Source organism: Hyperoodon ampullatus (assembly GCF_949752795.1).
Source record: "Hyperoodon ampullatus genome assembly, chromosome: 2".
Taxonomy (NCBI): domain Eukaryota; kingdom Metazoa; phylum Chordata; class Mammalia; order Artiodactyla; family Ziphiidae; genus Hyperoodon; species Hyperoodon ampullatus.
The window spans coordinates 54201759-54273847 of record NC_136915.1 but is presented as its reverse complement, the minus strand read 5'-3'; the positions used below and the strand labels follow the sequence as shown (position 1 = coordinate 54273847).

Below are 72089 nucleotides of genomic sequence, written 5' to 3'. Positions count from 1 at the left end.
ATTAACACTGCTGTATGTTATAGATGAAAGTTGTTAAGAGAATAAATCCTAAGGGTTCTCATAACAAGGAACATTTTTTTTCTATTTTAAAAATTTTGTATGTGTATGAGATTATTTTCACTAAACTTATTCTGATGATCATTTCATGATGTGTGTAAGTCAAATCATTATGCTGTACACCTTAAACTTAAACAGTGCTGTATGTCAATTATATCTCAATAAAACTGGAAGGAAAAAATAAATTTTAAAAAAAGAATGTCTTCTCTATTTTTGGCCTTTATACTTCCTTATAAATATAAGAATCAGCTTGGAAAGTTCCATTAAAAACCCAGAGTAGCTTGTGTGGGTTCTATTTTGCTCTCCTCTTGAATCTGGTCTGGCCCTGTGACCGATTTTTCCTGATAGAATGTAGTAGAAGTGATACTTCATAATTTCCAAGACTGGTCTTTAAGAGATCTACAGCTTTTTCCTTTGCTGTGTAGAACACTCTCTTTTGGAATTGAGACACCCTCAAAGGGAGCTCAAACTAACTACATAAAGAAAGCCATGCATATTGACACAAAGAGGTTCTAGTCTTCCAGCCAGCTCTGCCAAAGCATCAGACATGTAAGTGATGCCATTTTGGATGCTCCAGCACTAGTCATCATCTGACAGGCAACATGAGCCAATGTCATGTGGAGCAAAAGAACTACCCACCCAAGCTTTGCTCACTTTCTTCCTTTCTTTCTTTCTTTCCTTTCTTTCTTTCTTTCTTTCTTTCTTTCTTTCTTTCTTTCTTTCTTTCTTCCTTCCTTCCTTCCTTCCTTCCTTCCTTCCTTCCTTCCTTCCTTCCTTCCTTCCTTTCTTCCTCTCTTTCTCTCTTTCTCTCTTTCTTTCTTGCGGTACGTGGGCCTCTCACTGTTGTGGCCTCTCCTGCTGCGGAGCACAGGCTCTGGAGGCGCAGGCTCAGTGGCCATGGCTCACTGGCCCAGCCACTCCACGGTATGTGGGATCTTCCCGCACTGGGGCACGAACCCGTGTCCCCTGCATCGGCAGGCGGACTCTCAACCACTGCACCACCAGGGAAGCCCTCACATTCTTGACCTACAGAATTATGAACAAATAAAATGGTTGTAGTTTTAAGGCATTATGTTTTGGTGTGGTTTTTATATAGCAGGTAAAGGCCTGCCTGAAGAGCAGTATTTGGCAATACTGTCATCTGTAGTACATGTAAGATAGAAAATATACCTGATAAACTTGTCTTATTTCTACACTCTATGTCTTGTAATTTCTTCTTTATATTTTTCATAGATTTGACATCCAGCCTGTATTCTGTAAAATTTCTTCAGTCTTATCTTTCATTTCATCAATTCTCTCTTTAATGGCATCCAGTGTTCTGTTTACCCTAGCACTGAATTTTTCATTTCCTTTGTGATATTTTTCCTTTCTTAAAGCTATATATATATGTATTTTAATCTGCCTGCATATTTTGTTGATCTTTTGCTCCTTAATCATGTTTTAAATTTATTTTTCACTTATCTAAATAAATAAAATATTGTTTAAATATTTTTTATCCCATAATTCCACTATCTGAAACTTTTGTGAGTCTAGTTCTATTGCTTTTTCTCTTTTTTGGTTGACTCTTGCTCATGACCCTTGCTTTTCTCTTATGTGGGTTTTTTGATTTCTTGTTTTGTTTTGTTTGCCTTTTAAAATTGTAAGCTCATATTTGTTGCAACTATATCTGTAGAAAATATTTTGAGGGATGGGTGAGGGTCCTTGTGGTAGATAGAATAATGGATGCCCAAAGATGATGTTCTGTTGCCTGAAACCTATGAATATATTGCCTTATATGGAAAAAGGGACTTTGCAGACAAGATTAAGGTTAAGGATCTTGAGATGGGAAGATTATTCTGAACTGTCCAGTGGACCCAATATAATAACGTCAGTTCTTCAAAATGGAGAATTTTCCCCAGCTGTAGTGAGAGAAGGAGATGTGACTACAGAAGAAGGGTCAGAAAGATGTAAAGTTGCTGACTTTGAAGATAGAGGAAGGGAGATATGAGCAAAGAAAATGTGCTTAGCCCACAGAAGCTGAAAAAGACAAGGAAATAGATTTTTGCCTAGAACCTAGAGGTAGGAATGCTGAAACTTTGATCTTAACCTAATGAGACCTATGTTGGACTTCTGACCCAAGGACTATAGGATAATAAGTCTGTGTTGCTTTAAGCCACTATATGTTTTGGTAATTTGTTACATCAGCCATAGAAAAAGAATCAAGTATTTTTCCCAAGGAGGATTTCTTCAGTTTATCACTTACGCCCAGAGGTACTCCAGACCTGGGTCCATTTTAAGTAATGATTTTTGGGGGGGAGGAGTGGGTTGAGTTTTTAAGACCTTCTTAAGTTCTTTTTAAGGTATTCTGGCCATATCATGTGAGAGCTGGTCAGTAACTAAAATTCTCAGGGGAGACTTTCTTTTTTTAAACTTCTCTCCAAGCCAAGGCCAAAACAAACTACTTTCCTCATTCTCTACCTTTGTGAGAAAGATTTCTTCCCCCTAGCTTCCTGGGAATAGCCTTTCCTGTGTCCTAGCTTTACCTAGCATGGTCTCTCTGCTGTCATCTGCCCTGGGTAGGCCCAAGGCTTTATCCCCAGCTCCCTCTGTGCAGTGGTACCCCTGCCCTTGGTCCTTGTATGTCTATAGGATATCTGAAGCCTTTATCATTCACATCCCTCACTTATTTCATCTGCCCTTCCTAACCGCATGCTCCCCTCCCTGGCCTTAAACTCCCAATTTCACCCCTAGCTTCATCAGGTTTCCCTTTCCTTCCCATATTTCATCTAATCATGTAAAGGAGTGAGAGAGAGTGTGTATTAGTATTTTATTGAGTATTTTTAGATGATATCCAGCAGAAGAATTTCAGAATCTCTAGTCTTCCATATTGCCAAAATGGTCTCAAATATCTTTGGAGTCTGTCCCTTTCTCTCTGTCTCCAGGGCCTTAGTTCAGTCTGCACTCTCTACTTGTACACCTTCCTGCCAAGTTTCTCTTATTTAGTCTCCTTCCCACTCCAATCCAGCTTCTCCATTGCCATTAGAGTTGTCTTTCTAACACACATATCTGTACACAGTAATGTCCTAACTCCCATGTATGGCATGCAAAGCCTCCCATTATGTGTGTGTGTGTTTTTTTCCTGTTTCTCCAGCCTAATATCCCATCAAATCTCTGTTCCTACCCTACACTCCAAATATAGCAAGTAATTTGCAGTTTCCTGATGGCCTATGCTGTTTCAGAAATCTATCTTTTTCCATGTGAATTCCTTTGCTCAGATATTCTTCTTTGGCCTCTTTTTCCCCCCTCAACCCCCTCTTCCCTTGTAAACCTTTAAAACTCCTTCTTAACTTTAACACCCAGCTCAATTTTCCCCTTGATAAACCTTCTTCATCCTTTCCCTCCCCTGAGCACAATTCACCCAGCCTTGACTGGTGGCTGTGTTGCATGTCCTGTGCTTGCCCAAAGGTTACAAAATAAATAAGACCAACTTTCACCCTCAGGGAACTCATATTCCAGTAGAAGGACTCACTGAGGAGTGGGGTTAATCATGCCATCTTTATGTTACCATTGCACATTTTACTTACTCCTATTATAGTAGTTTACACTGGGCATTGATTTCTTTGTATGCATGGGTAGATGATGTTTTTATTTCTATTCCAAACTACCAAAGTTTATTCTGGTTTTATACAGAAGGGGGGAAATAAATAATTTGCTTATACTTCTGCTTCCCCTACTAGGCTGTTGGCTCTTTTAGAAAATGAACCCTATATGATTTATCTTTGTGCAAACAGTAGGCACTTAATAAGTGAACAGACAAATGAATAAGTTCCCACCTGTTCTGACATTCTGTGGTTCAAAGGTTACCTCTGTAGACTCTCACACAGAACTGACTGCTCCCTCATCTCTTTCCTGGTGTGACTTCATATAGACTTCCATTTTAGCACTTAACATTTGATCATATGTATTTTTATATTGTTGTTTTCTATTGAGATAATTTTAAAAACGCTGTTTCCCCCATGTCTAGTGCCTTCCTCAAAGAAAGTGTTCAGTGAAAGTAGAATTGAAGTTATATGTTATAGCTCATAAATACAAGCCCACTGAGCTCATCTTAGAAATAATTACTTAAATCACCCAGAGTTAAAATAATTTAAATTTTAAAACTTCTTAAGCATTTAAAAGACAGAGCTTTCCAGGTAAAAGGGGGCCTGTGCACAAATAGTTGGCTGGTTAACTAATTAACTAGTTAAAGGTTAAAGGGAATTGTTTAAGTTTTAACTTTTGAACTACCTAACTGAAATAAGTATCATCTAAGTTTCATCCACCTGAAGGAACAAGTCATGCCATGAACCAAATTGAGACATTAAGATTACCTGAGAGTGCCTTTAAGCTTCTCAGCAGTAGGTGGCACTCACATCATAGTGTTAACTGGTCTTTAATCTGCTGGTTTTCCAAAAGATATTGACTTGGCAATGAAAAAGTGTGGTTCCCTGCATTCATTATGGAAGCTAAGGGCAGAGTAGGTAATCGCTATAAAGATTTTTTAAAAAGTATTGTATTAAAAAATCAGTATTGTTAATATTTTACCCAACTTCTGTTGGTTAGTACTCTAGACACTCCAGCAAGTTTCTTTGCCTGAGTGGTTTCATCAAAAATCTGCTTAGAAGAGATAAAGGCATTAAAAGTGGCAGCTGAGCATGATGTGAAGTCATTTAATGAAGTGTTTGAAAGTTTGCAATTAGGCAGATCTACGCTTACATAAAATGGGGATATTAATACTACTCCACAATATTTTTTTTTTTTTTTTTTTTTTTTTTTTATTATTTTATTTTATTATTTTTTGCGGTACGTGGGCCTCTCACTGCTGTGGCCTCTCCCGTTGCGGAGCACAGGCTCCGGACGTGCAGGCTCAGTGGCCATGGCTCACGGGCCCAGCCGCTCCGCGGCATGTGGGATCTTCCTGGATCGGGACACGAACCCGCATCCCCTGCATCGGCAGGCGGACTCTCAACCACTGCGCCACCAGGGAAGCCCCCTCCACAATATTTTTAAAGCTAATGTGTGTTGAGTGCATACTATGTACCAGGCACTAGGCTTAACCCTTTGTGTGGATTATGTAATTTAATCATCACAACAATCTTGTGAGGTAGGAGCTTGCCAGTTTACCAATTAGAAACAAATCCTTCCTTATTCTGGTCCAAGATGGTAGAGTAGGAAGATCCTGAGCTCACCTCCTCTCACAGGCACACCAGAGCAACTATTGATCAGAAAGACCAGAATCTACCAGAAAAGATCTTCTATCTAAAGATATAAAGAAGGAACCATGACGACACGCATAAGGGGGCAGAGTTGCAGTACAGTCAAGACCCATACCAGGTGGGCAACCCACAAACAGGAGAATGATTACAATTGCAGAAGTCCTCTCCAAGGAGCGAGGCGTCTGAGTACCACATCAGGCTCCCCAGCCTAGGGGTCCTGCACCAGGAAGATGAGTCCCCAGATTGCTTGGCTTTGAAGGCCAGCAGGGCTTACTTTCAGAAGATCCACAGGGCTGGGGGAAATAGGGACTCCACTCTTAAAGGGTGCACACAAAATCTCATACTCTCTGGGACTCAGGGCAGAAGTAGTAATTTGAAAGAAGCCTGGGTCAGACCCATCTGCTGATCTTGGAGAGTCTCCTGGAGAGGCAGGAGGCAACTGGACCTCATCCTAGGGACACAGGCACTTGCAGCAGCCATTTTTGGGAGCTCGTTCTATCATGTAGATACTAGTGCTGTCAAATACCATTTTAGAATCCTCCCTCTAGACTATCAGTCTCGGGACCCAGTCCCACCCCTGCCCACCAGCCTATAGGCTCCAGTACTGGGATGACTCAGGCCAAGCAACTAGCTGGACAGGGACACAGCCCTACCTACTAGCAGGCAGGCTGCCTTAAGACCCCCTGAGCTCACAGCTACCCCTAGACACAGCCCTGTCCATCAGAGGGCCCAGGACCCAGCCCCACACACCAGTGCACAGGCACCAGACTAGGAAACCCTAGGGCCCTGCAGCCAGAGACCCTGGGACTCAGATCCGCCCACCAATGAACAGGCACCAGACCCAGGACCCTCTGGGCCCTGGCCCTACCCATCAGCAGGCAGATACCAGGCCCAGGACCACTGCAGCCCCACAACCTTCTATGGCAGAACCCAGCCCACCCACCAGCAAGCAAACACCAGCTATGAGATACATGGAACTCCCCAGCCAGCCACACCAGGATCCCTAGGGCCCCACTCACCAGTGGGCAAACACCAGCTTTGGGACACCCTGGAACCCATAGCCAGTTGTGTCAGAAAACAGCCCCAGCAGACCAGTACCAGATCAGGAACCCTGGCCCTGCAACCACCCACCCCAGAACTAGGTCTGCCCATCAGTGAGCCAGCACTAGCATTGGGACCTCCTGGGGTTCCACAGCCAGCTGCCTTATGATCTGGCCCTGCCAACCAGTAGCTGGCAGCTTCCATACAGGGCAGGGCCTGGCAACCAACCAGACCAACTAGCCATGCCTACCAGACAGCCCACAATAGTCAGTCTGCCACAACAGGAAGAACCACACAGCCCACATGGGGAGCACCCCTGGAGCATATATCTCTGGTGACCAGAAAGGAATGTGCTGCTGGGATACATGGGGCATCTTCTACAAAAGGCTACCTCTCCAAGGTCAGGAAACATAATTAACCTACCAAATACATAAAAATAAAAATAATGAATTAGGCAAAATGAGGCAACAGAGGAACATGTTCCAAATGAAAGAACAAGATAAACCCCAGAAGAACTAAGTGAAGTGGAAATAGGCAATCTACTCAATAGAGTTCAAGGTAATGCTCATAAAGATGATCAAAGAACTTGGGAGAAGAACAGATGAACACAGTGAGAAGTTCAACAAAGAGTTAGAAGATATAAAGAGAACCAAACAGAGCCGAAGAATACAACAGTTGAGATAAAAAAAAAAACACAACACTAAAAGAAATCAACAGTAGATTAGAAGATACAGAAGAACAGATCCGTGAGCTGGAAGACAGAGTAATGAAAATAACTGAAGGTGAGTGGGAAAAGGAATAAAAATAAATAAGGACATTTTTAGAGATCTCAGAGACATCGGGCATACTAACATTTGCATTATAGGGGTCCCAGAAGGAGAAGAGAAAGAGAAAGGGGCAGAGAGCATATTTGAAGACATAATAGCTGAAAACTTCCCTAACCTGGGAAAGAAAACAGACATCCAGGTCCAGGAAGCACAGACAGTCCATCCATGATCAACCCAAAGAGGAACACACCAAGACATATTGTAATTAAAATGGCAAAAATTAAAGATAAAGAGAGAATATTAAAAGCTGCAAGAGAAAAGCAACAAATTATGTACAAGGTAACTCCTATAGGGTTATAAGCTGACTTTTCAGCAGAAACTCAACAGACCAGAAATGAGTGGCACAACATATTTAGTAATGAAAGGGAAAAACCTGCAATCAAGAATACTCCACCTGGCAAGGCTTTCATTCAGATTTGATGCCAAGATCAAAAACTTTACAGACAAGCAAAAGCTAAAAGAGTTCAGCACCACCAAACCAGCGTTACAAGAAATGTTAAAGGGACTTCTCTAAATGAAAAAGAAAAGGCCACAACTAGAAACATGAAAATTATGAAAGGAAAAGCTCATTGATAAAGGCAAATACACAGTAAAGATAGTAAGCCAACCAAGTACAAAACTAATAGGAAGGTTAAAAGACAAAAGTAGCAAAATTATCTATATCTGCAACAAGCAGTTAAGAGATACACAAAAGAAAAAGATGTAAAATATGATGTCAGAAACAGTTATTGTGGCAGGAGGTAAGTAAAAATGCAGGGTGGTTAAAATGCATTTGAAATTAAGAGACCAGCAACTTAAACAATCACTTATATATAGTGATTACTATATGTAAACCTCATGGTAACCACAAATCAAAAATCTACAAAAAGAGAAAGGAATCCAAACATAATGGTAAAGGTAGTTATCAAATCATAAGGGAAGAGAACAAAAGATGAAAGGAACAAAAGAGGACTACAAAAACAACCTAAAAACAATTAACAAAATGGAAATAAGTAAATATGTATCATTAAATGTAAATGAACTAAATGCTCCAGTCAAAAAACATAGAGTGGCTGATCGGAGAACGGTATGGAGGTTCCTTAAAAAACTACAAATAGAACTACCATATGACCCAGCAATCCCACTACTGGGCATATACCCTGAAAAAACCATAATTCAAAAAGAGACATGTACCAAAATGTTCATAGCAGCCCTATTTACAATAGCCCGGAGATGGAAACAACCTAAGTGTCCATCATCGATTGAATGGGTAAAGAAGATGTGGCACATATATACAATGGAATATTACTCAGCCATAAAAAGAAATGAAATTGAGCTATTTGTAATGAGGTGGATGGACCTAGAGTCTGTCATACAGAGTGAAGTAAGTCAGAAAGAGAAAGACAAATACTGTATGCTGACACATATATATGGAATTTAAGAAAAAAAAATGTCATGAAGAACATAGGGGTAAGACAGAAATAAAGACACAGACCTACTTGAGAATGGACTTGAGGATATGGGGAGGGGGAAGGGTAAGCTGTGACAAAGCGAAAGAGAGGCATGGACATATATACACTACCAAACGTAAGGTAGATAGATAGTGGGAAGCAGCCACAGAGCACAGGGAGATCAGCTGGGTGCTTTGTGACTGCCTGGAGGGGTGGGATGGGGAGGGTGGGAGGGAGGGAGATGCATGAGGGAAGGGATGTGGGAACAGATGTATATGTATGACTGATTCACTTTGTTATAAAGCAGAAACTAATAAAAAAATAAAAAAATAAAATAAAATAAAAAAACATAGAGTGGCTGATGGATACAAAAACAAGACCCTGCCTACATGAGACTCACTTCAGATCTAAAGATACACACAGCCTGAAAATGAGGGGATGGAAGTAGGTATCCCATGCAAATGGAAATCAAAAGAAAGCTGGAGTAGCAATACTTATATCAGACAAAATATACTTTAAAACAAAGACTGTAACAAGAGACAAAGCAGGACATTGTACAGTGATCAAGGGATCAATCTAAGAAGAAGATACAACAATTGTAAATATAGATACAGCCAACATATGACCACCTAAATACATAAAGCAAACATTAACAGACATAAAGGTAGAAACTGACGGTAACACAATAATAGTAGGGGAATTTAACACCACTTACATCAATGGACAAATCATCCAGACAGAAAAACAAAAAGGAAACAGGGGTTTAAATGACACATTAGACCAAATGGACCTAATTGATATTTATAGAGCATTCCATCCAAAAGCAGCAGAATACACATTCTTTTCAAGTATGTATTGAAAATTGAAATCATATCAAGGATCTTTTCCGAACACAATGCTATGAGACTAGAAATCAACTACAAGAAAAAAAATACAAAAAACCACAAACATGTGAAGGCTAAACAATATGCTAGTAAACAACCAATGGATCACTGAAGAAATCAAAGCAGAAATTTAAAAAAATACCTGCAGACAAATGAAAATGAAAACACAACAATAAAAAATCCACGGGACACAGCAAAAGCAGTTCTAAGAGGGAATTGTGTAGTGATACAAGCCACTCTCAGGAAATTAGAAAAATCTCAAATAAAAAACCTAACCTTACACCAAAAGGAACTAGAAAAAGAAGAACAAACAAAACCCAAAGTTAGGGGCCTCCCTGGTGGCGCAGTGGTTGAGAGTCCGCCTGCCAATGCAGGGGATACGGGTTCGTGCCCCGGTCCGGGAGGATCCCATATGCCGCGGAGCAGCTGGGCCCGTGAGCCATGGCCGCTGAGCCTGCGCATCCGGAGCCTGCGCATCCGGAGCCTGTGCTCCGCAACGGGAGAGGCCACAACAGTGAGAGGCCCGCGTACCGGAAAAAAAAAACAAAAAAAAACCCAAAGTTAGTAGAAGGAAATAAATCATAAATTTCAGAGCAGAAATAAATGAAATAGAGACTAAAAAACAATAAAAAAGATCAATGAAACTAAGAGCTGGTTCTTTGAAAAGATAAACAAAATTGATAAACCTTTGACAAGGTTCATCAAGAAAAAGAGAGTGAGGGCCCAAATCAATAAAATCAGAAATGAAAAAGGAGAAGTTACAACCAACACCACAGAAATACAAAGGATCATAAGAGACTATTATTAGCAACTGTACAGCAATAAAATAGACAACCTAGAAGAAATGGACAAATTCCTAGAAATGTACACTCTCCCAAGATTGAACCAGGAAGAAATAGAAAATATGAACAGACCAATTACCAGTAAAGAAATTGAATCAGTAATTTTAAAAACTCGCAATAAACAAAAGTCCAGGACCTGATGACTTTACAGGAGAATTCTACCAAACATTTAGAGAAGAATTAACACCTAGCCTTCTTAAACTATTCCAAATTATTGCAGAGGAAGGAACACTTCAGAACTCATTCTATGAGTCCACTGTCACCCTGATACCAAAACCAAAGATATCACACACAAAAAAAAGAAAATTATAAGCCAATATCACTGAGGAACATAGATGCAAAAATCCTCAACAAAATATTAGCAAACTGACTCCAACAATACATTAAAAGGATCATACACCATGATCAAGTGGGATTTATCCAGGGATACAAGGATGGTTCAATATCACAAATTGACCAAACACCACATTAACAAATTAAAGAATAAAAACCATACGATAATCTCAGTAGATGCAGAAAAAGCTTTTGACAAAATTCAACATTCATTTCTAATAAAAACTCTCCAGGAAGTGGGCACAGAGGGAACATACCTCAACCTAATAAAGGCCATATATGACAAACCCACAGCTAACATCATACTCAATGGTGAAAAGCCAAAAGCATTTCCTCTAAGATCAGGAATAAGACAAGGATGTCCACTTTTGTCACTTTTTTTTTTTTTTTTTTTTTGCGGTATGCGGGCCTCTCACTGTTGTGGCCTCTCCCGTTGCGGAGCACAGGCTCCGGACGCGCAGGCTCAGTGGCCATGGCTCATGGGCCTAGCCACTCTGCAGCATGTGGGATCTTCCCGGACTGGGGCACGAACCCGCGTCCCCTGCATCGGCAGGCGGACTCTCAACCACTGCACCACTAGGGAAGCCCTTTTGCCACTTTTATTCAACATAGTTTTGGAAGTCCTAGCCACATCAATCAGAGAAGAAAAATAAATAAAAGGAATCCAAATTGGAAAGAAAGAAGTAAAACCATCACTGCTTGCAGATGACATGATACTATACATAGAAAATACTAAGGAGGTCATCAAAAAACTACTAGAGCTCATCATTGAATTCAGTAAAGTTGCAGGATGCCAAGTTAATATACAGAATCTGTTGCATTTCTATACACTAACAAAAAACTATCCAAAAGAGAAATTAAGGGAACAATCCCATTTACCATCACATCAAAAAGAATAAGATACCTAGGGATAATTCTAACTAAGGAAGTAAAAGATCTATACTCAGAAAACGATAAGACACTGATGAAAAAGATTGAAGACGACATAAACAGGTAGAAGGATAAACTGTGTTCATGGACTGGAAGAATTAATATTGTTAAAATGACCATACTACCTAAGGCAATCTACAGACTCAGTATAATCGCTATTAAAATACCATGGGCATTTTTCACAGAATTAGAGCAAATAATTTTAAAATTTGAATGGAAACACAAAAGACCCTGAATAACAAAAACAATCTTGAGAAAGAAGAACGGAGCTGGAGGAATCATGCTCTATGACTTCAGATTATGCTACAAGGCTACAGTAATCAAAACAGTATGATACTGGCACAAAAACAGACACATAGCTCAATGGAACAGAATAGAGAACCCAGAAAGAAACCCACACATTTGTGGTCAATTAATCTATGACAAAGGAGGCAAGAATACACATGGGGAAAAGACTGTCTCTTCCATAAATGGTGCTGGGAAAACAGGACAGCTACATGTAAAAGAATGAAATTAGAATATTTTCTCACACCATAAACAAAAGTAAACTCAAAATGGATTAAAAACATAAATGTAAGACCTGAAACCATAAAAATCGTAGAAGAAAATGTGGGCAGAACACTCTTTGACATAAATCATAGCAATATTTTGGGGATATGTTTTCTAATGCAAAGAAAACACAAGGACAAATAAACAAATGGGACCTAATTAAACTTAAAAGCTTTTGCACATCAAAGGAAACCATCAACAAAATGAAAAGACCACCTACTGAATGGGAGAAAATATTTGCAAATGATGTGACTGACAAGGGCTTAATTTCCAAAATATACCACAGCTCAAACAGCTCAATATCAAAAAACAAACAACCCAATCAAAAAATGGGCAGAAGACTGAAACAGACATTCCTCCAAAGAAGACATACAGCTGGCCCACAGGCACATGAAAAGATGCTCAACATCGCTAATTATTAGAGAAATGCAAATCAAAATTACAATGAGGTATCAACTCACGCTGGTCAGAATGGCCATAATCAAAAAGTTGACAAATAATAAATGCTGGAGAGGGTGTGGAGAAAAGAGAAACCTCCTACACTGTTGGTGGAAATGTAAATTGGTACAGCCACTATGGAGTACAGTATGGAGGTTCCTTACAAAACTAAAATAGAGTTACCATATGATCCAGCAATCCCACTCCTGAGCATATATCTGGAAAAGATGAAAATTCTAATTCGAAAAGATACATGCACCCCAATGTTAATAGCAACACTATTTACAATAGCTAAGACGTGGTAGCAACCTAAATGTCCATCGACAGATGAATGGATAGACAAGATGTGGTATATATATACAATGGAATATTACTCAGCCATAAAAAAGAATGAAATAATGCCATTTGCAGCAACATGGATAGACTTAGGGATTATCATACTAAGTGAAGTAAGTCAGACAAAGACAAGTATCATATGATATCACTTATATGTGGAATCTAAAAAAATGATATAAATGCACTTATTTACAAAATAGAAATATACTCACAGATAGAAAACAAATTTATGGTCACCAAAGGAGGAAGGACAGGGAGGGATAAATTAGGAGTTTGGGATTAACATATACACACTACTATATATAAAAGAGATTAAAAAAAACAAGGACCTACTGCATAGCACAGGGAACTATATTCAATATCTTGTAATAACCTATAATGGAAAAGAATATGAAAAAAATATATATATGTATATAACTGAATCACTTTACTGTATACCTGAAACTAACACAACACTGTAACTAAACTTCAGTTTTAAAAAATTGCAGTACTACTCAGCTATACAGAAGAATTAAATTTTGCCATTTGGAACAACACAAATAGACCTGGTGGGTATTATACTTAGTGATATAAGTCAGACGGAGAAAGACAAATACTGTATGTCATCACTTATATGTGGAATCTAAAAAATAAAACAAATGAATGAATATAATGGAACAAAAACAGACTCACAGATATAGAGAAGAAACTAGTGATTACCAGTGGGGAAAGGGATAGGGGAGGGATAAAATAGGGGTAGGGGATTAAGAGGTACAAACTACTATGTATAAAATAAATAAGCTAAAAGGGTAATTGCACATCACAGGGAATATAGCCAATATTTTATAATAACTTTAATCACAGTATCATCCATAAAAATTCTGAATCACCATGCTGTACACTTGAAATTAGTATAATATTGTAGGGAAGTCCCTGGAGGTCCAGTGGTTAGGACTCTATGCTTCCACTGCTGGGGCCCCAGGTTCGTTCCCTGGTGGGGGAACTAAGATCCCACAAGCCACACGGTGCAACCAGAAAATAAAATAAAAAACAAAAACTAATTAAAAATTTAAAAAGTATTGTAAATGAACTATATCTCAAAAAAAAGTAACAAACATTTTTAAAAATTTACAGTAACAGCATCATCCACAGATTTAAAAATGCTGTATCTCAAGCAGCTTAACTGGAAATTAAGATGATATGCTCTGGAAAACTGTGTTAAATGACTTAAGATTCAGATGGGAGTATTAAAACAAAGTTAAAAAAATTTAATTAACTGTTTTAATTAAAAAAATAATATTTTTAAAAAAACAGGGCTTCCCTGGTGGCACAGTGGTTGAGAATCCGCCTGCCAATGCAGGGAACACAGGTTCGATCCCTGGTCCAGGAAGATCCCACATGCCACGGAGCAGCTAGGCCCACGAGCCACAATTACTGAGCCCGTGTGTCACAACTACTGAAGCCTGCGCGCCCTAGTGCCCATGCTCCACAATAGGAGAAGCCACCGCAATGAGAAGCCCGTGCACCACAACGAAGAGTAGCCCCCGCTCGCCACAACTAGAGAAAGCCCGTGTGCAGCAATGAAGACTCAATGAAGCCAAAAATAAAATAAATAAATTTATAAAAAAACCAAAAAACAAAAAACCAAATCATTCCTCAAAACCCTGCATAACTCTCTAGATGCTGCCCTTTCCTATTCTTCAGAGCCAATTACGATTTGTTAATATTTGCTGTTCCTATTTCCTCCTCTCCGCCTCACAGCTCTACTCTCTTCAGTGTGGCTCCCACCTCCATTACTGCCTCAAAACAGTTTTCTCTAGGGGAAGTGTTACCCTCCATGTTTTCTTTCCACACTGAACCTCCTTATAACACTCCTTCCCATGGCTTCTGATGGGCCCATGATGCATGGATCTTCAGCAAGACTTGAAGTGAATATAAGGAATGTTATGAATGCTGCTTGTTATAGAAGGAAAAGGAAAGTTAGGGCAATCCATAGTTCCTTTGCTTTAAGTCCTTCCTTACTTAGTAAGGTGAAGGTGAAGAGTGTTGCTAGAATATGTGTGTATCATGCAGTGAAATAAAGCCAGTTAAGTTCGTTTTGTGCAGCATTTCCACTGTCCTGGTAAGAATAAAATACACATTCATGTGTGAGCTTTGAAACATGAATAGGGTGATTTCAGTGATTTCACATATGAGTTAAATGTTCTTAAATTTGCATTTAAAACTGCCATTGTGCAATATAAAGATGTATGGCAATACATGCTAATAATTTAAATTTTTAATTTTTCTTTACTTGAATGACATGAAATAGCAAAATAAAAGTACCATGGCAAGTTGAGAGAGAGACCTTGGAAGAAAGGAAAAAGCGTTACGTTTTTAGGACCTTTAACAGCATATTATTCCTGCTTTTTGAACAAGGAGTCTTGCATTTTTATCTTGCACTGGGCCCTGCAAATTATGCAGCTGGCCCTGCTCACAGCCTTGACTCAGGAGCGCTAAAATGTAACTGTGTTTTTGAATTCGGACTCTGAGCCCCTATTCTGCCTAATGCAAAAATCTGATTGCTCCCATTCAGGGAAATTCAGTCCAATTCAATAATTTCTTTGTCACTTTATGTTCAAAACACAGTTAATTCTGGGTTCTACCCATCCCAGAGTGGCATCCTTTGTCCTCCTAGGTTGGCATCTGAGCATCAGGGATAAGAGATTTCTGATTGGTTGTCATCTTTGGCCAGTGTCTGCTGCTGATGCCAGTCTTGTGTCTCATCTTTCTTTATTTCGCACTGTATCCACTGCATTTGATGAGATAATGACAACTAATTGAGGCTCTTTTCTAAGTTCTTGACTTATATCACTCATATAATCTGCATAAAAATCCTATGAGGTAGGAACTATTATCACTTTCATTTTACAGGTAAGAAAACCAAGTCACAGAGAGGTTAGGCAAATTGCCCAAGGTCACACAGCTAGGAAGTAGCAGACACACTAGCTCCAGAACCTGCTGTCTTAATTATACACTAGGCTACTTCTCTCAGCCTGGTGTTCCCCAAAGGCCCTACTTGGTCATGATAAATGTTTTTAGTTTTTTGTTTGTTTCTTAATATAGTGTTAAACTTGACAAAAAATTTTTAATTTAATTTTTATAATTCATAAGAGAGATTGGCTTATAATTTTATTTTCTTAATTATTTGGATATCAAAGTTGTACTAGTCTCATAAAATAAATTGGGTATTTTCCCTATTTTTCTATTCTCTGAAAAAATGTGTAAGAGCTTATTTATCCTATAAAGTTTTGGGAGAGCTTATCTGTAAACTGTTTAGGCTGGTGAATTTCCGAGTCTAGAGAGAATTTATCTAACTAGCTTCCCCCAAGAAGACATGCTGAACCAGACTTGAACCTCATGCAGGGAGCGCTGACTGGCATCTTCCCCCTACTGTCCAAAGTGCAGAGTGCAGGTGGCAGAGGTGATGGCTGTTAAGTTTCAGCTGGGGCGGTCCATGATGTGGTTAGGCATTTTTCCTGGTTGTGCCCTGACCAGTGGGGCCCTGACCACTTCAGTGCCGGCTACATGGTCTACAAGCCTGGCTCTCTGGCCCTCTTGGAGGATCAAGGAGGTACCTAATATCTTATTAGTTCTTTTCTGCTTAAATTAGCTTGAGTAGATTCTGTTGTCTGCCAGTAGGAATAAACTTTAGGACATAATACATGGTCACTCTTTGTATATTTATACTCTGTTTATTTAGTACTAATTTTTTAGTCCATTTGAGCTATCATGTCTGATAGGAGTATATTAAAATATAACATGCACAATATTGAAAGAGAAGAACAAAGTTGGAGGATGGATACTACCTGACTTCGAGATATGCTATAAGGCTACAGTAATCATGTCAGTGTGTATTGGCAAAAAAAAGAAGACAAATAGATCAATGGAACAGAATAAAGAGCACAGATACAGACCCCCATAAATATAGTCAACTGATCTTTGACAAAGGAGCAAAGACAAAACAATGAAGCAAAGACAGTGTTTTCAGCAAATGGTGCTAGAACAACTGGACATCCACATAAAACAAAAGAATCTAGGTTCAGACCTTATACTCTTTATAAGAATTAACTCAAGATGGATCACAGACCTAAATGTAAAATGCAAAACTGTGAAACCGTTTTTTTGGCTGTTTTTGGCTATGCCGTACGGCACGTGGGATCTTAGTTCCCCAACCAGGGATCAAACTCTTGCCCCTTGCAGTGGAAGCTCAGAGTCTTAACCACTGGACTGCCAGGGAAGTCCCAAAACTGTGAAACTCTTAAAAGATAACATAGGAGAAAATATAGATGATCTTGGGTTTGGTGGTGACTTTTTTGATGCAACATTAAAGGCGCAATCCATGAAAGAAAGATAAGCTGGACTTCATTAAAATTAAAAAGTTCTTCTCTGTGAAAGACACTGCCAAAAGAATGAAAAGAGAAGCCACAGGCTTTTCAAAATACAGTCTGAAAAAGGACTGTTATCCAAAATATATAAAGAACTTTTAAAATTCAGCAATAAGAACACAAACAACTTGGTTTAAAAATGGGCCAAAGACTTTAACAGACACCTCACTGAAGAAGATATAAGGATGGCAAGTAAGTATATGAAAAGATGGTCCACATCATATGTCATCAGGGAGGTGCAAATTAAAACAACAAAGGGATACCACTACATGCCTATTAGAATGGCCCAAATCCAGAACACTGACAACACCAAAATGCTGATGAGGATGTGAAGTAACAGGAACTCTCATTCATTGCTGGTAGGAATGCAAAATGGTACAGCCAATTTGGAAGACAGTTTGGTGGTTTTTTATAATCATATTCCTACCATAAAAATCCAGCAGTCACACTCCTTGGTATTTACCCAAAGGAGTTAAAACTTATGTTCACACAAAAACCCTGCACATGGATATTGTAACAGCTTTATACATAATTACCAAAACCTGGAACCAACCAAGATGTTTTATAGTAGGTGAATGAATAAATAAGTTGTGGTACATCCAGACAATGGAAAAATGTTCCTCATTAAAAAATGAGCTATCAAGCCATGAAAAGACATCAAGCATATTTAAATGCTTATTACTAAGTAAAAGAAGCCAGATCTGAAAAGGCTATCTACTGGATGAGTCCAACTATATGACAGTATAGAAAAGGCAAATCTACGGAGATAGTACAATAATAAATAGTTGACTGGAGTTAGTGGGGAGGGAGGGATGAACAGATAGAGCAGAGGATTTTTAGGCACTGAAACTGTTCTGCATGATACTGTAATGGTGGATACATGTCATTATACATTTGTCCAAACCCATAGAATGTACAACACCAAGAGTGAATCCTAGGGCTTCCCTGGTGGCGCAGTGGTTGAGAGTCCGCCTGCCGATGCAGGGGACACGGGTTCATGCCCTGGTCCGGGAGGATCCCGCATGCCACAGAGCGGCTGGGCCCGTGAGCCATGGCCGCTGAGCCTGCCCGTCCGGAGCCTGTGCTCTACAATGGGAGAGGCCGCAGCAGTGAGAGGCCTGCGTAACGCAAAAAAAAAAAAAAAAAAAGAGTGAATCCTAATGTGAACTATGGACTCTGGGTGATAATGATGTGTCAGTGTAGGTTCATTGATTGGAACTAATGTACCACTTTGGTGAGGGATGTTGATAATGGGGGAAGCTATGCATGTGTGGAGGTAGGGGGGTAAATCATTCAATTTCCTGTAAACATAAAACTTCTCTAAAAAATGAAGTCTATTTAAATACATATACATATTTATATAACATACTATGTTAATAAATGCCTTTAAGTTCACGATTTTGGGGGAGGCAAAATGTTCCTTTTATTATCAGGTATTGCCCTTCTTTCTCACTGCTGATTACTTTTAGCCCCCAATTCTATTTTATCTAACATATAATTTTGTAATTTTGCTACACAGGCTCTTTTTCTATTTTTTTTTTTTTTTTTTTTGCGGTACACGGGCCTCTCACTGTTGTGGCCCCTCCCGTTGCGGAGCACAGCGGCCATGGCTCACGGGCCCAGCCACTCCACGGCATGTGGGATCTTCCCTTACTGGGGCATGAACCCGTGTCCCGTGCATCGGCAGGCGGACTCTCAACCACTGCACCACCAGGGAAGCCCTACACAGGCTTTTCTAAGTTACTTATTTATATTAGTTAGAATTAGGTTCAGCTGCAAAGAACTGAGAACCAAAATAACAGTAACCTAAGTGAGAGAAGATTTTTCTCTCCTACATGGAAGTCCTGAGATAGGCAGCCCAGGGCTGACACTGTGGCCGTTTCCCAGGTCCTTGGGGACCTAGGTGTTCCAGGGTTGCTACCCAACCATCCATACAGCAGGCCCTTACCCTCATGGTCCTCCATGGAACTAGAAGCCTTCTCAGCAGAATTTAATAAGGCTCCCTCACTCTGGCAGTATCCTGCATCCTCTGCAGGATACCTTTCTGTGGGTTTAAGATAGTGTCTGGGCTCTTCATCATCTCAACTATAACTTTCCAACTTTCTGCCTCTCATGTCCCAACTCAGCAATCTTTCAACTCCATTGAAACCTTCCATCGAACTGATTGATCATCCATTACAGCTGACATCGTCAGTCTGCCCCCTGCCACTCTCCATGAGCATACAACTGAACAATTATCTCTTCCATTTTCCATCTTCTCTTGATCGCAACTCTCCCTCCCTCTGCCCCAACTACTGTCCCATTTCTTTACTCAGTTTTGCATCAAAATACTTGAAAAAGTCGTCAGTTCTCACTGTCTCCAATTCCTTCTCCCCTCATTCTCCCTCCCACCCACTCCATTCAGGATGTGTCCCAGGTCACCACTGAAATCTCTTCCACGTTGCTAAGTCCAGCGGTGGATTCACAGTCCTATCTGCTGGGAGGTCAGGTTCCTCTGGGGCCAGAAGAGGTGGAGCCGTCCCCACGGAGCCAGCAAGTACTGGGCCTACCTGACCTTCCCACACATGTCAGTGTTCATCCCGCCAGGGCAGTTTGGTTTCACTGACAACAAGTATTACCAGTTAATTATTTTATAAGTTACACGGCAGGGTTTGTGTTTCTGACTGCCCACAGGTCTGCGTGTATGGAGACCATCATTGGTGTACTCACATGTCATTCTCCCTCCAGAAAAACCTGCACAGCGACCTGGTGACTTCAGCTGCAAGCACTTCCGGGAAGCCCAGCCTCATCGGAGGCTCCTGCTGCAGCTCAGGTGAAAGAACCAACACTGAGCTGGGGGCGGAGGAACGGAAGATGGGGGGAAAGATTCATCATTATCATCAATTTGTCTCACGAACAGAACAAAAACTGAAGAGGGCTGTACACATTCAGATCCTCTGCATTTGGAATCTGAAATAATGTGAGAATGAAAATTCGGAGTTTCTTTTTGCAGGCTCTATCCTTTATCTTTCTTTTTTTTTTTTTTTCCCCCAGCCACATGTCATGTGGGATCCTAGTGTCCCGACCAGGGATCAAACCCACGGCTCTGGCCTTGGAAGGGCGGAGTCTTAACCACTGGACCACCAGGGAAGTCCTGGTGCTCTTCTTTAAAAGCATTCATCAAGTAAAACAATAGTTATCCAGCTGGGCCCACTTAAATCTCACTTTCTGTCCCAGTCACTTCCAGCCCAGATGCTGGATCTGTGGTTTGAGCAGTCTGACCTCTTTCTTCGAACAATTGATAGATTCAAGGTACCCAATGTTTTACCACAGGGCTCCCAAGTTTGCCTCTGATATCTGAGGCTATTCGGATTATTCTCAGTCAATTTTCACTATAGTATTTTCAAAGGTGGTGGAATAGTTGATTATTAGAGTCGTTAAGGCATACCCACAGAATGCAAACTTATGATGGAAGTCCATTCATTAGCACTGAGATGTTATTCCAGGCAACTGCTATGAACACAAGTAGTCTCACCACCAAGTTGGTCCTGGAAGCAAGTACAAACCATCCCTATCTTATGCCTGGGTGAAGATTTCATATACAAGGTGTTCCCCCACTCTCTAATTTTTATAAACCTGGACAATTACTAATAGGTAACCTTGGGTTCCTTGTTTCTACCTTTGCTTCCTGTGCCATACTATTAATGGGTCCTGATATGATGCAGGCTTTGTAGGAATTATTTTTCCAGCCATGAACACAACAGGAAACAATCCACTTTTCCATTTCACTCAAATTTTAATAATCGAATAAAATATATTAAAAATACACTCTGGGGCTTCCCTGGTGGCGCAGTGGTTGAGAGTCCGCCTGCCGATGCAGGGGACACGGGTTCGTGCCCCGGTTCGGGAAGATCCCACATGCCGTGGAGTGGATGGGCCCGTGAGCCACGGCCGCTGAGCCTGTGCGTCTGGAGCCTATGTTCTGCAATGGGAGAGGCCACAACAGTGAGAGGCCCACATACCGCAGAAAAAAAAAAAAAAAAACGCTCTGAAGAGACCAGTAGTCAAAACCAACTTTCTCTAGAAGAGCATTTCTCAACCTTAAAAAATTTTTTTTTTGCTATTTCCTTCCTAAGGAACTTTTTTAGTGAATTTTCCAAGTCACCCTTCTCCCCATAAAATTTTAATATCACAGATATACTGTATATCTGGTTTTGTACTGATAATTGATTGATCATGTTGCTGCCATGAACCATTGTAACATCTAAGATTTTGTCACCTTCATTTAAGAACACATGCTCTAGGACAATTGGCTAAGAAATTAGGAAACTAGGGAAAAGATTATTCAACATGACATCGTCATTTTTCATCCATAGCTCCCATTTCTTTATCTGGCGTCCAGAATGCAGTTGGTACTGTGACTCCCTTCTTCAGCCAAAGTCTCTAGAACACTTGCCCCTCCAGGGGACTGGCCAGGGACTAGTGTGACCTCGAGCCCCCTTGTATACTAGGGGCCAGGGCTACTATCCTGGCACTATTAACAGCTTCTTCTTCTCAGGTCTGTGTTCACTTATCTCCACCTTGAGATCCTGCTAGCCATCTTTATTTGTCAGATTTACAGTTTAAAAATGTGGGACACACTAACAGTTTAAAAATGTGGGAGGTTGATTGGGGGTTGGGGTTAAGTCCAATATGACTGAGAATGTTCCCTGTATGATTTGGGGCTATAAAGTCTCTTCAGGAAAAATATCTGAACCAGCACATACTCCAAGGTTGTTTCCTTTAGGGTACCTCTCAGCCAATTTAGCCAATTGGCTAAATGGGGTTAGCCAATCCTAACCCCAAAATAGAGCTAATCCAGCAGAAGAGCCCTTGTGGTCAGCTTAGAGGGGAACCAGTTCAGAGGGGAGTGGGAGGCTGGAGGGACTCAGGAGGCATGTAACCAAGAAAAAAATAAAGCGGGTCAATTGCCTCATGTGTTTGAACATCTTGAGAGATTTATACTTCAGTACCAGAGTTTGAAAATTAAAAAGTGATGGTTACCTAGAAAACGAAACAAACAAAACCAAGGCAATTATTAACTTGAGAGAAAACCAAAAGTTGTATAAAACACCAAAAGTTGTATAATAAAGTTAATTATAATACATAGTTCTAATAATGTTAACATTGAGTATTGATGTTAGGCTGGGGTGTCTTTTTAACCCCAGTATTTCTAATTCCTAATCTCTTCCTCCAGGGATACTTGAATACTATTTAGCACTTGCCGATGTTTCTCATACAGAAATTATGAAGACTGGCCATTTATTTCCACTACCACCCAATGAGTCACCATTATCTTTGAATGAATGCCATCATTGGTGAGGGAGAATCCTCCATCAGGGGCTTTCTCTCCAAAAGGGGACCCTTCCTCATATCAAAAATACATCCACTCCAGAACTGGGAATCAGCCCATGAAGAGGGACAGTTATGCTCACTGCTGAGACACAGTATGGTGTCCCTGATAGAGACTAAAGTCTGGATGTGAACAGCCCTGAAACTTCCAGATTTGGAAGGGGGATCTCCTGCAGTAAAAATCGTATCATTGGACAGGGGTGAGGTGGGGAGTTGTGGTCTCATTAAGATTATTTTTTGACTGGGGCTCTAGGATCCTGAAAGAATCATCTCAATATTCTCTTGCCACATTTATAGTTTCCCATGTTGCTGCTGTAACAATTTACTAAAAAAAATAGTGGCTTAAAACAACACAAATTTTGTTATAGTTCTGGAGGTCAAAAGTCTGAGATGAGTTTCACTGGTTAAAGTCAAGGTGTTGTCAAGGCTGCATTCTTTCTGGAGGCTGTAGGGGAGAATCTTTGCCTTTCTAGCTTCCAGAGACTGCCCACATTCCTTGGCTTGTGGTCCCCTTTCCTCTTCAAAGCCAGTAAATGCATCACTCTGACCACTGTTTCTGTTGTTACACCTCCTTCTCTGACTCTGACATACCTGCCTCCCTCCTATAAAGACCCATGTGATAATTTTGGGCCCATCTACCTGGATTATGAAGGAAAACCTCCCTAACTTAAGATCCTTAATTTAATCACATCCACAAGTCCCTTTTGCCTTGTGAGGTAATATAGTATCTGGTCTGGTGGCTTAAGACGTGAACATCTTTGAAGCATCCTTATTCTGCCTGCCACAGTAGGGGCCCTAGGTAGTGGGTCTGGTGGGGGTGTGTTGAAAAGGGTGGCATCAGGGCTTCCCTGGTGGTGCAGTGGTTGAGAGTCCGCCTGCCGATGCAGGGGACATGGGTTCGTGCCTCGGTCCAGGAAGATCCCACATGCCGCGGAGTGGCTAGGCCCGTGAGCCATGGCCACTGAGCCTGCGCGTCCGGAGCCTGTGCTCCGCAACAGGAGAGGCCACAGCAGTGAGAAGCCCGCGTACTGCAAAAAAAAAAAAAAAAAAAAAAAAAAAGAGTGGCATCAAATGGAGCAGCTGTGACCACAGCCCTCTCAACCCTAAGTCTAGAAAATATACTCAGGCCAACCTTGGCCTAGGGCTTCCTTCACACCCTACTTCCCAAATAGCTCTAGCCCAGGTGTTTGGATGCCATTCATGACCTACCTGTGTCCTACCTGACCCAGGGAGCTATGCTTAGACTTGCAGTTTCACCATCTCTGCAGATCTGCAGTTGTTCATATAACAACTCCATCGTTTCTGGAGCGATGCCTCAGCCTGTCAGCATACCATAGAGAGTTCTGGAGAGTGGCCTGGAGGATAGAGACATTTAACTTGACAGCTGCCCTGTGACACCCTCTCCTTTTTTACCCCGCCCCCCAAACTTGCATTCACTATGGGTTGTTGAGACTTAAAACCCCCTTTCTCCTACTGGTGGACTGCTTGAACTTAGGGCATCCTGTGCTATCCAAGCTAGATCCTCCTCATCCCTGGGAAAGTCTCAGTGTCTTGGGGGCACTTGGCCCTGCTTTGGGAAGGCAAAGAGCCACAGGGGAAGAGGGCCATGAAACCTTCCTTGCTCATCCTCCATGCAGAGTCCCACCTCCTCTCCTTGCTCGGCTTTTGTTTCCGTGTCCTCATTTTGGCACCGGAGCCATTCCTCCAGTCATATCACCTTGCAGTAGACCAATATGGGGGCCCCGTGATGCTAGGAGAAGTTTTGTATTTGAAATCTTTCAGGGCCCAGGGTGTTGGGAGGGTTCAAAGTTCCTGCAGCTGGCACCTCTGCCACGGGATGTACTGTAGTCCTGGTAGAGAATTTCTCTCTGAGATCTCCTGGAGTGGGGAGGAGGCTTGCCTTTGAGTAAAGCTTGAATGTTGCATAATGTACTGGATGATTTTATTTCTGAATTTGTTTCTGTGTTCTACGGGGTTTTAAGAGTGATCAGAACAACTCCCTGAGTTTTCAAGAGGTATGGGAAGAATTCTCCCACTGAAACCATTTAAAGAGATGGTAGCAAACAAAATTAAGTTGCATCCTGATTATGTGCCACAAGCTGGGCTTGTCTTGCTCAACATAGCCAATACATGAATTTCCTTTATGAGGGCTCAGCGTGAGTAAATTTGAAATGAAACAAACAGTTCACTTACCTGCAGACTCACTAAATCTTCTCTAAGATGTTATTTCTACTATCAATCCTTTAAAATTTTCCCAAGTTATGCGTCTTGGGAAATGTACTGGAAACCTAGTTCAAGTGACCTCCCCTTCCAAAGAGCATCCCCCATTCAAGGCCATTTTAATCACTTTAATGGGGGACAGGGAATAGATTTGGAACTGGAAGGACTTCCTCCTTGGGCAACAATTGGCCAGTGTGGGGACACAGGCCATCTGGGGCCAGTACAGAAGCAGCTTTCTTCCCAGAGGACTGCTGAGCACATAGGCACCCTGACCCTCACTGTTTCAGTTATTAGGACCCTCTGTTCCAGAGCCGGGTAATGGGACCTGCAGGTCAGCCCTGCTCTGTGGCTGCTGAGTGGAACCTGGGTGCCTGTGGCAGCTTTGCATTTTCAGACTGGGGCTTGGCACTATTTCCCTTTACCCATCTCAGCCTGGGTCACTGGCAAGGGAGCAGGAAGGTTCCCATGTATGTGACTATTTGGGGGGCAGGCAGAGGAAGCAGGACCAGGGAAGTCCTCTCTCCTTTAGCGAGCTCTGCTGCGTGCCAGGCACTGTGCTGGGACTCATGTACACACTCATGTACTTTCACCAAATGCTCTCAATAGCCCCATGAGGTGGGTGTTACAATCCCCATTTTGTAAGGAGACTAAAGTTCTGTACTGTCAGGGATCCAGCAGGAAACAGATGGTATACTCAGGGGGGTTAATTTAAGAGAGTTTAAGGAATGGACTATTTACAGAGGTGTGAACAGAGTTAAAGGAACTAACAAGCGATGATGAAACCACGAGGGATTAGCAACAGCTGGAAGCCTCTATCACCCCAGGGTCTAAAGGGAAGGAGAGGGAGAGACTGACCCAGACAGGAAACAGCTGGAGCCAGGAGAGGGTCGGAGGGCCAAAACACTGCATTACAACAAGGCAGGGAGGTCCGGGTGGGGGAATTGAATACCCTGTTCTCTCTGCTCCCACTGCTCCACCCACTGGGCTCCCACCACTGGTTTCCACTGGCCAAAATCAACTGGAAGCCAGAGGACAGGGACGCCTGGATGATGCAGCCTATAGAGGTAAGCCTCGTGAGGGGCACATGGAGACCAGCCAGTCCATGTTCTGAGAGATTAAATAATTTGACCAAAAGTCTTGGGCTGAAATTTAAACTTTGGTCTTCCCGAATCCAGAGTACAACACTGCTGTCCTCCCACTGTCGACATTATCAAGAAGAGCAGCTGGAAATTGGAAGAAAAGATAGACAAGGAAATGAAATTTCAACTTGTAGGCCAGTCCTATCCAAAGTATAATCCAAAGAACCCTAGGCTTTTGTCGCCAGAACGCTTGGCAAAAGCTTTATTTCACCACCCCCCCAGGTGGAGCTCCAAAATGTGTTTTAGCATGTTGAAGATTCTGCGAGGTAATTAAACCTAACTAATTTTTACTCTTTTCTCCAACTTAATTGACCATGATAACTTTTTTTGTTCCTATAACACCAATTACATCACACAGACTGTATTCTTGGAAACACACTTGGGGAGGTACTGCCATGAGCAGTGCAGCGGTCGATAAAGATAAATGTAGCTGCAGTGTAGAGGGTGGCTTGGAAGAGGGCAATGTGGGAAAGAGGCAGACCAAATAGAAGACTCCTCCAGTAATCCAAGTAAGAGATGAGAAGGGCTTGAGCCTGGGAAATTGCAAGAGGAGGGAAAGGAAGAGCAGGTTTCTTTTAGGTGATTGGGATGCATGGCAATGTCATCCACTTGGAGGAGAAATCAGACAGGGACTGCCAAATATTCAGGCTAGGTTGGGATACATTGAGCATAAGGTGCTTTGGGATAAACAGAGATATTTTAGTTGGATATTGAGGATATGAGATTAGGGTTTTGGAGAATAATTGCTGTTCAAGGTATACATTTGAAAACCATCAACATACGGTGACCCTTGAAGACCAGGGAATTGTTGGCATCCCCCCAGGCTGAGAAAGTAGAGCAGGGGGTCGAACTTGCCTTCAGGGCGTGAGGGAACCCTGAAATTACTTAAAATATTGCATATCCATGAACAGGCAATATTTTTTTTCAGGAAAGAGTGTCTCATAGCTTTCAACATATTTTTGAAGGTGTTCTTGAAAAAGAGAAGTTTAAGAACCACTGGTATAGACTGAGAAGAGAGGAGGATTAAGGGTGAAGTCTGCAGGAGAGTCACCAAAGAAGTCTGACCCCTTTCAGCCAGAGTGGTGGGAGCAATGCAAGGTGCAGGGGCCTCAGGACCCACGGGGGCTGCAGGACCCACAGCAGCAGGAAAGTCCAGCAATTTCCAATGAGCAGAGAGGTCTAATATGATTAGGATAATCATACTTTACCTACAGATAATCCTTTGGATCTGGCAATTAGGAGCTTATTGTTGGCCTTAACAAGAATAGTGTGAGTAGGGTACTACGTGGGTGAGAATAGAGAGGGTGGAATAGTCAGAAACTTGGAAGGAAGTAGAGGGTAAGAGAAGAGACAAACTCCTTCAAGACGCTTGTGATCAAGGCAGGACTAAGATTGTCTGTTTTGTTTTGAGACTGAGAGCAATAAAAGCAGTTTGGTAATTAGGGCCCACCCCTGAAGAAACGGCTTTAAAAGGAAAACTGGAACTCACATACTGAAAGACAAAACAAGTTCTCTGCATGCATAACAAATATAACACATGGAACCCACTGACGCACACACACACACAGGCACACCAGCAGCCAGTGGAAGTAGGGAGAGTAGGTCACAGTAAGGATAAATGTTGAAGGTCACAGTTGAGAGGACTTGCTTTTGATTTGAGCAGCTGGGTGGATGGTGGTGACTTTTACAGGACTGGGGAAGAGCAGGTTAAGGGTCAAAAGCACAAGTTCCATTTTGGATATCTTTTTTTTTTTTTAACTTGAATGAGTTTATCTTTTTCCAGCTTTATTGAGATATAATTGACATATAACATTGTGTAAGGTTATGGTGTACAACGTGATGAATTTTTTTGGAATATTTGCATGATTTTATTAGCAGAGATAAGCAATGATCTATTCTCCACGTGATGATTTGATATACACATATGTTGCAAAATGATTACCACAGTAAGGTTAGTTACGCGTCCGTCACCTCACAGTTACCTTTGTGTGAGTGTGTTGAAATCTGCTCTCTTAGCAACTTTCAAATATTGTTAACTATAGTCACCATGCTGTACATTACATCCCCAGAACTTATTTGTCTTATAACTGAACACTTGTACCTTTGACCACTTTCACCTCATTTCTTCCCCCACAACCTCAACAATCACCAATTTACTCTCTGTTCCTATGATTTTTTAAAGATTTTTTTTTAAGATTTCACATATAAGTGAGAGCATATGCTAGTTGTCTTGTTCTGTCTGATTTACTTCACTTAGCATAATGCCTTCAAGTTTCATCCATGTTGTAGCAAATGGCAGGATTTTCTTCTTTCTACGGTTGAATAATATTCCAGTGTGTGTGTGTGTGTGTGTGTGTGTGTGTGTGTGTATCACATTTTCTTTATCCATTCATCCATTGATAAACACTTAGGTTGTTTCCATGTCTTGGCTATTGTAATAATGCTGCAGTGAACATGGGGATGCAGGTATCTTTTTGAAATGGTGATTTCATTTCCTTCGGATATATACTCAGAAGTGGGATTGCTGGATCATATAGCACTTCTATTTTAATTTTTCGAGGAACCTCTGTACTGTTTTGGCACATAATGGCTGCACCAATTTACATTCCCACCAACGATCTACAAGGATTCCCTTTTCTCCACATCCTCAACAGCACTTATCTCTTGTCTTTTTGATAACAGCCATTCCAACAGCTGTGAGGTGGTAGCTCATTGTGGCTTTGATTTGCAGTTCCCTGATGATTAGTGCTGTTGAACACCTTTTCTTGTACCTGTTGGCCATTCGTATGTCTTCTTTGGAAAAATGTTTATTCAGGTCCTTGGCCTTTTTTTTTGCGGTATGCGGGGCTCTCACTGTTGTGGCCTCTCCCGTTGCGGAGCACAGGCTCCGGACGCGCAGGCTCAGCGCCCATGGCTCATGGGCCCAGGCGCTCCTCGGCATGTGGGATCCTCCCGGACCGAGGCACGAACCCATGTGCCCTGCATCGGCAGGCGGACTCTCAACCACTGCGCCACCAGGGAAGTCCTGGTACTTTTAACATAAATAGCTAAGTCCCTTCCAAAGCCTCCTGGTAAAAGGTTTATCACAGTGATTACAGGCTTCAGCTTTGGAGTAAAACAGAAATTTGTTCCAGTCATAGCTGAGTCTCTTACTAGTTGTAGCCCCTTGAAGCTTTGGTTTCTTCAACTGTGAAATGGAGGAAATAAGAGCAGCTAGCTCAGAGGGTCATGCAAGCGTTACAAGAAAGAAGGCATGAAGAAAGTTTAGCAGGCTTTACTTAATACTTTTTGCCTGGTATTAATTCACTTTTGTTTCTAACTGCAACTTCCTCAGCCTAGACCTTGGTTCTCAAGAGAGACTGAAGGTTTTATGGAAAGGATGGGAATCAAAGTGGATTCAAATCCACAAGCAACTTAATGAAAAGGGCACCGTGGATCAGGAATAAGTGTGAGGGACAGATAGGAAGTCAGCATGTGAAGAAAACAATTTGAGTGGTTTTCTTTGCGTCTGTTACGCTTCCTGTTCAGAAAAATGCTTGTTTTATTTCAAGTTTTTAAAAAGTCATTTGTCATGAATTTGGTTTTGTTTCTATTTAGTCTGTGCACAAAAGGAATTCTAGAGTTGTGTGAAGAACGAAATTTTGAAAACCTCTGAGACTGAGATATTGGCCCTGTCATTCCGTTGTGGAGCAGGGCATTAGGAAACTAAAGGCAGGGTGACCCAAGGGGTTTAAATCTATTTACAACCTAGTTACAGTGTATCCTGTTTTCTCCCTGCTGTGCTGGACTGAGCATCTAACAGAAGACTCCCACACATCTGAAAATAAAGTGAGGTTCTGACTACAGAGTCTGTGAGAAATTGACGCAGTATGTTTCTATTTTACTTTTGTCAAAGGTGCATAATGTTTTCCAGGTTTTTCCGCTCTTCTCCATTCTTTAAAGAAGTGAGAGGAAAGACACTGGTGCTGAAAAGGTGGGGGGTTGGTTCTGGCCAAGAGCCCAGGATTGTCCTTCTGGCCTCAGAAAGGCATGTGAAGATGGTTTGAGTTTTAAATCACGTTAGGGGGAAGAAAGTGGTGTTCTGGAGTCTGACATCATGGTCCTCTGTGGCTTCCACCCCCACCTCAAATAACTGCAATAAGTTGATGTTGGAAAAAGTTGCTTTTGAATGTTTATTCAGATCACTTATTTTGAAACACCTCAATATGGTGAAAGAATAAAGCAGGGTCATCCTGCTTCTGCCATCTCCATGCATAGCTCATCCCACAGGAATGCGAACAAAGGGTGACTTCCTTGGCCACCTTCAAGAATGTGCAAGGTAGGGACTTTCCTTGTGGCGCAGTGGATAAGAATCCGCCTGCCAGTGTAAAGAACACGGGTTCGATCCCTGGTCCAGTAAGATCGCACATGCCGTGGAGCAACTAAGCCCGTGTGCCACAACTACTGAGCCTGCGCTCTAGAGCCCATGAGCCACAACTACTGAGCCTGCGTGCCACAACTACTGAAGCCCATCCGTCTAGAGCCTGTGCTCTGCAACAAGAGAAGCCACCACAACGAAAAGCCCGCGCACCACAACGAAGAGTAGCCCCCGCTCGCTGCAACTAGAGAAAGCCCCCAAGCAGCAACAAAGATCCAACTCAGCCAGAAATAAATAAATTTATTAAAAAGAAATATATATATATATATCATGAGTTCATACTGACACTTGCATTTCAAATTCAGGATTTCAGGATTTTTACTTAACCTCATCAGTCTCATATCTATATTTCCTTTCCCTAGTGTCAATTCTTTTCTCTCACTCTGATCAACACTTTTTTTAAAAATTGCAGTAAATTCATTTAAAGTTTTAAATTTAATCAAAGTAATACATGCATATAAGGGATTTAGGAAAATCAAGCAGTACAAAAGGACATATAATGAAAAGCAGTAAATCCCCATCCCCCCTTCTCAACTTTTGCTTTCCCAACCCAGAGGCAAAAACTTTTACATGTCTGTTTAGAGGTTAACTCCATTTTTCCTAATAATATGCTTTCCTTACTATTTCTTAACTTGATGACATGAGGCATTTTCTACTGACTTCCTGCTGTCCCCTTGGTTTTCCTCCCCCCTCCATTTGGTTGTATCACTATTTTTAACTCTTTTGTTGGTTACCTTGTTCACTTAAAAAATCTAACCCCTAAATCTGTCTTATTCTTTCAACTAGAGACAGTATCTGGACTTCCTAGTTTAGGAGAATAACACCACTATTCCATTTCTTCCTCTCTGCCTGCCAACTTGTTGCCTGTACTTGTCAAAGTTGGTTAACATTCCCACTCTGTTCTATAATTGTCTCCCCTGCTTTGCCTAGAGATTTGCTCTAAAAATGAAAATGCGTAACTAATATTTCCATTGCAATGATTATTTAAACACTGTTCACTGAGTAGCAAAGTTGAACGCTATGATTGGATTTTCTGTGACTGCAGAGTCTTGATCCACATGCCAGTGTTCAGATTCCCTTTCTCACACTCCAGGCAACGGCTGAAACACAGGCCACATATGAGGTTGCTTCATATGTGAAGTATGCTCTTCTTGTACAGTTTGAAATGTTTGTTTTTCCCAGTAGGTTCTGTTTGCCGTTGTTTTTTCTTTTGGGATGAAAAAATGTCTGCCTTCAGATCATGTTGTAAATTTCCTCCGTCTAACTCCATCCCTCTGTTGCCTAGAATCGATTCCATTCAGTTGGAAGTCTCTTCTCTTCTTTTTCTAATTTGGAAGATTTGTCTCCTATTTGGACCATTCTTGTACAGTTTATCTTTTTTTAAGTTGTTAGTAACTTTTCCTTTTTTCCCCCTTAGGGCATCCTGTGCTTACTGTCATTTCCCTACGTTCGGTGCTGTCTTTTGTTTTATGGATGCAAGAACTTCTCAAATATTTCTGAGGATTTTCAGATTTTTAAGTTCTGTTCTTTGAATTAGCTATTTCCTTGAGATTCAACATTTAATTATATCTTAGGCTTTTTTGGGTTATATTGCAGGCTTTCAGCAAATGATTTCTAGCCGCCCATTTATATGAAAAGATGGGGCAATGGCAAGACCGGCAGGCAAGTCTGTGAGCGCGAGGCGAGCTGGTCGCTTTGCTCTGGGGCGGGCGAGCTGGTGGGTGGAGCTCAGCCATCCTGCTGGGCACCCCCGCAGAGTGCCACAGGTTGGTTGCTCTAAGTATGTACCTGCAGGCATACGTTGAGAATCACCGAAGCCACGACGTAGAAGTAGGGGAAGTTCATGCGCAGACCTCCAGACCAGGTCGAAGAAGGTGATCAGCGTGCGTGTGAGCCCCTTGCAGAAGGCGCCGTACGAGCCGCCGGTCGCGGCCGAGCGCGACAGCCGTACCGCCAGGCCCGACAGGGCCGCCGCCATCGGTCTGGTGTGGCCTCCCGCCGTCTCCGCGGCCAGAGGGACGCACGCGGGGGAAGCGGCGCGGGAGGTGGATCGCGCGGCCGCAGATGCGAGCTGCGGTGCAGGGCGGGCGTCCTCCGCCTCCTCCGGCTGCGCTCGGGCCACCGCCCAGCACTGTTCTTAAAGATGTTCAGAGAAAGAGATTACAGTCTTTCCGCAGCAAAACACGATGCTGCTTTCCTCCCTGCATGCATCATTGATTTGGACAGGCGAAGGTGCAACTTTAGTTTTAAAAATTAAAATTGAGATGATTGTGTTTGGGTGCTGTCCTATAGGTTTTCTTTGAGAGAAGCTAAAGGCACAGGACCTTTTAGCCTTCTGTCTTCTGATTATCTCAAAGGATTGGTTGGAAAACCAGACTTCATTTTTCCAACCAGTTCCCAGAAATGGTTGGGTCAGTCTCAGGGGGACCAACTGGCTTCCAGAGAAGAAAAAGTAAGTGATCAGACTTGGTGTGTCTAGGAGTTTGCGGTTTGACAACAGGTCATGGAGTTATGCGGTTCTCAAACCGTTTCTGGATGTTGAAAGTTATCAACGTGAGCTTTGGGGAAGCGGACAGACACTAGGACCCTGAGTGGGACATTTATTTAAGAGAACACATCAGGAGAGTTAAGGGGAAGAGTGTTCACAGTTTTAATAACCACCACATAACTAGGATTTGTTGTTCTCATAGGGCTTATCATCTCCTTGACTTATGAGAGGTAGATATCTATTTCACACAAACTTATCTGGATGTCACGCTTCATGGGGGAGAACCTAAGAAAGAGAAGTTTCCCAAGGTCTCATCTTTTTTAAAAAATTTTTATTTAATTAATTTACTTATTTTTGGTTGTCCCGGGTCTTGGTTGTGGCATGCTAACTCTTAGTTGCGGCATGCAAGTGGGAGCTAGTTCACTGACCAGGGATCAAAGCTGTCCCCTGCATTGGGAGGCAAATTCTTAACCACTGGGCCACCAGGGAAGTCCCCCAAGGTCTCCTCTTGACTACAGTAAGCTTCTGTTGAGGGGGCTAGTGGATCTCCCACCTCACTGAGTCACAGAATTATAGAATGGCAGAGATGGAAAGTCCCTGAGTCATCTAATCGTTTTCAAATTCCTTGAAGATAAAGACCTAGAGGTTTTGTTTAAAAACAAATGAACAAACAAGCATATAAGCAAACAAACAAAAAATAAACAAACAACCTAGGTGCATTTAATCAGAAGTTCAAATAGAGGGTTTAATAATCTCAATATTAACCACTACTTCTAGCGATTCTCATCTTTGGGGAAGTATTAAAAACACTATAATCCAAAACCTTCATTTTTCAGATGGCAAGATTGAAATATACATAGGAAGTGGTTTGTCAAAGTCACCCAGCTGGAGGAGAACAGTTAATATTCCTGAAGAACACATACCCTACAGTTACTACCCATGAACCCACCCACATACGTACAACTATATGTGTTTCTTTAACCTGTTGGTTATGTAGTTGCCCAGTGGATTCATAGGCAAAGAAGATTGTATAAATAAGTATTTTGGGGTCTCTTGTTGCTAAATCCATGGTAAGAAAGAACTTTTAAATCCATTGTACTTTTTGTTTAGCTTTATAATCTCAGAAAAGTCTTTATCACAGCAAAATGTGTTTTCAGAACTTGGCTTTCTTAGGAAACATGAGACTTTGAAATGCAAACATACCTCCTTGCACAAAGAGCTTCAGTGAGTCAGAAGGCCTTGTTTAAAGAAAAACCAACGTTTAAAGTTGAAAGCAAGATGAAAGCATAATACAAGGATTATTTCCTTTATCTTGAACATTGGCCAGAGTTTATTCACCTATGTATACACATTACCTTAGATCAGTGTGTCACGAGGAACATTGTTCTGGAGATATTAATAGGTGTACTGCCAACAAAGCTTTTTCTCATCAAAGTTTGGGAAATGCTGCCTTATGCTACCCTGTCTTGAAAATACAGAAGGCACATTAGCCTGCTGCTTTTGGGCCCAAAGGCAGGGTAAGAAATAGAATACCTAGATGATGGCACAGCAAGGAATCCCTTCTATGGAAGGAGCCTGACTTCTGGGTCCAGATGCCCCTCTCCAACCCCAGGGACTTGGAGGGTAGCAGCCCACCGCTCTGGGCTCCTCTGGCTTGGCCAGTTCCTCATTCCCTGCTTTGACCACCAAACTTCAGCCACACTCACAGGAACAAGGGAGGCATCAAGGAGTTCCGTCCTCTCACTTGTAATCTTGTTTTATGATCATTACTTTTCTATGGCTGTGTCAAGATGTTCTGCTACTGATACCTAGTTTTCCCCAATTTTCAGGAAAATATATTACCTCAATGGATAGAATTTAACACTTAAAAAATTTTAATTTCTTCCATGATTTCCTCTTAAATCTTTGGGCCTGCTACTCCTTATACATATTCAAGTCCAGTATAAAGCAATGCACTATCTTACACAATGGCATCATTCGTTATTTTCAGTTGAACAGATCATAGTACTTCGTGGTCTTGCAAAGATCCCTGTGGTACTTAACCCTACCAGGACCCATGGATTGAATATGCTGCTACTGATGCTAAAAGCTCGGCCTCTGTGCACTAGTGTTGAATTGAATCTTGGAGACAGAGTTTTGGGTGAAGTAGAAAAGAATAGCTTGGGGCTTCCCTGGTGGCGCAGTGGTTAAGAATCCGCCTGCCAATGCAGGGGACATGGGTTTGATCCCTGGTCCGGAAAGATCCCACATGACGTGGAGTAGCTAAACCCGTGTGCCACAACTACTGAGCCCACGTGCAACAACTACCGAAGCCTACACGCCTAGAGCCCATGCTCCACAACAAGAGAGCCACTGCAATGAGAAGCCCACACACGACAATGAAGAGTAGCCCCCGCTCACCGCAACTAGGGAAAGCAGCAACGAAGACCCAACTCAGCCACAAATTAATTAATTATTTTTTTTAAAAAAAGAAAAGAATAGCTTTATTGCTTTGCCAGGCAAAGGGGGACACAGAGGGCTCCTGCCCTGAAAAAGTGTATGTCCCCACCTAGGAGGATTTGATGAGGCGTTTTATAGCAATAGTTCAAGGGTGGGGTTGCTGACAAGATTAGGGTGTGTACAGGGCCTGCACTCCCTTCATCTCATCTCAGGTGGCTGGTCTCCTAATCTTGATGAGCTTCTCTGGTCCCTTTAATCCTGCTTCAAGTGGTTTCTTGGCTGCTCCTCCCTTGTTTAGCAACTGTTCCAATCGGCCCTCCAGAACTCAGGGAAGGTCATGGAGGCTGGAGTCTTGCCTGCAAGAAACGGGGGACAAAAAGACCTCTGTGCCCAGGAGCCCCATAGGGCCCCACTTGGTTTCACTATCTGCTTTTATTGAGGGCTGACACCAGAAGTGGTCACTCAGACTGTGGTCATGCAGCTCCTGAACCAGCTCTTATGAAGACATTGTTCAACAGGTCATCCCATATCTGTCCTATGAAAAACCACACCGTAAACTTAGCTGAGAGTGTGGTGTCAGGGACTAGTGTGTCTTTTGAAGGACTGAAATGTGTATGGCAAAAGTAGATGTTTACTAGATTTTATTGATGAATAAATGAGTAGGAGTACTCGAGGTTCAGGGTGAGGGAAGGAAGAGCATGGCTTGTTTTTAAAATCAGATACCGTATGATGCATTGTGTACTCTGTTTTGCCTTGGTTGTTGGGAAGCTTAGCTCTAAATTAATGCTTGATGCAATAACTATTTTATCCGAGGCTCCAGTCTCAATTATTGGCCCCCTTCCCAGAGGCTTTATTTATTTTTAGCATTCTATTGTACATGTGTTTTTGTTAGCAATGGTTTTAGACTATCATAAGATATAGAATAAAGTGATGCAAGAGGTATGGAGTAGGACACACTGTGGTTCAAGTTGTCTGATCCTCGGGCAAGTCACTTATGTGCTCTGTGTCTTAGTTGCCTTACCTGTTATTATGGGGAATGTTGAGAGGATTACATAAGGCAATGCTTAGGAATTGCCCAGCAGAGTGCCTGGGACGTGGATGGTAAGCATCTGATATGTGTTAACGGTACAAAACAACAACAATAAAAATTAAGCAGTACAAATATTTGTTGAAAAAAAAGTTGGTTACCAAATGGGTTGACAATCGATATTCAAAGTTTGAGAGAAGGCTTTATGGGAAGATAAGCCATGAAGCCTGAGATTGTCATTACCTCAACTCTTTCAGGAAGACTTTCAAAAAAGATTAGACTAGAGATTCCATAGTATAAAATGAAATGCATCATGCTTTAACTCCAACATTTAATAGCCATTTTATACTCTTTGGCCTTCTCTTCACTCCAAAACAATCCTCTTGCCATAATATAATTCATTTCTTATTTATTGCCATTTCACTGTTTTTCCTAAATTGATAATACTCTGTGATATATCTTATTCAACATTCTTTTTGTAATCTTAAAAAAAATTAGGCAGTACAATACAAATGATAAATACCTTAAATAAACACTTTGTGTGCATAGTCTGATAAAACCATTTTGATCACTTTAGTTTATTATCCCATTGCTCCTAATAAAAGTGCTTTACATGTCAACTTATGCAAGCATATGTTTCTGATGTTCATTGATGGAAATGTTTTCTTCCTTACAACAACCCTCTGAAGTGAGACTGTCATTCTCTCTATTCTTCAGATGAGACAGTTGAAGCACAGAGAAGTCAACTTATTTGCCCAAGGTCATAAAAATAGTGAGTGGTAGAGCTGATTCACCCTCAAGCCCTCCAACACCAGAGTGGTTTAACTGTGGTGCACTCTGCTTCCAGCTAGTATTTATTGAGCACTCACTATGGGCCAGGCTCCGTGAGAAGGACATTACCTGCAGCATCTTATTTAATCCTCCCGACAACCACATGAGGTAGACCCATCGGAAGTTGCCATTTGAAAAAATAACCCATTGGCTCTAATATAAAGATCAAATTTGAAATCATCTGCAAATGAATAGAATGGTTAAGATTTATACATTACTTCTTCTCTGACCATGGAAACTCTTCATTAATAGAATTCATGGTTGAGGAGTACAAGATCTTATGTGAAAAGGGACCAAAGTAATGAACAAGGCCACAAAAGCCCTTATACATATTCATCTTTTCTAAAATTAAACCAGTAGAGACTCTACACTCAATAGACCAGCTGTGGCATTTCCTATCCTCAGTCACTAACAACCCAGATGCCTGTTGTATCTCCTCACAACCCAGTTGTAGGAAAAACATGGCAGCTGCAACAAGACTTGCAACGATCTGTACTTCAAGTTCACTCGGTGTGAAATTTTTGGCAATGTGGAATAATATACAAATGTATATGTGAGGCCTAGAATTTCTCTGAAGGGCAAACTTGCATCCACAGGGTGATTGCTACATCAGTGGTGTTGCAGGGTCTACTTCCATGAGCTGATGACTGAAGCACTTGGCAACATTGATATCTGTCTCCTGGGGTGAAATGGTTGCAAGGAAGAAAACCAGGAAACATTCCCTCTGCTCTGGGATCACTTTTCAGGTCTAGGATCTGTGACACGAATCCAGCTGATCCTAAATGCTCAAGACAAACTATTTTGCTCATATCTATAGACCACAAAAAAAGAAGAGTCAACTTCTTTAAGTATAGGCTACTTGAAATATTTTCATGACAACCTCAGGGTTTTTAGGTACCAATCAAAGACATGAATGATTGAAGCCTTAATGAAGCAGCTCAGTTGCTGGTAAAGCCAGGCATTTCAATGTGTTATTACTGTTGCCATTTGGGTTCTTCAGGCAGCAGGCTCCAAGACAGAACGTAGTGTGTGGATGTATATTGAGAGATGATCCCCTGTTGTCTTCCAAAGTAATCAAAGCAATCAAATAACTGTGTTTTAAGTCACTTTGGAATCGTTTTTACATGGCTATGCCTTCCACTCTACACGATTAGGTTCAAGTACATTATTTGGTTTTATTTTCTCTAAATTTAGCAAAGTGGAGAAGATATTTGCTTACATATATAAAAATTTTGGAAGGATAAACCATAAAAAAGGGGTTACCTGTGGGGAAAGGATGAAATAGCATGGAGGGGAGGAGAATAGAGGCAATATTTTTATAGATTTGACTTTAGAAACATGTTCATGTTTTATGTAATTATAAAAAATCATATTAAATAAAAAGCAATCCTTAAAACTCAAAAAAATATAACTTTTGAAGGCTGCTTCTATCACTTCAGAACTGGGAAGCCCTCAGCAAGTTACTTACTAAGCCTTGATTGACTCATCTCTAAAACTGAAATAATTATAGTGACTCACTGGGTTAATATGAAGATTAAATAAGGCACATTAAACATACTTAACACAGTGCCTAGTATGAAGCTAGTGTCCAAAGTATATTAGCTATTATTTGTAACCCTAAAACTTGGATCAGGATAATTTGGAATCAAGTATCTGTTTTATGTGAAAATTCTCCCCGAGATCCTTCTTAATATTGAGATCCTCCAAGATATTTAATATTTCACTTACAAAAATATAGTTTTTCAGAAATGGGTCTACTACAGCCTTGAGAAGGGGAGTGGTGGTCTTTACCAGCCCAGCACAGAGAATCTGCTGAGAGCTGAAACTCAGAGGCAGTGTTAATTCCACCTTACAGCAGTGAAAGAGAGGCAGTGTTCCCCGCACACCAAGGAGCGCCCTGCCTCCTAGAGCAGAAAGAAGCTTCTAGAATTCAACAGGAGATGAGTTGGTGGGAAAATTGAGACGTGCTGGGCCATGGCCTTTCGTGAGAGGAAAGGCTTTTCCAGCCGGTCTTCCTTCTAACGTGTTCCTTCTCCATTACACACATACATATATGAGCATCACTCCTTTGTGAGTCTGAGGGGGTCAGCACGTGGTTGGCAGGGATGTTCCTGAGAGCCGTTCCTACATCAGGATGTCTAGCAATGACTAAACTATATGCCAAAGTGAATTTGAGCCATGGAAATATGTCCCATTAAATCCAGACTCAATGAGTTTAGACCCAACTCATTCTTTCTTTACCTGGACCCTAAAATTGTTCTCAGACATCCCAAAACCACCAGCATAGGGGAGAGTGGTATGAAGGGGGGGTGCCATGGAAAGAGACAAGAGCCTTAACCAGCTGCAGTTAAAATATTTCACTTTTGCAAATTTGTAAAAAACGTATGACCATATAAGCACATTGTTAGGGGTCCTCCCAAGGCAGTGGTAGGAACTCTGCGACCAGGGACCTTGTAGCCGGACCTTGTAGTGTGGGCTTTGTCAGAGTCACAGTAAATCTGCCTCTGCTTATCAGGAAAGCTCAGTTTTCAGAATTTCTGAGAAATCTTTTTATAGAACACAGACTCATTTCTCAGTTTATTAGCCTGTGGGTTGAGGTATTTCCGTGGCCAGTTTTCTAAAAATGGAGACACCTGCATTTAAAAGCTAGAAACCACATGCGGTGCTGATGGGGGTAAGAGAGTGGCAGCACCCGCTGCTTCCAGACTAGCTCTGAGGGTGCAACAACCATGGCAGGGGGCCAGATCTGAGCAGGGAGGGAGCACCTTAGGGAATAGATGCACCCCACACACAGGGTGGGGGACCGCTGATAACTGCAGCTCTTAGCAAGGTTAATGATGGCAGAGGGGAAACTCCTGAAAGCCTCTCTTTCCCACCCACCCACCTCCTTAGGGCGCCTACCGTCACCCCTCCACCGGGGAGCTATAATTACACTGGACAGGTTGAGTGGGAGAATTCTGGATGTGTTCCCATTATGGCCTTATTGATATCCCCTCTGTTATCAGGCCTCAGGCCCCCAGCCAGGAGAAGCACCTGGTCTAATTCTATTTATCACTAAATCCTTAATATCCCCTGGGAGTGTCAGGACTCATCATTCCAAAGACGGCACGAATGAAGAATATTATTGCAAATCACTCATCTCAGACCTGGGCCCAGACTTTGTTTTGCATTTTTTTTTTTGCGGTACGCAGGCCTCTCACTGTTGTGGCCTCTCCCGTTGCGGAGCACAGGCTCTGGATGCGCAGGCTCAGCGGCCATGGCTCACGGGCCCAGCCGCTCCGCGGCATATGGGATCCTCCCAGACCAGGGCACGAACCCGTATCCCCTGCATCAGCAGGCGGGCTCTCAACCACTGCGCCACCAGGGAGGCCCTGTTTTGCATTTTTATAAATGGCTAAAAGTTTAGCTTAGGTTGGATCAGTTAAAGTCACAGCATTTTAAATTTCACCTAAGGTTAAAGGTAGCAGCTTTCAAAACTCTTGATTTCAGAATATCAGGAAGTGACTAAATGAATTAATTGGAAATTATTATTGGAATCAATGAAGCTTTCAGAACTGCCCTTGTGAGTTCTATAACAAACTCCTTTTTGTTTGAATTTCAAAAAATGTCACCCAGAACATGGCTAGAAGTTCCTCAGATGCATATCTCTGTAATGAACAGGAGGTTTGAAAACGTGCCCTGTTTCTACAGCAGACTTTATTGCTTCTCAAGATGGAAAGCATTTTAGCTTACAAAAAACAACCACCACCATTTCCCTCTTTAATTCCTATCTCTCTGACAGAAACACACTTGGAAGAGTCAGTTGGGTGGACTCTTAATGGCTTCCTGTGGTTGTAGCTCTATTGTGGGACAGAAAGGACATTCAGAAAGAAAAAGATTGCATCTGTATTTTCATAAGGAAGGAATGTAATGCAATCTGCACATAGGTGAGACTTTGTGAGGTACGTGTTGTTGCAGGAATGGATCACATAATAACTACATTTACCAGATTGTTTGTATAAGAGTTGTTTTCCCTACTAGACTGTGAACTTCACGTGGGCAAAGCTAAATTTTTTTTAGTTTACCTCTGTGTCCTTAGACTCTAGCACAAAGTGGATGCCAAAAAAATATAGTAAATAAGCACTATCAAGGTACCAAAGAGCGGTTTAAAAAAAAGAAGGAGGGCTCACATTTTTTAAAAGGCATTGATTTTTAGGGAAGAGAATTCACCAGTTTTTGATAATGTGTCATTTTGTAATAATTTCAAACCTACAGAAAAGTTTCAAAAGTTATACAAAGAACTCTTGGGTGCTCTTCAACCAAATTCCCCAAATTTTAACATTTGCCACACTTAATTTTAAATATAAATGTGAGAGTAAGCTGCAGACATGCTGCCCCTTTACCTCTAAGTAATTCAGTGTGTAATTCCTAAGAACAAGGACATTCTTTTATATAACTACTATACAATTGTCAAAATCAGGAGATTAACAGTGAGACAATATTATTTTCTAATCTATAGACATTATTCAACATTTGCTCATTATTTTAATCATATTCTATACAGTAATAGAAAAATAAGTTTTAAGGATCCAATCCAGGATTACACATTGCATTTTCATATCTTTAATCTCTTTCAATCTGGAACAGTTACTCAGTCTTTCTTACTCTTTCATGACCTTAATATTTTTGAAGCATATTGGCCAATTATTTTGTAGGATGTCCTTCAATTCAGGTTTATCTGATGTTCCCTCGGGATTAAATTCATATTTTGCATCTCCGACAGCATCACCAAATAAGTGATGTTGTGTCTCTTGCAGTGCATCATATCAAGAGACACAGATGTGAGTTTGTTCCTTTACTGGTGATGCTAATGTCAATCACTTAATATGTAAGGTGGTGTTGGTCAGGTTTCTCTGCTGTAAAGTTACTATTTTCCCCTTTGCAATTCCCCCTTTGTAGTTAATAAGTGTTCTGTGGGGAGATACTTTGGAGCCATGTAAGTATCCCCAAAATTTCACCTGCCAATTTTAGCATCCAATGATAATTCTTGCTTGAATTAGTTATAAATATACTTGCCAAATAGTGATAGTCTAACTCCATCATTCATTCTGCATTTGTTGGTTGGCATTCTCCTATTAGAAAACTGTTCTCATTCTCGTCTATTTATCTATTGATGCACTTATTTATATTAGCGTGGGCTTGAATTATTGCTTTAGTCATTGGGGTGATAATATGTTAATATCATTATTTATTTGGTGTGCATATTCTCTCAGATTAGGCTCCCATGTTCTCTTGACGTGTTCCATTATTTTTGAGCATTATCTTTCTTTGTAAGATAACAAGAGGTTTCAGGCTCAACCTGGACCTTCTCTGCCCAGCCCTGGAATCATTCATTCTCTCAGGAGACCTGGTTCCATTAAGTGGAGAACGGTCCCAAATTTACTTTTAAAATAAAGCAAAAACAAAACAGAGAATACACAATTACTCAATAAATGCAGTCAATATTTAAAACATACTCTGATCTGTGCCATTGCCAGTTAAACAAAAGACACAAAGTTAGACTCAAGACAGTTAATTAATGGTGTTAATTTTTTTTTTTTTTTTTTTTTTGCAGTACGCGGGCCTCTTACTGCTGTGGCCTCTCCCATTGCAGAGCACAGGCTCCAAACGCGCAGGCTCAGCGGCCATGGCTCACGGGCCCAGCCGCTCCGCAGCATGTGAGATCTTCCCGGACCGGGGCACGAACCCGTGTCCCCTGCATCGGCAGGCGGACTCCCAACCACTGTGCCACCAGGGAAGCCCCTAGTTCTTTCTTCTTTCCTCTTAAATCTGTTATTGAGCTCATCTAGTGAATTTTTCATTTCAGTTTCTCTATTTTTCAATCCTAGAATTTCCATTTGGTTCCTTTTTATAGTTTCAATTCCTCTATTGAGGTTCCCTATTTGTTGACTCAGTGTCAGTATAGTTTCCCTTAATTATTTGAATATATTTATAATAGCTGCTTTGAAGTTTTCTCTGCTAAATCCAACATTTAGGCCCATTCAGAGACAATTTGCATTGGCTGCTTTATTCCCTGAGCACGGATCACACTTTCCTATATTTTATAGGTCTAGTAACTTTTGGTTAACAATTGGACATTTTAGGTAATATTTTGCAATGACTCAATTCTGTTTTATTTTTCTGAGTCTTTATCTTTTTTGTAAATTGTCTGCATGTGTACTGTGGAATCTCTCTCTTCCATAGTGTGGAGACACTGATGTGTCTGCTCAACTTATTATTCTACTTTTAATTTTTTCAACCTGGCCTCCTGGGGTCACCCCATGTCTAGGTAGCTCAGTGATTGGAGAATGATTTGCACAAAAGTTGTTCTCGAACACCTCAGGCCTGTAAAGCTTCCAGCCTCTGCCTTTTGATCTGTGCGTGAACTGGAGAATCCATTTAAAGTTGCAACCAATTCCAAGCCTCCCCTAGCTTTCACTTTTTACCAGGCTCTCTGAAGTCTCTCCTAGGCATGTGTGTTTCCTCTGTCAGCCAGGTGTGTGTGTGAAGAGTTTAGCTCAGGCCTTTTGTGGCTCTCTCATTTTCAGAATCTCTGTTAGATTTATGTCTGGTCCACTCCTCACTGGGACAACAAACTTAGACTAGCAAAGTTTTCTCCTATTTCCCTACAGCACCCCACTGTTAGCTGGCAAAACTGTGGGATTTTGTCCCCTACTTCATCCCAAGTAGACTGCCTTCCACAACCTCACCCTGCTTTGGCAGCAAAGCTGCTCTTCACTGCTAGCCATAGACTGGTAAAGATACAGTTTTGCCTAATGAGTTGGGGATGAGGCAAGGGACAGGGCAGCAGCAGCCCCAGGCAAGAAAGCCAAAGACTCTTGCTCTAACAGTTTTTCAAAAATAAATGTTTCTCAATTTGTTGTCTACCTTTGGTTTACTTCCACTGCCCCAAAATGGTCATTTTTGACAATTTCATCCAGTTATGTGTTTATTTTTTGCAGAGGGAAATTGTCAATCTTTTCACACTATCATTATATGAAATCTTGATTGAACGGATGGTATTTTTCTCCCTTTTAAAATCTGGTTTCAAAGCTATAGATTCTATTTTTTATCCTTTCAGAATTTACCTTTTCACATTTAACATTTATATATAACTGTGTCTTTTTTATAAGGTCTAAAGTTAGTCCACTTCTCCTTGTATTTCCTTCTTGAACAAAATAAAGATCTTAGATTGTTTTAGCTGCTTTTTCTTATTGCTGTTGTTGTCTTGAATTTTAGTTCTATATCTTTATAACAAAATTTTGTAGTTTTAAAAGTCAATAATTATTTAAATTTACTAGTATCTTTTACTGTTTTGTTTCTTATATCATATTTCTTCCTGTGATGATATTGGGATTATTCAAAATTTGGTCACTGAGCTGGCAGATATCTCAGCCCAGGACCAATTAGCATGAATTTTTCTTTAAACCATTTATTACAAGCTCTGGTAGTGGGTTTCAGCCTCTTTTAGCCTCTTCCTGTGGGTCAAATAAAATTACTTACTTGATTCACACAATGTGCTGGCTCCTGTCCATACCACTCGTGGGGGTGTGGGGTGTGAATTGCTTCACTTGACTTTGAGGGAAAGCATCAAATTTCCAGTCATCTCTACCAGTTTCTAATCCAGAAAATTTACACTCTGCCTCCACCTATTGTTCCATTATCATTTATCTGTTCCATTTAAGGTCCATGGAAATGCTTTTGGTATTGTTTTGTTATTGAGGGTAGCTGTATCTTTATAAATGAAATATACATATATGAATATATATAACTACATAATATATATATAATATATAACTTTAATATATAATATATATATAACTATATATATATAACTATACATATATATATGTATATATATATATATATATATAAAACTTTATCTGTCATTGCTTCATTTGAAGCAGAGGAAGTTTTAAGGAATGAAATTACAGCACCCTAATCCTAATCAGCGCCAGGCTTCCTTACCCCATCCCTTGCCCCAGCTGAGTTTGGCAGTTTGGAGAAGGAGCTGGGTGAAGAGCTCTGTGAATGAAGTAGGGATGATAATGATGATGTTGATGATGGCAAAGATGTTGGTTTTCCTAGACCTGGAAGAGAGGACTTTATCAAGAATATTACTTGACTTTCCAGTGGCTCAGCTCTGGGAGACTGTGTTTTAGGTAATGTGTTAGATAAAACTGTAACAGGTATTGAAAATGGGTCTGTTCTTATCTCAGTTTCAGCTGGGACACCAAGATAATAGATGCCATATTAACAAAGTAAGGAGTCAGAACACCATGAAGAATTTTTAAAGAAGGTTTCAGAAAATTGGTTTAGCACACATCTAAGCTCAGCACACATCTCTAGACTATAAAATAGGTTGGAGTGCCAAGAAAAGTATAGTAAGAGATAAGAGGAGAGTTTTATTTTCTTGAATTTGTCTAGTGTTGTGCACTAGAATATGAGCTCCATGAAAGCAGGAATTTTTATGTATTTTGTTACTGTTAGGGATGAATGAATGTGCAAATATTTAGAGAAAACTGTCCTTGTGTTATGAGTTTCTGAGGGAAAGAATGAGAATTACCTCACCTCAAATGTAGGGGAAAAGTGCCTCAACAGGGCCACAAAGAAAGGTGAACTAGTGTCCTGAGAGGTTTAAAAGGGGAGAGCCTAGCTAGTGGCTCTTTAGAGGCTGGAATAACAGGAGGGGTTGTGTTGGGATGGCTTGCACCCTTGGAGTTCATTCGTTGGGAAAAAGATGATTAAGTGTTTTCCTTGGATCACATGCAGATTGGACATGTGAGAATGAGAGCTGGAGTGGTGTCATCTCAGATGATGTGCAAGAGGCTTGGAGGAAAGAGGGGATCCAACACAGAGGTGAACCTCAAGACTTTCAGGGGCTAAGAAAGGAATTGTGGGTGACTACCCAAAGTTTTCCTTGCACCTGCAGGAAAACACAGTAAGACGTACACTTTTTGGTCTTGTTTTGCATAATATTTAATTTTTTCCTAACTTTCTGAAATGTTTAGATACCTGAAACTATTATTTTAGAATTTATTATTTTCTCCTAAAATAAAAGTAGTTTATTTAAAAAATATATATATTTTAAGATATATTGTTGACTTTAAAAGGAGAGATTAGAAGACTTACTTTCTCAAGCCACAACTACATAGTCTGTGTCTAAAGAGCTTAAAAAAAAAAAAAGTGAGCTCTCTGACTCATGGAAGGAAGGAATCTAGTCCAAAGACACTGGCAAAATTGTAGATAAGAAATAAAAATATGGCAAATGCTATCTTTTCTTAAGCTTTATAAATGTTAATTATTACCTTAGTGTCTTTTATGCATCAGAGTATTTTCTAATATAACATATGGTGACCCCTAAACTACAGTATCATATTGGGGCTAGTATACAGAGTATAAAGAAAAATGAATTGAATATTTTAAACATACATATCATGAGCTCTTTAAAATCCAATAATTGCATGTCACAGATTTTCAAACTAGAAATGAAAAAGCTACTGAAGCACCTTACAAGGTAAGTTACCATATTGCACTGGCTGGAAAAGTACATGCAATAGTAGGGGGACAAATAAAATCTTGTATAGTTGACATTGCTGAATGCCTGTTGGATGAAAAGTCAGTGAAAAGAACCACAGAACTGCTACCTTTCAATGATTCATTTACTCAGAGTAAAAATTTAGCTGCAGACAAGAAGACTGAGTTAATATCGTCTCTGTAGAACTGAACTTTTGCCTTAAAACGAACAAATCTACAAATGTGCCTAGACTCGGAGTTTTGCTTGTATGCGTTCAAGATTAGCACCAACTAATCATCAAAGATCTTCCTTTATGTGAATGCAGTTAACACAAGTAGTACTGATACTTTCAAAGTGTTCACATTTTTTAATTGCTTGGTTTATCATGTAACAACTGTGTTCACATTTGTCCTGATGGTGTAAAAGCAATGGTGGGTAAAATTGCTGGTGTCAAGGCAATAGTGCCAAATTATACTAGTAGTCATTAGCGTCATCACCATCAAGCACTTGCAGGAAAAAAAAAAAGTTTCACTGAAGAACATTTTTAATGAAGCAGTGAAAGTTATTAATTTTATAAAATTTCATCCCTTGAGTACACGTTTTTAATATTGAATGGGAAGTACATATAAAGCACTTCTGCTGCATACCAAAGTATGATAGCTGTCTTGAGGAAAAGTACTTGTTCAATTTGAAATGAGAGCTGACCCTGCTGCTTTATTCATGGAACACCAGTTGAAAGAATGACTGGCAGACCAACTATGGTTATTCAGACTTGGGTACATAATTGGCAGACATTTTCTAAAAAATGAACAAAGTGAGCCTGTTTGACAGGAGATACTTGTGAGCTATTTCTTGACGGTGATAACATTCAAGCTTTGCTAAAAACTTAGAATTTTGGAAAACTTCTGCCTCCATGAGCTTGGCATCTTCCCAATACTTAAAGACTTCTGATGAGATCAATGGTAATACTAACATATGTGAATATGTCAACATTTAGAAGATCTCTATAACTCTGTGAACCAATACTTTCCAAATGACCAATGCATGGTGTTACAAAATTATGCATGGGTAAAATATCCATTTAAAGTACAAGATAAGTCAATAAATTTTAATGTAACAGAGTATAAAAAGATTGGTGTGGTTTCAAAATTCACACTGCAACCACCCTTTAAGAAATTATCACTTGTCAAGTTTTGTGTAGTATCAAAGAAGAATATCCTCAATTATCTGAAAAAGCTATTAAAATACTACTCCCTTTTCCAACTACTTATCTGTATCTGTGTGAGGCCAGGATTTTCATGATATTCTTTAATCAAAATTATATATTATAACAATTTGAATGCAGAAACATATATGAGAATCCAGTCTTCTGTCTTCTCTTTAATGAAATATGAAAAAGATTTTACAAATATGTAAAACAGTGCTTCTAAAATTTTTTAGGCTTGGAAAATATAGTTATTTTCCATAAAAATATATTATTTATGTTAATGTATAATTGATTTATTGTTATTTTTATAAAATTAATAAAGTGTTTTAAATGTCCCAGTTTTAAATTTTAATAGATATGAGTAGATATAGCCTATATATAAACAATAGCTCTTTAGGGTCCTCAATTTTCAAGAGTTTAAAGGAGTTATGAGACCAAAATATTTTGAGAACAACTAGATTTGAGTAAGGAGGGCAGAAGAGTTCTGGAGGTTTGAAGAGACAAGAAGAGGTGTGAGATAATTCTGGTTATTTACCAGAGTGGGAAAGTGACTGGAGCTGGCAATGTAGTACCATTGTCCACTAAAGGCCCACTCAGGGTTACTGATCACAAATTTAAAGTGAGGCCAGTCAGTGTGGTGGTGTGGCTTTCTGCAGCTACATTCAAGTGCATAGTGCCATCTTAGAGCAGGTGAAGACTTGGATTTACCATAGATTGGCTTTGTCAGGCTGGTGACAAAACGGAAGACTAGGGTAAGGGGGTTTTGTATGCATGAAAGAATGATTATGGTGATGTACTGTAGAATCTAACCTGGTTAAAAGAATAAAAGGCATGAGGGAAGTGAAACATAATGAAAACTGGGAGAAACAATGAATTGTAGGCTCTGATAAGATGGCAGAATTGTTGGAGTTGGAGTTCTAGGTGGAGTAAGCTTGAAGGACAGGAGGTGGCGGCCCAAGAGTGGGATGCTTACAAGTTAGATCACAGAGGGGATGCAGTTACCATTTTTAGGTCTAGTATATGACAGATGGGAGTGGGTGGCTGAGGTAGAGTGGAGGACAAGGTCACATGAAGAGAGGAGGGCAAGGAACTTGGGAGAATCATATCCACTCAGGGCTGATAGGAAAAGTATGTTCATTCTGATTGTTAAAATGTTGAAATTCTTTTATACCAGTTGGTTAATGACCACTGCCTACGTCCCCTGATGTTCTCCCATTGCCTTGGCCACACTGGCCCGTGACCCCTGCCCCAGGACCCAGGACCTCCCCACAGAATTAAAGGATAATATTTGGCCCAGGCTGAGGCCCTTTAGGGGAACAACTTTGCGTCTGATTGGTGTCCACCTATGTTTTACCTGAATATCACCACTGTCCCCATGAATATTGAAATCACCAAGAATTGAGACAGGGTGCTGTTGGAGAGAATGACAATGAACATGGGCTACAATTTTCAAGGAGTAAAGACCAGTGACCCGGGGGTCTAAAGATACTTGCCTGCCATAAGAATCAGTGCTATTGTCTGAGGCTATGAGTTTCAACGCTAGGGATTATCAGAGAGGAGGATGGAACAAAGGTCTGGAACTGAAATGAAAGAGGAAGTAGACAGACACTTGCTGGCTTGTGGGCCCAATGATAGGAGGAGGCGGGGCTGCAGAAGAAGCAGGGTCCTCAGGTTCAAAAAGGTGAAGGGTTTTCATGGATATTCAATTAAATAAAGTTGTAAATTTAAAACATAGCTTTTTCTTAAGTTGTAGAGCTCAATGTACCTATGTAGCTAATTTATCAATGAATCTAGTAATTTTGTATAAAAATAACATCACTTTCATTTGTCCTTTAATTAATATTCAGTTAAGTTTAACAGATATTTCCTTAAACTGTCATAGTTAATTAAATTCCCTTAAACTTTTAAAATTGGAAGCCTAAATTTAACTTATTTGATTCTCTTAAGCATGATTCTCTCAAGCAAGATGCCCGGTAAGGTTGATTTACGGATAAGATAAACAAAACCTTCTTTAGCACAGAAACTCTAGTTACAAATTTAAGATGCCTGAAAAGACCTAAAAACATTTCAATCTTTCAGACAGTCAAATACAGTTTACAAAATTAAACAAAGCTTCATGCATTTTAAAAGTAAAATGAGGCTGGATAATAATTAAATATTTCAAATTATTCAATTAACATGTCAAATTTCCCTAAAAGTTTCATATACCATAAATAACCATTACCCACAGTTTTTCATGATGTTTATAAAACTTATTCCTAAACATCACATGAAAGTATTAATCCTGTGGGTTTAATTTACTTTATCATCTCTGTACTTGATTATAACTTTCCTGAGTAGCAAATTTCCTTTGCCAATGGCCGGGAACAGGTATACCATCTCAGGCCAACTGAGGGATTGGCCTGAGACTGGGGTTACAGATTCAAGTTCAAAGTCAGAGGTTCTGGCCTGCAACTTGGACAGTACTTCTGGCCTGCTGCTACTCATGTTCATCTCCCTAACCCTACCTTAAGGTGATGGGAATTTAATTAAATCCCCAAATTTTCTTATGACTTGATTATGAGTTAGAAGTCATTCTACTCAGTCAAATTTTAGAAACTTTACTATAACTTCTTCCTGCTCTTCATGCATTTTATTTCCTTACCTGTCTCTCTGATCTCATTTTTATAATCATTTTATTGACATCCCTCCTTTGTGCCCCACTTGAATCCTGTATGATGTAGCATAGCACCTGAATTGTTTAAATTTATTCATTCAACTAAAATATATTGAACCCCTCCTATGTTTCAGGCTCCATTCTGGGCCTTGAAAATACAATAGGAGACCAAACAGAAACAAACAACCCTGCCCTCATAGAACTTCCTTTCTCGTGAGACCATCACCGTCTTGCTGTCTTGAGCTACCATGTTGAGTCAAGGACTGCCTATGTCATTGGAAGCCCCGACTGGCTCAGGGCCAGCACATGACATCAGTGCAGTAATAGCTAACTTGTGTCTCTCGTGTAGTCCTTGCAACAGCCCAATGTCGTGAAGTGGTAATTTTATAGATAAGAAAGCAGGCACACTGACGTTCAGTCACTTGCCTACACCCCATAATAGTAAGTCACAGGGTCTGGATTCTAAGACAGTCAGTTTTCTGGCTCGTATTTAACTGCCTCCTAGAGTGCCTCCTAGTGTGAAGTACATGTTTGAAAAATAAAATAATGGGAAATTCTTGTGGCCCTAAGCTGGTTACCTTGGTAGGTGTTGACAAACCATCTCTTCTCCCCCTGCCTCGCCCTACCTCATGTCTTTATTCTTCTCTGCCTGACTGGAGTGTCTGTGATTGTTTTATTTATATAATATCCTTAATTTAAACCAACTATATACCAAGTGTCTGGAGCCAGATTCTATCAGGAAACTTGACCTACATTTGCAAGTGAGAAAATGGGATTAGAACAAACCAAAAGGGAAAAACTATGTGGTGTCTTTGATTCATATCCTCCTACCCTTTCCGTGGCTGATCATGTATAGACCAGAGGCAACGGATGTCCTAATGACAGAAAATCCCCAAATACCAGTGGCTTAGACAGTGAGATAGTTGCAATAATGGCCTCCAACAAATCACTCTCCACTGTAACTATGCCTGTGAGTGACCTGAGTAGACCAATGGGACAGTAGCATATGTGACACAAGCAGAGACTTGCATATTGAGACTTGTCTTCTCTTTTTTTTTTTTTGGAACCCTGAGACTGCCATGTGAAGATGCTTAGGCTAACCTACAGTAGGCTAACCTACTGTAGGATAAACCAAATGGAGCAAAGATTAGCCATCCCAACTGAGACCCCCTAGACCAACCAGACATGTAAACCTGCCTTAGACCATCCAGCTCCAGTTTCCCAGCTGACCCATAGAATCAGGAGCTACATTAGGTAATTGTTGTCTTAAGCCACTAAGTTTGAAGTAGTTTGTTATGCAGCAAGAGGTAACAGATACAATGTAGGAACTTGTTCTCTTTCTGTTATAAATGAAAGATATGAAGCCCAGGGGTGGCATAGCACTCCACTGTGTCAAGGACTAAAGCTTCTTCTATTTTCAGTCCAAGGCTTGCACATGATGATCCAAGATGATTGCCCAAGCTCCGGCTGGTGCAGCATAACTTCTACCCAGGAGGAAGCAGGGTAGGGGGAGTGGTGGAAGAAAAGTATGCTCCTTCTCTTTGCAAACACTGCCCAGAAGTTTCACATAGCATTTATTCTTACATCTCATTGACCAGAACTTAGTCACTTTGCGGGAGCCAGATGCTAGAGAGATTAGAAGTGTAGTCTTATTTCTGGGACCTATTAGCTCAGCTAAAAATCTGAGTTTTTTTTTTTTACTGGAGAAGAAGGGAAACAAAATTTGGGGGGAAATGAACAGCTTCTGCGTAACCTCACTGTGCTGTGAACTACCGCAGCACTCATCTTTGAATCTCCCGCACTTAACAGGTATTCAGTAACATATGCAGAATGTTGCTGAGGGAATGAAGGGTGGTGTATTCCCCAGACCACTGAAGGGGCACTCACAAGTTTAGGAATTGCACTCCACCTCCAGGAGATGGTTGGCATCACCCTACTGTGAGTTATAAGATAATAAAGAGGCTTCAGAATGTAGCAAGAAAATCATGATACCTAAAGTCAGAAATCCTGTCTCTGTTACTTATTTCATGGGTGACTCTGGGCACAGGGCTTAACCTTAAGTATCCTTGTCTTTAAAGTGAAAATAGGGAGCTCCCTGGTTGCCTAGTGGTTAGGATTCCGGGCTTTCACTGCCATGGCCCGGTTTCAATCCCTGGTCAGGGAACTGAGATACTGCAAGCGTCAAAGTGCGGCCAAAAAAAAAAAAAGAGTGAAAATAAAAATTTCCACCTTAGTGGAAACTTATTGCTTAGTGGGTACAGAGTTTTTATTTGGGGTGATGCAAAGTTTTGGAAATAGATAGTGATGGTGATTGCACAACACTGTGAATGGAATTACTGCCCGTGAAATGCACACTTTAAAATGGTTCCGAAAATTTCCTACCTTGCAAGCTTACCATATTTCTGTGTGTGCCTCATGTGAGTTCATGGAAGAACATGACAAGGGAAACTATTAGAGGGGAAAAGTAAAAATCAATCGCAAAAGGGTGGTACGGGATGGAGCGAGGGGTTGAATGGCAGTGGTTGGAAGACAGTAATTACATTTTCCAGGAATCTTTGAGTCTTGTAACCAGAACTCTCTGTGGTCTCCTGGCAACATGTGGCCTGCACAGAGAAATGCCTGACATGCAGAATTAGTGATGCAGTGGTTCTCTGGTGGCCTTCTGTGCAGAATTGATAGTGCTTATGTTTGCAAACTCTCAAAAATGTTATAAATTGAGCTTAGTGAGACAGAGTTCACTAATGTGGTCAGAACTGGTCATTTAACTTCAATTCAACCAACACTAAAGGAGCACCTATGTGCAGTCATTATGGCTATTGATAAATATTATGGCTCTTGTCTCAGAACACGAGGTCAAATTTTATTTCCCCACTGCCTTAGCTTTGGCAAATGAAAGAAGAGCAGAAGTAATGTGTGTCATGTTGGGCAAAGGTATTCCCCCTCCCTTTTCCTGCCTCAGTGATTGCAGAAGCACAGGACAAGATGAAGCCTCCATCACCTGTGTCTATGAGTGATTACAATGAACCATACTTGCTGCCCTGCACTAGACATGTAGCGTGAGGGAGGAATACTCTTTCTTGTTCTGCCACTGAGATTTGGCATTGTTTGTTACTGCAGCATTACCTAGCCTAATTTGACCGACGCTACATGTCTCTCCCTGGGCTAAGTGAGGATTTTAACACAGAGCTTAAACTCTAGAGTTAGGGAGCCAGTTTCAGTCCCAGTTGGTACTTTCTCACTGTGTGATCTTGAACAAATCAGTGACTCCTCTGTGCCTATTTCCCACATTTAGAAAACGGGGTTAATAATGGAAACCACCTTATATGGTTTTTATGGGGATTATATTACGTGAGCTACATAGCCCAGCACATAGTAAGTCCTCAAAAAGGCTGGATGATGATGATGTTGATGATGATCTCATTTAATTCTCAAAAGAACTCTATGTAAGATGTGTTCCCTCAAGCCATTGAGATGTCAGCACTGCTACGGCAGCATAACCTGGCCCTAGACACACAAGTAATAAGAGGAAGTTTTGAGATTAGAATCCAGCCTTGACCCATCAACCCACCTTTAGGGGCACACTTCTATGTCCCTGGAAGCCGTCCAGCTCCGCTGTGCAGCCTCTTCTCATTCTGTCCTCAGCTGTTCTCTAGAGGACTTATTCACTGACTCAACTTCCCCAGGGACTAAATCCACGTAAAAGATCCCCTTGGGGCAGAGACTCAGAGCTACAGCCAGTCCTAGTCCTTCAGAGACTATCCTGCTCTCCTGCCTAAAAGGCAGACCAGGAATCAAACCCGAAGACATAGGATCCATTTGATTCCCTTCTGCACCAGCCTCATCTCTTACTCTGCCAAAGCCAAATGATTGATCTACACCACTGAAAAAAATAATAAAAGTAATTGGTGAGCAAGGTCAAAATATCCCAAAGGGTATAATGAGGTGTCTCTCTCCCACCCTTCTCTCTAGACTCCCAGTTCCCCTCCCCAGAGGGAACCTTGGTGACCAGCTTCCTCAAAGTGGTTTTACAATGGTTCCTTGTTTCTTTCTCCGGCTACCCCATCATGGGGAATGTACTTCTGAGGCTAACCTCCTTCCTGCCCTCTAGCTGCGCCCACGGTTCTCTCCCACCAGCAATGCCCTCCTTCTGGCCCCCTAATCCTGCATATCCTGATGTCTGTTCAAGCCACCTTCTCCAGGAAGAAATTTTTTTAGCAATTCCAGCTGTTATCTCTTCTTCCTGACATTACTATTTCTGTCATTTATTTGAACATTTTTTTGTATCTAGTTTATCAGATGCTAGTTTCTAATTGCTCGGTGTGGGTCACCCTCACTTCCTCAATCAGCCTGAAGGTTGATTTCTGTCCACATGGCTTCCACTACTACCTACATCCTGATGACTCTCATACCCACTATCCTGAGCATCAGGCATATTTGCAGTTGAAGTTGGGCATCTTCCCAATTGTCCCCTGGGAATGTCCAAAACATCTTTTTGCCCTTAACTTACTCTGCTTCCCATATCTCCTCTCTCATCAACATCTATTTAGTCATCCAAACTTGAAACTTCAGTCACCTAAACTCCCAGCCCACCCCTGTAGCCCCCCTCCAGGAAGATAATGTGTATGGGAAGGTGGGAGAAAGTGCATCACAAGTCCTGCCAATTGTATAACAAAAATGGCTCTCAAATCAATCCCTTTCTCTACACTTCCACTATCTCTGCCTTCTTGTTTCATCTCATACTGTAAACAGGTATCTTTTTGTCACAGTATATTTAGTGCCACTTTTTCTGTATTTTTGTGCTTTTTTTGGTGATTCTACTGTTTAAAATGGCCCCCAATGTGCTATCTAGTTTCCTAAGTGCAAGAAGGCTGTCATGTGCCTTACAGAGAAAATACCTGTGTTAGATAAGCTCCATTCACGCTGATAGTTAGAGTACTGTTGGCCATGAGTGCAATGTTAATGAATCAACAATATATATTAAATAAGATGTCTTTAAACAGAAACACACATAAACAAGGTTATCCATTAATCCATTGATGAAAATATTGTGACCAGAGGCTAGCAGGAACCTAACCCTTTATTTCTACTAGGAGCAATGATTCCATATTCAGTAATTCAATGTTCATGGTGACTTTATACAACATAACTACTACAAATAATGTGAATCAACTATATTATTTGTTTGTTATCTGACTCACAACAAGAATGAAAACTCAGTGAGGGCAGAAACTTTGCCTATGATGGAATAATGCATGGCACATAGTAATTTCTCAATAAACATTTGTTGAATTAATTAATGAATGAGTTAGGAGACACCTTGTCCAGATCTTAGATGATGGGAAAAATTGCATCTTTTTTTGTTGTTGTTGTTATCCTGAGATTTAAAATTTTTATTTATTTATCTTATAAATTTATTTATTTTATTTATTTATTTTTGGCTGCACTGGGTCTTCGTTGCTGTGCCCGGGCTTTCTCTAGTTGCCGCGAGCAGGGGCTGCTCTTCATTGCGGTGTGCAGGCTTCTCATTGCAGTGGTTTCTCTTGTTGTGCAGCACGGGCTCTAGGTGCATGGGCTTCAGTCGTTGTGGCACGTGGGCTCAGTAGTTGTGGCTCGCAGGCTCCAGAGTGCAGACTCAGCAGTTGCAGCATGCGGGCTTAGTTGCTCTGCGGCACGTGGGATCTTCCCAGACCAGGGCTCGAACCTATGTCCCCTGCAATGGCAGGCAGACTCCCAACCACTCTGACACTAGGGAAGCCTTATTTTTATAAATTAATTTTTATTGGAGTATACTTGCTTTACAGTGTTGTGTTTGCATCTTTATTTTCATTATTCTCAAAATGAAATTGAACAGTTCCTTCAGTCGAATATAGGCAACAAATCAAGGGAGAAATAGCAGTATCTGTGATGGTCACAATAGAAATCACTGGTATTTTCAAATCACAGTACAGTTGTGTAGATAACTTGAAATATAATTTTACACTCATCAATACATCGAATTAGAGTAGGTATTTTGCTCACAAGCAGATATCATTATTTTTTTAAATTGAGGTACAGTTGATGTATAATTTATATAATTTTCAGGTGTACAACATAGTGATTCACAATTTTTAAAGGCTATATTCCACTTACAATATTATAAAATATTGGATATATTCACTGTGTTGTACTATATATCCTTGTAGTGTATTTATTTTATACATAGTGGTTTGTACCTCTTAATTCCCTACCTCTATCCTGCCCCTCCCCTCTTCCCTCTCTCCACTGGTATCTACTAGTTTGTTCTGTATATCTGAAAGTCTGTTTCTGTTTTGTTATATTCACTAGTTTCTTTTATTTTTTAGATTCCACATATAAATGATACTATGCAGTATTTGTCTTTCTCTGTTTGACTTATTTCACTTACTATAATATCCTCCAAGTCCATCCATATAGTTGCAAATGGAAAATTTTCATGGCTGAGTAGTATTCCATTTTGTGTGTGTGTGTGTGTGTGTGTGTGTGTGTGTGTGTGTGTGTGTGTATTATATTTTCTTTATCCATTCATCTATTGATGAACACTTAGGTTGATTCCATACCTTGGAAATTGTAAATAGTCTGCTACAATCATTGCAGTGTATGTATCTTTTGAATTAATGCTTTTATCTTTTTCTGACAAATACCCAGGAGTGAAATTCCTGGGTCACATGGTAGTTCTATTTTTAGTTTTTTGAGAAAAGTCCACACTGTTTGCCTTAGTGGCTGTACCAATTTACATTCCCACCTACAGTGTACAGAGTGTTCTCTTGTCTCCACATCTTCACCAACCTTTGTTATTTGTGATATTTTTGATATAGCCATTCTGACAGGTGTGAGGTGATATCTCATTGTAGTTTTAATTTGCATTTCTCTGATCATTGGTGATCTTTTCATGTGCCTGTTTTCTTCTTTGGAAAAATGTCTATTCAGGTCTCCTGCCCATTTTTTATTTGGGTTGTTTTTGTTGAGTTGCATGAGCTATTTATATATTTTGGATATAATGTTTATCAGTCATATCATTTGCAAATGTTTTCTCTCATTCAGTAGGTTGTCTTTTTGTTTTGTTGATGGTTTCCTTTGCTGTGCAGAAGCTTTTAAGTTTAATTAGTTCCCATTTTTTAATTTTTGCATTTGTTTCCTTTGCTTTAGGAGACAGATCCAAAAAAAATATTGCTATGATTTATGTAAAAGAATGTTCCACCTATATTCTTTCTAGGAGTTTTCTAGTCTTACATTTAGGTTTTTAATCCATTTTGAGTATATTTTTGTATATGGTGTTAGAGAATGTTCAAATTGCATTCTTTTACCTGTAGCTGTCTAGTTTTCCCAGCACAGCTTATTGAAGAGAGGGTCTTTTCTCCATTGTATATTTTTGCCTCTTTTGTTGTAGATTAATTGACCATAAGTTTATGGCTTTATTTCTGGGATTTCTATCCTGTTCCGCTGATCTATGTGTCTGTTTGTGTACTAGTACCATAGTGTTTTGATTACTGTAGCTTTGTAGTATAGCCTGAAATCAAAGCATGTGATTCCTCCAGCTCTGTTCTTCTTTGTCAAGATTGCTTTGGCTATTCGGGGTCTTTTGTGTTTCCATACAGATTTTAGAATTATTTGTTCTAGCTCTGTGAAAAATGCCCTTGGTATTTTGATAGGGATTGTATTGAATCTGTAGACTGTCTTGGGTAGTATCGTCATTTAAACAATATTAATTCTTCTAACCCATGAGCCTGGTGTATCTTTCCATCTGTTTGTGTTGCTGTCTTCAACTTCCTTCATCAATGTCTTAAAGCTTTCCAAGTACAGGTCTTTTACCTCCTTAGGTAGGTTTATTCCTAGGTATTTTATTCTTTTTGTTGCAGTTGTAAATGGGATTGTTTCCTTAATTTCTCTTTTTGATAGTTCATTGTTAGTGTACAGAAATGCAACAGATTTCTGTATATTAATTTTGCATCCTGCATCTTTACCAAATTCAGTGATGAGCTCTAGTAGTTTTTTGATGGTGTCTTTAGGATTTTCTATGTATAGTATCATATCACCTGCAAACAGTAACAGTTTTACTTCTTCCTTTCTAATTTAGATTCCTTTTTATTTCTTTTCCTTGTTTGATTGCTGTGGCTAGGACTTCCAATGCTATATTAAATGAAAGTGGTGAGAGTGGACATCCTTGTCTTCTTCCTGATCTTAGAGGAAATGCTTTCAACTTTTCACTGTTGAGTATGGTGTTAGCTGTGGCCTTGTCATATATGACCATTTTTATGTTGAGATGTGTTCCCTCCATGCCTACTTTCTGGAGAGTTTTTGATGGATGTTGAATTTTGTCAAAAGCTTTTTCTGAATCTATTGAGATAATCATATGGTTTTTATTCTTTAATTTGTTAATGTGGTGTATCACATTGAATGACTTGCAGATATTGAAAAATTCTTGCATCTCTGTCATAAAGCCCCTTGATCATCATGCCTGATCCTTTTGATGTATTGTCAGATTCAGTTTGCTAATATTTTGTTGAGTACTTTTGCATCTATGTATATCAGTGATATTGGGCCTGTAATTTTGTGTGTGTGTGTGATATCTTTTTCTGGTTTTGTTATCAGGGTAATGCTGGCCTCATAGAATGAGTTCAGAAGTGTTTCCTCTGCAATTCTTGGAATAGTTTGAGAAGGAGAGGTGTTAACTCTTCTTTAAATGTTTGGTAGAATTCACTTGTGAAGCCACCTGGTCCTGGACATTTGTTTGTTGGGAGCTTCTTAATTACAAATTCAATCTCATTACTGGTAATTGGTCTGTTCATATTTTTTATTTCTTCCTAGTTCAGTATTGGGAAATTGTATGTTTCTAGGAACTTGTCCATTTCTCCTAGGCTGTCAATTTTATTGGCACATAGTTGTTCATAGTAGTCTCTTATGATCATTTGTATTTCTGTGGTGTTGGTTGTAACATCTTTTTCATTTCTGATTTTATTGATTTAGTCTCTCTCTTTCTCTCTTGATGAGTCTGGTTAAAGGTTTATCAATTTTGTTCATCTTGTCAAAGAACCAACTGTTAGTTTCATTGATCTTTTCTATTGTTTTTAAGTCTCTATTTCATTTATTTCTGCTCTAATCTTTATGATTTCTTTCCTTCTACTAACTTTTGGTTTTGTTCTTTTTTTTTTCTAGTTCCTTTTTGTGTAAGTTTAGGTTGTTTATTTTAGATTTTTTTTTGTTTCCTGAGAGTGGCTTGTATCACTATAAACTTCCCTCCTAGACCAGCTTTTGCTGCATCCCATAGATTTTGGATTGCTGTGTTTTTATTTTCATTTGTCTCCAGGTAGTTTTTTTTTTTTTTGTGGTACACGGGCCTCTCACTGTTGTGGCCTCTCCTGTCGCGGAGCACAGGCTCCAGACACGCAGGCCTAGAGGCCATGGCTCACGGGCCCAGCCGCTCCACGGCATGTGGAATCCTCCCAGACCAGGGCACGAACCCGTGTCCCTGGCATCAGCAGGCGGACTCCCAACCACTGCAGCACCAGGGAGGCCCTCCAGGTAGTTTTTGATTCACTCTTTGATTTCTTCAGTGATCCATTGGTTATTTAGCAGCATGTTGTTTAGCCTCCACGTGGAGGCTCCATGCTACTAAACAACCAAATACAACAGATATCATTATTTTAATGTGTTAACAAACACTTGTGCAACATATATGTTAATAATTGTATTTGAGAATAATTGATTTTCTTTGAAATCCTGTGGTTTTTATTTCCTGCATTTAAAATATCAAACATTAAAACATTCTGAGAAGAGATCCATAGGCCTCCCTAGACTATCAACTAGGGCCATGGCCTAAAAGAGTTTAAGAACCTTGGTCTAGCTTCAGGTTAAGACTACAATCAGGTAAGAAGTTCAGGGTCATGAAACTACTTAGACAGTAGAACCGGTGTCCTCACCCAAATCTGCCCGCAGTCACAGAGGGGCCTCTTCATTCTAATGGCATCTCCACAAAGACACTCTTCCGCATCCCTCAGACATCTGGAGGAATACTGACAGAAAACTTCCAATGGATTCCATAAAGCATATCAAGCGATGACCATATGCAGAGACTTCAAGCAGGTGCTGGAGGGCACTGCTTTTCCAAGTGTGGCCTGAAAACTGTTACTGGCTAAAGATGAGAAAAATATAGAAATAGAGGAAAAGTTTAGAAACCGTTATAGCAATTTGAATCTAAAATACAATAACTAAGGTCCATATTTTATATATCTGTTTTTTAAAATTTTATTTTATTTTACAAAATCACCCACCTGCAATAGATTGGATATTTACAGAAACAAAAAAATGCTGGTCTTTCCTCCATGCAGTTTGAGAATCACCATTGTGGGGAGATACAGTAAAGAGACATGGATACGACTGGGCAAATCCTCTGAAGAACATGAATAAAATGCTGGACACAGAAGCACATCAGACCAGCAGAACTAGGGAAGGCAGAAGGTACCCACTAGCTATATGTGGTCACTGAGCCCTTGAAATATGGCTACCAGGGCTGAGGAACTGAATTTTAAATTTTATTTAACTTTAATTAATTTAAATTTAAATAGCCACATGTGACTATTGGCTACCCTATTGGACCATGCAGTGACTTTTACTACAACAAAAACAGAGAAGGAAAATATAGATGTCAAGAAATCTTCAGACAGGCTGTCATGGCATATACTGTTAATGAGAGTAGTCAGAATAGAGTGAAGATGGAAATGAGTCCTTCTGCTTTTAACCCAAAAATGTATGCTTTAGCCTACTCATGTCCAATGGGCCTCTTAGAAAGAGACCTGGGAGCCAAGGAGCTTAGGGTTCTCAGCTGATTCTGATGGATTACCTTAGACAGATCACTGCCAGGGGATGGACAGAACTAATGTCCACTGAGCATTAGCCAAGTATCAGGCACGGGATGTTAAACTTCTTTACAGATTCCCACGTTTGCAAGCCTGTGAAGCAGCGTTTTTATTCCTATGTTACAGATGAGGAAAAGGAAGATTAGAGAGGTAAGCAGTTTGCACCTCTGAGAATCCGTTTCCTCCCCAAGGAGATAGGACTAGTAGTTCTCATGCTGTCTGCGCTCCAAAAAAAGGTGAAGAGGACCAGGTGAAGATTAAGAGGATCCTGAAATGTTGACAAGGCAATGGTGCTGAGTGTGCTCAGGGGAGGGAGATGATATTTTCTTTCTTTTTTTTGGCCACACTGCATGGCATGTGGCATCTTACTTCCCCAACCAGGGATCAAACCTGTGCCCCGTGCAGTGGAAGTGCAGAATCTTAACCTCTGGACCACTGAGGAAGTCCCAAGGTGATATTTTCTGAGGATACAAACAGGGTACAGTGTTCTGAGATGGTTCTGCCCTCTCTACTGGAAATACTTTCAATTTTCCATTTCAGAAATGCCTGAAGCCAGGCCTATTTCAATCATGTAAAAACCAATATCAGCCTTTCCAATTCTAGTCAACATTAAAAATGAAAATGTTTGCTATTTAAATGTAGCCTTTGGCCACAGTGTTCAGGACATAAGGTAAACCACAGCAGGCTGGCTGTCATCTCCCACTGAGGGTTCGTCAGGAAGAAAGCAGAGGAGGCGCTGGAAAGTCCATGTCATACCAGGCTGATGGAACCACTTTCAGCTTCATGAAGGTCTGAGTCCTCAGAGGTTGTCCAGTTTCAGTCACTGAATCAGACATCCATTCACTGGGGGCTGGGATGCTCTTGGTTTCTTTGTCCTTGTGTTCCCAGTACCTAGTCAAATGCTTGCTTTATAGTAAGAGCTCAAGGGATATTTGCTGACTAGATGAATTAATTCATTTATCATCTTTTTTTGGATATCCTATCATGGCCCAGGCATTGTACTAGGCCTATAAATTGATACAGAACCTAGCCATTTGGGGAAACCAATCTCAAGTAATTTACCACCTAAGGATGGTAAGATATGCAAATAAATAATAAGATAGTATCAAATTAACCTTACCATAAGTATTAATTCTGGAGGTCTGTCAAAAACAGGTGTTTGAAAATGTGCCAGATGAAGAATGCTTGTGTGGTTGGACATGAGGATTCTGGGTGGTCTGGGAGATAGAGTAGCTGGGCAGTGAGATCAGCAATGGGGGAGTCCTGGAGGAGCTGCCAAGAAAGATTCCTGGGCTGGGCTCCTGTCCTTGGTGGTCTCCTCCACTCAGACTGTATGCTCCCTGAGGGGAGGACTGTAGCTTATTCAGTTCTGCACCCCAATACTTCACATGGGGCCTGACACATAGTAGGAAACAACATATGCTGAATAAATGAATGAATGAATAAATGAATGTTAGGAACCCATAAGGAATCATAAGAATAAGCATTTATTGAGAGTTTAGTATGTACCAAACATTATATATATATATATATATATATATATATATATATATATATGTACATACACATATGTACTTACACATATATCATTGACAAAGCCTATGAACAATTCCCAAGAAATAAAAATAGAATCTGGGTAATAAACTCTAACATTTTTTTCCTTTTCCTTTGTGCTTAGTCTAGTTTCACTTGCTCATAGGGTATCGTGTGCAGAGAGGCCTTACACCCAGCACTTCAGCTCCTAGTACAAAATGACTGCCCCAGCACTTCAGCTCGGCAGGCTGTGTGCAGAAGTGCTGCCCACAACACCACAATTCAGAGATGCTGCACCCAGCACTTCAGTCTGGAGCCACAAGTGGCACAGCTATGCCTGATCTATAAGAACTCCACCCTCCTCCCTGCTGACAAGAACCCCATAAAACAGCCCCATTGACAGCCTGTTGGGGAGAGCATGTACTCTAAAGTATGAGACCACACCTCTCCATTCTTTGATCAAAGAATAAAACTTTCCTTTGCTTCTGAACCAAACTCAGTCTTGTTCTAATGGCTTGAAAAACACTGGGTGGGAGGACCCTTGTTGGGGCCCAACTTGAAAGGGTCAATCACAAATTTTGGCAACCATGAAGGGACAGATCATGGCCTTTTTGCCTGCACCTATCCACTAGGCTCCAGGCTTGTCCCAGCTCCAGCAGGAGGATGGCGGAGGCTTTGGGAGGTAAGTGAGGATGACTGACTCTGGTATTTAAGTTCACTCTGGGGTAGAACAATGGCAGCCTTCAGGCAAATTCAGAGCAACTCTGCCCAACAACCTGATACCTAGGTGTGGTGCACACACAACATAGCCCCCAGGATAATCTCGACCGCACCCCCTTGAGCGGATCATACTGCAACATCTTTGGGAATTGGAGACTGAAACTCACTCATGCCTGCCCATTGTCTCTGGCTGGTCTACCCACAGTGCCCAGTGGAGGTGGGGGGATGGAGGGGACAGTGGGGTCTTGTGGGTGGGAAGAAGCATGGAAGTCTTGCCCACTGTCTCACCAGTACTGCTGTCCTCTTGGCCCTCTACAAGGCAGTAATGGCCACTCCAGGGCTTTTTGCCCTCCTTGCCAACCACATTCTCCATAATCACTTTTAGTTTGGTAAAGGAAAGTGGCCACCCCTGTGAGCCAAGAGGAGAGACCAGGAAAAGGCCCAGGTAATGAGGACCACCTGACAAGACAGGACGAGGACGCTCCATCAGAGTTCAGGAAAAGGCACCAGGAAGCCCGAGTGGGAAAGGCTCCAAAGGTAGGTAATGTGACTGGTGACTTGATCTCTTTCGGTCAGTGCTCTTTTCTCTGAAGTGGGCTGGGGAGCCTTGTGAGCCACTCATAAGACCAGGAACCCCATTATCAGGAAACCCTGTGAGCTGCTGACAATAATAGGAAACACCCACCACCCCATCTGTCCTCCCCCTCTGCTTCTGAGGGGAACATTGGGTAATTCTTTATTGTCTAAGGGTTCACAGTCTCTCCTCCCTGTAACAGCACAGAATATCAGCTGCTCCAGAGATCGGGTGATTACTCTGTGGGAATCCCTCATATTTTTTGCTTTCACCTGGCAGGAAGTCCAAAAACTCTTCCTTTTCAGCCAAAAGGCGGAAGGAGGCAACTCCTACCTCAGACAGCTGTGCCAGTGCCTGATGGACCAAGTTGGTCAGGAACTAGTATGGCTAAGCTACTGTGACGTGGAGGCAGCCCCTATACCCTCCTGTGGGGTATCCTGATGAGGAGGGACTAACTGTCTTAAGCACGGGCTGTTACAAATTCAAGGGGGACCCCCAGCTCTACCAGAGTTTTTGCCATTTGATGCCTCTTAATGGTGCTGGTTCCAAATTTCTCAAACCAGAAATCAAATCTGTGACATTTGTGTGCCTACAAATTCCTCCAACATCCCCCTTGGTAGTTGGAAGCAAATCCAAAACAGAACATCTAAGGTATGGGGAAACCAAAGGTCCACTCTACCAAAGGATAGCCTGTTAGGGTGCATCTTACAGAACTGGAAGATTTGGGGGTATCAGCTCTGACCCCAAAACATTTAATCTCCCCATATAATACAGTCTGGCCCCAATACCAGCTAGCAGACAGGAATCGCTGGTCTGTCGATGGGTCTCTAAATTACAACACCGCTCTACAATTGGACCTGCTCTGCCAGCGACAAAAGGAAAGGGATGAAATTCCCTATGTCCAGTTTTTTATGGTCTTATATCCAAACAAAGGCCTTCACAAGGGAGGTGGGCTCTCCTCCACTGAGGTAATACTAGTCCTTCACCCTCCCTCTGAGGACCTTCTTGATCTCCTCCTCCCCTCTTCCTACTGCTCTCCCTACCCCCTTCCTTCATATGTCCCAATTTGGGCCAAAGGCCCGAGGGGCCCCCTGCATACCAGCCCCCCTTCCCGGAACCCAGTCCAGCAACTACAGGAAGTGGATCTAATGATTAGCCAGGGTCCAACAACCCACCAGGAAAAGTACTCCCTTTGAGGCAGGAGGGCTCATCCAGGTATATGACCCGTTTACCACTTCTGATCTGTATAACTGGAAAAGTCATAGTACGAGGCTGAGGGAAGATCCAGAGGGGTTCCTGAATATGATTAGGGGAATCTTTCAGACCTAAGACCCCACCTAGACTGACAGCCATAGCCTCCTCAATGTATTCCTAATGGCAGAAAAGGCCATGGTCTTTTCAAAGGCATGAGATGAAGCAGACAAGGAACAGAAACAGTGCTGATCATGCTATTTTCAAACTGAGAAATCAAGTGGTGCCAGATAATGAACCCAACTGGGACCACTGAGACAATGGAGAATGGGGTAGAAGACAGAGGCTGACCCATTATAAAAATATGATCCTAAAGGAAATCCAGGCAGCAGGAAAGAAACCTGTCAATTGGAATAAGATAAAGGAAATCAGTCAGGAGCCAATGGAAAACGCTTCAGTGTTCCTAGAGCACCTCAGGGAATGCCTCTGAATCTATACTACCACTGACCCCGAGTCACTGGAAGGAAATGCAATCCTGAGGTTGTATTTAATTTCCCAAAGTGCCCCCGATATTAGAAACTGAAAATAGAACCAGATATCCTTTCCTCTTACCTGGTCATGGTTGCCTGCTGAGTAATAACCGAGATATAGAGGAGGAGAAGTCAGAGGATAAAAAGACCTGGAGGCAAGCCCACTTACTGGCTGTCGTGCTCCAATGTCAACCAGTTGGCACAGGAATCTGGACTAACTGCCCACAGAGACTCTTGACTCCATTGAGTGACCTCCTGGCCCCCATCGAGGGATAACAAGCCAAGGAAACCAGAACCCAATCAGTGCACCATATGTAAATAAGAGGGACACTGGAGGAGAGAATGCCCTCACCGCCCTGAAGGGGGACGGAAAAGGCAGATCCCGGCCACTACCCTTGAAGGCAGATGGTCCAAATAGATGAAGAATAATGGGGCCAGAGGGCTCCAAAGCTGGCACTTCAACTGACTCCTGAAGGGCCCCGGGTGACATTGGACATAGGGGGAAAGCCTGTCAAATTCTTAGTTGATACTGGTGCCACTTACTCGATTCTGAAAGCCAGATAAGACAAACTCAGTCACAAGAGTTGTAAAATTATGGAGGTATCAGGGAAGGTCCAAGAACGGGCATTCATAAAGCCATTAGAATGTAAATTGGATGAACACTTACTCACCCATTCTTTCCTGTATGTCCCTGAATGCCCTATACTTCTGCAGGAAAAGACATATTAACTAAATTGGGAGCTACTATCCACCTAATGGGAGACAAACTGGAGACTGGCATTCCCTTAGACAGGGGGCACAAGATGATAATGTTAATGGCTGAGGACAAACCTCCCTGAACAGAGCAAGTTGACCCCCCTGGAGTAAATCCCCAGGTCTGGGCCCAGGGATGGGTAGGACAAGCTGTAGGAACCAGTCCCATGATAGTCTATCTAAAACCCAGACATACATGGCCCAATAGAAAATAGCACCCTCTCTGTCGGGAGGCCTTCTTGGGCATTGCCCCTGTTACACAGGGCCTTATTAGACCATGCAGATCAGCCTGTAATACCCCCATTCTCTCCACAAAGAAACCTAATGGGGAATACCAGATGGTAGAGGACCTTGGGGCAGTCAGTCAGTGAAGGCACTGAGGATATACATCCAGCAGTCCCTAAATCCCTACACTCTGCTGGCCACACTGCCATCCACCAGGACCTGGTATTCTGTGTTAGATTTAAAAGATGGCTTCTTCTGTATTCCATTAGCCCCAGAGTCTAAATAAATGTTTGCTTTTGAGTGGCAGGACCCAAAGACAACAAAAAACAGCAATACTGTGAGAGAATCCTGCCCCAAGGTTTCAAAAATTCCCCCACCATCTTTGGGGAAACTTTAGCTAAAGACCTAAAAGATCTGCATCTGGAGTCAGGAATCCTCCTCCAGTACCCAGACAACATTCTGATCGCCAGTCCTACTAAGGAGGCCTCTGACAAAAATACCGTAACCATTCTGAACCACCTAGTTGATAAAGGACATAAGTTATCCAAGAAAAAGTCTCAAATATCACAAACTAGGGTGACTTACCTCATCTTCATTCTCACAGAAGGTCAGAGAATCCCACCCCAGGAAAAGAAAGAAGCCATTTGCAGCCTTGTCCTTCCTAAAACTAGAAGACAGCTTAGGGGTTTCCTGGTGATGGCTGGGTTTTGCTGCACCTGGATCCCTAACTCTGATCTAATAGATAGGCCTCTATATGAAAAGTTGAAAGGAAAGGATGATGATCTTTTTGAATGGAATTCAGAATGTGAAGGGACCTTTCAAGAATTTAAAAAGCAATTACTTTAGGCCCCTGTCCTGGTCCTCCCAGATTTAGTTAAACCCTTTGACCTTTACATTCAAGAGAGAAAGGGAATTGCCCCTAGGGTATTAGCTAAAAAACTGGGGCCCCTTACTCAGGTGGTTGCTTATTTCTGTAAATAATTAAATTAACCAGTAAAGGATGGCCTCCTTGCCTATGGGTGGTAGCAGCTACAACCTTCCTTTAATTGAAAACTAACATTTGGCCAGCCAATCACTATATGGACTCCACACCAGGTTCAGGCTTTAGTAAGTTCTAAGAGAACAGAATGGCTAAACCCTCTAAGGTCTACTCAAGTTCAGGCTGTGCTTTTAGACAACCCAGTGGCTACCATAAAATCCTGTCACACCCTAAATCCTGCCACCCTGCTACCTACAGAAACGGGGCCCCTGGAGCATGGGTGTCTAGAAACCATAGACATAATCTATTCCAGTTGCCCTGACCTAGGAAGTGAGCCGCTGCCAAAGGCAAAAGAGAATTGTTCACAGAAGGAAGCAGTTTTATGAGGGAAAGAGCCTGATAGGATATGCAGTGACTTCCCAGACCTAAGTCATAGAGGCACAAAGCCTGCCCCCAGGGATTTCAGCCCAAAAGGAAGAGCTGATTGCCCTCACCTGAGCCTTAGAGCTTGGGGCAGGGAAGACCCCAAATGTTTACACAAATTCCCGGTATGCATATGCCATCTTACACACACATGCACACACAGACACACACACACAGACACACACACACGGGGATATTTGGAAGGAAAGAGGTCTGCTTACTGCAGAGAACAAACAGGCGAAATATGACTTAAGAATACTGAAGCTCTTAGAAGCTGTACAGCTTCCACAAAAGGTGGTAGTGATTCATGGTTGGGGGTCACCAAAAGGGGGACGCAGAGGTAATAAAGGGAAACAAGGTGGATGCAACTGCCTGAAGAGCAGCCCTAGAACCCAATAACTTGGCAACTACCCCTCATACATCAAAGGCCAGATCCATCCAATTATTCCTCAATCTACACTAAGGAAGAATTAGACAAAGCCTGAAAATGAGGCTTCAATAGAGATCTAGGAGGCCATGGGTGGCTAGTTAATGAACATGGGCAATACTTCTTTCCCCAAACTGTAGCTTGTCAAGTCATCAAGGAGGCTCATCAAGGAACTCACTACAGGAGGGAAGCCCTGTATAATTGGTTAGTTGAGGTCATGGTAACCCCTGGTATGAAAAATATAATCATTCAGATAGTTGAGACCTGCCCCATCTGCACAGTGAACCACCCCAAAACCAGACTCCCCAGAGACCCCTAGATAAGGCCCATTCAGACTAGAAGGACATATCCTGGAGAAGATTGGCAGATTGATTTCAGTGTCATATTGAGAGTACTGGGCAATTTCAGGTTATCTCCTGGTGCTAGTAGACACATTTTCTGAGTGAATAGAAGCATTCCCCACTAGAACTGAAGTGGCAGCTGAGAGAAATAATCTTCAGGTTTGGCCTCCCAGGATCCCTACAAAGCGATAATGGTCCAGCATATGTGCTTCACGTTATGAAGGGGATAACGAGTGTCCTGGGCATAAAATGGACCTTGCACTCAGCCTGGAGACCCCAATCATCAGGGAAAGTAGAAAGGTCCAATCAGACTTCAAATGGACCTTAGCCAAGCTATGTCAGGAAACTCAAGAAAATCCGATTGTTTCCATTGCCCTGTTCCCCATGTGGTTAGCCCCAAAGGATACGTTAAAGTTAAGTACATTTGAACTCAGGTGTGGTAGATCCATTCCCCAAGCCCAAGAGAAAGGATACCTTAACTCTCTGGAAATGGAACAACTCAGTATGCCCTTCAGGTAAGAGAAACCATGAAAGCTGTCACGGAATATGGTAACCAGGTGCTGCCTGCACCCACTTACCCAGCCCTCCACCCCCTCCAACCAGGAGACTGGGTGAACCTAAAACCTGGAAAACCTGCAGCCCGAGGGATCAGGTCACTCCTAAGTGGAACGGGCCCCACTTGGTGGCCCTAACCTCCCATCCTGCCCTGAAGTTGCAGGGCATCAATCAGTGGACACATCACACTCAAGTGAAGAGGACCCCAAGCCCCAGCCTCTGGAAAAACAACCTGGGGCAAAGGGTCCCCGTGACTACTCATGTGAACCTCTCTCTTACCTGCAGTTTATCTTCCAAAAAACAACCCAAAATGTGACTGGGGCTATTCAGGCCCTGGCAGTGATCCTCGATATCAGGGCACACTTCTACCTACAGGCAAAAGACCTTCATTTTTAGGAAAAATTTGACATGTGACCATTATTCTCTTGCTAATATTTGGGCCATGTAAAAACTGTCTGGTGTCTTTTGTCTCCAAAGGGTTAGACAAATGGTGGTCACTCAGGGATACGAAGAGTTAGGGCTATGTCCTGGTGACAATCAAACATAACTAAAGGCAGCTGGGGTGAAGTTCTGCTCCTCTACCTGGGGTTATGACGACACCCAAATCAGCAGGAAGCAGTTGCAAAAGACAGACCCTCGCCCCTCAGTTCCCCTCAAGAATGAGGAGCAGGACAAACAAGAGAAGAGGGATTTGTCAACAGCAAAGCCCGTTAACAATTCTCAGGAAATAAAGATAGAATCTGGGTGATAAAATTAAGTCTGACCTTTTGCTTTTCCTTTGTGCTTGGTCTAGTGTCACTTGCTCATAGGGTGCCACATGCAGAAGGCTTGCTCTGGCACTTCAGACCAGGGTTCCTAGAGCAAGATGGTTGCACTCGACACCTCAATTCAAGATGGCGGTGGCAGACTGTGTGCAGAGATGCTGTGTTAGGCACTGTGATGTGGCACGTGAGCAGGATGGCTCCGCCTACCCCACGAGAGCTCTGCCCCCTCCCCATGGGAGATCCCTATAAAGCAGCCCTGCTCACAGCCTGTCCGGAAGAGTGTGTGCTCTAGAGTGTGAGCTCATACCTCTCCTCCTTTGATCAGAGAACAAAACTTTCCTTTGCTTCTGAACTGAACTCTTGTTCTACTGGGGTGAGCAATACTGGGCAGAAGGACCCTTGTTGGAGACCAACTCAAAAGGGTTGGTAACATATCTTTTAATTAATTATTAACAGTCAGGGTGCAGCCAGGAGACAGAAACCACATCAGTTACTTGAAAAGAATGAATTCAATATAAAGGATTGCTAACTAGGTATAACATTGTTAACTAGATAACTGAAATGGTAAATTGAGAACTATAAGGTGTAATGGAGACAGCAACTGCAGAAAGCAGCTATCACCCTAGGTATGAGGGAGTGCAGGGGAAAAAATTAGAATTATTAAAATTTAGAGGCTCAGTGGAAGGAAGCTGTGAGCTGAAATTCAGACCACTGAGGAGGGAGCACTGCTGGGCTGGTGCTGATGTTTCTGATTGGATGTGATGAAGCTAATTCTCTGTTGAAAAACTGCAAAATGGCTTCAGCTACTGCTATGGGGAAGCCTTGCTGCTGCCAGGGTAAAAAAACATGGCTGGGGTGATGGTCATAGTCACCCAACAAACTCCTCTCCATCCTTCAAGACCCAGTTCAGATATCACTTCCCCTTAGAAGACTTCCTGATCTCTTTCGTCAGATAGGAAACCCACAGGAAGCAGACAGTAAGGAGCAAGTCCTGTCTTCCCTCACCAGCCCTCTCTAGCACTCCTACCGGCAGAACTTAAGTAGAAGTCAGCTGGCCTGGCAAAAACACAATTTGCAGTGACTCAAATGACAAAAGTGACAAAGAAGAGTACAGAAGGGTTTTGGAGCTGAGACACCATGGTGTCATAACTGGTACAGGAGTCTGCCCATCAATGCTGTGATGCAGGAACTGCTATTACTCCCATTATACAGATGAGGCACCGAGGGTCTAGAGAAGTCAAGGGCACTTGCCTAATAAGTTGATGTGGCAGCACCCTGATTTGAAGCCAGGTCCATCGGCTCTAATGGCAATACTATACCAAGTTTCCTTCACATTTTTATGTGAAGAAAATGTCAGAAAATAGAACAGTTTTGAAGTCCCAGTGTTGTTGAGTTGGCAGCTGGGGATGAGGTGGGGTGGGGGATTCAGGCATCACCTATAAGAGCAGGGAAGCAGGTGTGAGGCAGTCCTGACAAATGTCTCCCAAGGAGCTACTTTAATGTCTCACTTTACTGTCCTTTACGAAAGTTGAGATCTTTATTCTTTGATCAAAACTTAGCCACCCAA

At 41.4% G+C, this 72089-nt stretch overlaps 1 pseudogene across 1 annotated transcript; it reads right to left on the bottom strand.

The window, feature by feature from the left end:
• Positions 1–32229: 32229 nt before the first annotated feature.
• Positions 32230–32431, bottom strand: LOC307064417 (small integral membrane protein 10-like protein 2A; annotated as a pseudogene). The gene has a single exon. The product of its transcript is annotated as a small integral membrane protein 10-like protein 2A (transcript).
• Between the last annotated feature and the right edge of the window lie 39658 nt (positions 32432–72089).